A 71,280-nucleotide genomic window follows, 5' to 3' on the forward strand; every position below is an offset into this window, starting at 1 on the left:
CGTGCCTGTAATCCCAGCTACTCAGGAGGCTGAGGCAGGAGAATTGCCTGAACCCAGGAGGCGGAGGTTGCGGTGAGCCGAGATCGCGCCATTGCACTCCAGCCTGGGTAACAAGAGCGAAACTCCATCTCAAAAAAAAAAAAAAAAAATGCCAGTCATTAAATGCAGGGCCCAATTTAAATCCAGGATGATTTTAACACAAGATCATTAACTAGTTAGATTTTTACCTCAAGATTCTTTATTAATTACATTTGCAAAGATCCTATTTCCAAATAAGATTAAATTTGGAGGTTCTGGGTAGTAATGAATTTTGGGGGAGCACTAACCCACTACAATTATGAATAAAAGCATTGTAATATTATATTAACCACCTAAGTTCAATAGACAATTATTTTTACTATCACTACTACCCTAATATATCACCTTTATTTTGTATAGATGCATGTCTTGTTATTTTAGAGTACACACAGGAATCCCTATGCACATTGTACTCACTGAATTTTCATACCAACTCTATAAATATACAGAAAGTAAGCATTATTGTTTCACATTGTGTCAATAAAGATCCAGAAAAGTAGAGAAGTAAAGACTTGCTTGTAAGGGTCACTGCCGAGTTTAAAATGAGGAAACTGAGGCCAGTATAAGAAAATTAAATGCCAATTTATTCAACTCTTGGGCGAGGTTCCATGGTCCCGGGGAAAGGGGCCAGAGAAGTCGCGCTGACTTCCGGAGGCGTAGGGTTTTTATGGCTACAGTGAGCGAGGAGGAGCAGGGCGCTCTGATTGGTTACAGGGGACCGGGACGTAGACGGGGCAAGCTGCTATTGGTAGGTAGATTGTTGGGCGGGACTTCCCTAATGCAAGATTCGGCTAGGGTCACATTAACCGGATCCTTCCAGGAGAGCATGTGCTCCTGAGGTAGGTTCTGGGCCTAGAGATGTGAGGTAGGTTCCGGGTGCAGAGATGTAACGTAGGTATCGGGTGCAGAGATTGGTGGGTGTGTCTGAGCTCCTGGCAACTGGCCTTACATTGCTAAAATATCTGTATATGGTAAATCCAGGGAAACAGACTTTAATTCAAGCAGGACAGGAGAAAAGCAGAATTACTATGAATAAGAATGTATTGTATACGAGTGGGTTGTCTTCTCTCTTAGATTGCAAGCTGGTCAAGAGTATGGGCATATTCTTAAAACTTTTACCTTTTACAACATTTAACCTACTTTTCATTTATTCATTAATCATATATTTATTGTTCTTGGCTATTAAGAAACACTCAATTTACAAGCTTGTTAATTAATCCTATATAAGCGTCTGTAAACCTCATGTGAGTACGTAGAGCAGAGAGTAGAACATGCATTATTCAGTCATTCCATTTATGTACTTACTTGTTTGTTTATCTATTTATTTTGGTGGGATAGAATGAAATTTCATATTTTTCCTACTGCTTGCAAGTTTTCTCCTCACTTGATGATTTTTAAGATCCTGTAAGAACTGCCTCTGAAAATGAAAAATGATTCTAGAGTTGATGGACGAAAAACACAATACGGAACAAAAACGATAATATGGATATGCAAACTAAAACATTACGTAGCCTGCAGTAGATTTTGACTGATTATTATGAAACCCTGCAAAGTGGGGTCTATAATGAAATTGTGGCTAGACCCTTAGCTGTAACATCCATCATGGAGGCTGATGGTGTACAACTACATGATAAATTGTTAAGGTCAAGGTACAATCAATATGCATACACTCAATATACAAATGTGTGACTTATGCACACCAAAAGCAATAGATAAAAATGTTATAGATTCAATCTTTTTTTTCCTCCCAGTGGAGAACATCTTTAAGATAAACGGTAAGGATAAGTTTATAATAAGGTCACCCCCGATTTTATTTATTTAGCCTCAAAGGTAGCAGAAACAAATTACCTTTTTAAGAGGAAAAACATTTGATTTTTGTTTTTGCTTTAGCCATTATACATATGTCAATTTAGTATGTGGGGAAGTTTGATAACTCATGATTACCCGCAAATACATTATAAATTATTCTTTACACAAACTTCTTATGTTTCTCTTATGCATTCTTTCCCTTTTTACTGCACTCCCTTAGACTGTCGTCAGTTCTTTTAAGATTAGTTTTCTAAATTATCTTCTCTATATTTACGCCCCCTTGATGCATGTTGCACTCTTAAATGCACACCTTGTATGTATCGCTCCATCTTCGCCAGTGTGGTAACTTGCTTGTCTGCTGGTAGAGCTTGGATGATGTGTTGCCGCATTTAAGTTGAAGTGCTTTATAGATAATGCACCTTCATTTGTTTCGTAAAAAAAACAGACATTGTATGAACTTCAGAAAAGGCAGACGAGACGCCAGTGTTATGGACGCTATTGAAGGGGAACTTAGCGAATATAAGATTGTGTGCATGTCGACAATAGCCTGGATTACGAAATCTTTTAGGGATTTTTATGAAGGCTTCACCGCAGAGGCAAAATGGAATTTTAACTCAATCTCCTGTACTCTCCCCTCCCTGGAGGATGGGGACTGGGCTTAAATTTCCATGTTCTAATCATGGCTTGATTTACCTGGAAGACAGCCTCCACCCAGGAGGCCACCAAGACTTGCCTCATTAAAACAAAATATACTTCATTCATCAGGAAATGCAACGGATTAGAAGCTCTATATCAGGAACCAGAGTCGAAGACCAAATATTAGAACGAAAGATACTCCTAGGACCTCTATTACTATAGACATGACATGGGTTTTAGGAGTTCTGTGTGAGGAACCAAGGGCAGAAGCAGAAATATATTTTTATTATGTCACATTGTTCAATGTGTATACCATTTCAGTTAAATAAAAACAAACACCAAAAGGGATACAAGAAATCTTTGGGAGGTGTTAGATATATCTATTACCTTGATCGTGGTGGTGGTTCCATGGCCATTTGCATATGCACAAATTCATCAGATTGTATCTATTAAATATGTACAGCTCTCTACACATCAATTACAGATTGTACCTATTAAATACGTACAGCTCTTTATACATCAATTGTAGCTTACCGGTACAAAGCTGTTAAAAACAAAATGTAAAGTAAAATAGACAATCAGTTTGTAGGCCACTTACACTCAGGCATGAAAATGTCTCCGAACATCAGTGGATTGATCCAGAAACTCCTGTTATAAATATCTACATTAATATATTACTATAAGTGATTAGAATTATGTCCCTTCAGGTGGTAAGAATGCTTAAATATGATACTTACACAATTCAAAAAATACTTTCTGAGCACCCACCACAGGCACTTAACAGAGGACCTTGCCCAAGGTCAATGCTCAGGGGATGTTAACTCTATGACCATCATTATCTTAAGGATACACTGCATCTCTGCTTCCTTAAACACTGACGTGGTTAAAATACCAAAGAGTCACTTTTTATTAGCAGACCTTAAGGAGCTCACCTGTTTAACAGCTTCCTATGGGGATTAACGTGCTTCTGAGAAGTTGCTTATGAAAGGAAAGGACTTACTTTTAGAAGCTATTTTTTTGTGGTAAGGTGTTTTTTTTTTTTTTTTTTTTTTTTTTTGAGACGGAGTTTCGCTCTTGTTACCCAGGCTGGAGTGCAATGGCGCGATCTCGGCTCACCGCAACCTCCACCTCCTGGGTTCAGGCAATTCTCCTGCCTCAGCCTCCTGAGTAGCTGGGATTACAGGCACACGCCACCATGCCCAGCTAATTTTTTGTATTTTTAGTAGAGACGGGGTTTCACCATGTTGACCAGGATGGTCTCGATCTCCTGACCTTGCAATGCACCTGCCTTGGCCTCCCAAAGTGCTGGGATTACAGGCGTGAGCCACCACGCCCGGCTATGGTAGGGTATTGAATAGGACTGTGAGGGAATATTATTTTCACTTTATGTAATCTATTTATAAGTTTACACAGATTATTGAGTCTTCAGAAGTTTTTTGTTTGCACCAAATCCATGCCAAAGAGAAGTTGATGTTTTCTCGGTGACTTGAATGTTAATATATGGCATATATCCATTACTTGCATCTCTTACTTTTCCAAGACTGGCACTGATTTTTAATAAGCCTTTAGATTAAAAGACGTGCTGCTTTTAAAATAAACCTTCCCCCTGTGGCCACCTGCTTCTAAACTGAAAAGAAATGTAAAGAGAAAGGCAGATAGAATGTTCTCCTTTTTTGTTTAAAACACTAATCTTCCTAAAAAGCAATGGAGCCTTCGTCAAACCCTGTCTGTCAGAAAAATGCGTTTATTACATGCCAGGGAAACATTTGCTCTGCTCTGGGTTTGGTGTGGTAGGCGTACGATTTTGCCATTCTCATCATGGAATAAAATCATTTTGAAACTTCGATTTTTCAAAATCCACCAATGCAATCCCCACTGCTATTCATCTTGATCTATAAGTACTAGCTTTCCCTGATTAAAGTTTGTGAATTAGAGAATTAGCTGATTCCCTCTGCTACAGAATCACCACCTATGCTGCTTCTCTCTACCCATCCCTGTGTGCTTTATAGGACAAACATGCAAATATGAGCTGAAGAACAATAAAACCAGATAAGGGAAACAATTTAACCAAACAAGTATATAATGTATTCCAAAATCGTAAGTAAGAAACTTCTGGATGAACTGCTCTTTAGGAATACTCATAGAAAACTTTTCAGGACCGTCTATCTGTCTCTCAATCTACATATCTACTTATTATCTATCTATTTCTTTTCACTTAAATGGTCTAAAATATATGAACAGAGAAGAGTACAAGATTGTTGAAACTCAATCAAACTTAATTAGTAGGATGTCACTTTCCTTTAGCAAATGTAAGTGTTTAGATTATTCATTTCAGATGCTGATGGAAAGTCTGGTTCTTCCATACTTACGAGTAGCTATCAACTGGGAATTCCTGTGAACTCCTCCTTGGGTTTGATAATTTCCTGGAATGGCTCAAAAAACTCAAAAAGTTTGCTTACATTTACTGATTTAATTATACAGGATGTAATTCAGGAGGAGCCTCATGGAAAACATGGATAGGAGATGGTATGGGCACAGACTCAGAGAGCTTCATGCCATCTTCAGGCACATCACCATCAAAGTGCCTTCATGTCTTTACCAATCCAGCAGCTCTCCAAACCCCACATTTTAGAATTTTTAATGCAACCTTCAAGACGTAGGTACAGTATATATATATATATATATATAGTTGCTTTATATGTGTATGTGTGTGTCTGTCTATATATATATATATATATATATATATATATATATAGAGAGAGAGAGAGAGAGAGAGAGAGACAGAATCTGGTCTGTCTCCCAGGCTGAAGTGCAATGGTGCCATCTTGTTCACACTGCAACCTCTGCTTCCCAGGCTCAAGCGATCCTCCAGTCTCAGCCTCCTGAATAGCTGAGACTACGGGAGTGAGCCACCATGCCTGACTAATTTTTGTACTTTTTGTAGAGATGGGGTTTCACCATGTTGGCCAGGTTGGTCTCAAACTCCTATGCTCAAGTGATCTGCCTGTCTCAGCCTCTCAAAGTGCTGGGATTACAGCCATGAGCCACCACAGTCAATTTTCAATTTGGTTTCCTCTAACTCTCCCCTCCCTGGAGGTTACAGGAACAACAGGTAGATGGAAGGAAGGCTAAACCAGAAGCAAGCCAAAAGACGGCACACTATCACCTAACCACAAAAAGTTTATTGAGTGCTTTGACTGTCTGAGAGGTGGTCTCCCGTAGAATATCATATCTTAGTTTGGCTTATGATAACTTTCATCATAATATACAGTCTTCAGCACTCTCTTAGAAACTTTTTACTTTTCTTCCATACTTTTGTGTAGCATATGTTAAAAAGTTATTTTTAACCAATATATTTATTGTATATCAACATGTTATTAAAATTATATAATACCACCAACTTAAACATACTCAAAGTCACTCTTTCATGTCACATTGTAAGTCGCAGATGGACCCAGGACAAGAAGCAGGGTCTCCTGGGAACCTTTTTCCTTTTGGTTTTTTGGCCTTTTTACAAGTGATACTATAAACTGACACTAGTTTAGTTATAACAATAACCCTCAGCTACATATTATATGTATATTTTTACACTTTGTAGCTGTCGAAGGCAGATTTAAACACCACACAAAGTACCAGATATAGGATAGGATCTGCTTGGAACTTGCTCCACTCTGTGGCCACAGAGAGCAAGGTGTTAGAAGCCAACCATATATTTTCCTCTGGGGCAGAGACAGGTGAGAGCAATCAACGAGAAAGGGTTGGGTATGGGAGAGGGATACAACATCTTACTGGCTTTGCATGTGACTGAATAAGTGGCTTTGAAAAATGCCAGCACCATTGTCTCCACTGCAGTCGCTACTGCCTCTATACTACTATTAACACTATACTAGAAAAGATTCCATACACAGAGAACCTACGAGATGCCAGGCTCCACTCTAAGCACATTAGTACCAAAGTCAAAGAGGAAACAAGTGGTACATCCAAAATAAATAATTTGACAACTACTTATCTGCAAAGGAACCATTTTCAAACAGGCAGATGCAGGAAGACCATCAGAGACAGAGCTCATTGCCGCTGCCCTCCCTGCAGACCCAGGGGAATGACAGCGGGAAGGAAGTGGTTACTAGAACCTGAAATGATCAATAATCCCGAGGAAATGGCCATCGTGAGAAGAACGGTGACCTCCACCAAGAGACTCATCCAGCCCGAGGTGACTCACAGGGATGGGGCCAGGAGAATAGGTCTGCAGCCCTCACTCTCCTTCCTTTCCCCTCCCACCTCTGACTCTCCTTGAGGCTCCCCATTAGCCAAACCCAGTGGACATCAGAGAGCCCGGGAGCCCATTGAGAGAAGCCTTTTAAACAGCCTCCCAGGACAGAGTGGGTGAAAAAGGGGGATAATTCGATCTGGAAAGGCAGAGGGAAGACGTTCAGCAGAAATGCAAGACTCACGGCAGTCCCAGGAGGTAGAAATCATCACCATTGACTGGTGAGGAAGTTGAGGCCTAGAGACGCTCAGTATCTCAATCATTGTGAAACTGTTCAAACCTAGGTTCATTCTGGCCTAAATCTCATATTCTTTCTGGTAATCTGGGTAAACTGCATACCTTCTAGAGCCTTCAGTTCCCTCAGCTGTGGACTGAGTAAATTAGAATAACCAATGTCATTTAAAAATATATACTATGATTTTATAATCTTCACATTTAAAAATGCTACAATTCCTTTAAACTTTAGGTAATATTATGATTCTAGCCAACCAGACTTACAACTCCACAGTGTGAAACCAGGTGTGGTTGGCCTATACTATCTTGAACTACCATGGCTCTTCCTTTCTGACTCTACTACCAATGGAAGCATACTAGCACCTAAAAACAAAGCAGTTGATTTACTATGGAGAATGAGCCCGAAAATAGGATTCTTCAGACAGAAGTAAGCTATCAAAGACCATCAAGTTCCTCAGCAACTCTACAGTGAGTGCATACTCTATCTCAAGCTTTGGACTAGTCATAGGGATGTAAAGACCATGGTCCTCATTCTGTATTTTTGGAAGAAAATTATTCTCCATGCCATCTCAAAAGTATATTCCATATCTGGCATATTGAAAAGATATTCTGAAGTAATGCCCCGCCTGACAGAAAATAAAAATGACAGAAAATAAAGCTGAATTGCTTTCTTTTGAGTATATATCCAATAGTAGGTGTGTTGGATCACATGGTGGCTCTATTTAAGTTTTTGAGGAACCTTCAAACTATGGTTGTATTAATTTATATTCCCACCAACTGTGTACAAAAGTTCTAGTTTCTCAACATCCTCTCCAGCATTTCTTATTGCCTGTTTTTGAATAGAAGCCATCTTACCTGGGGTGAGATGCTATCTCATCCTACTTTACATTTGCATTTCCCCGACAATCCGTGATGTTGACACCGTTTCATATGCCTGTTTGCCATTTTTACGTCTTCCTTTGAGAGATGTCTATTCAAATCTTTTGTCCATTTTTTGATCAGATTATTAGATTTTTTTTCTTGTAATAGTTGCTTGAGCTCTTTATATGTTCTTGTTATTAATCCCTTGTCATGTGGCTTGTTTGCAAAGATTTTCTCCCGTTCTGTGGGTTATCTCTTCACTTTATTAATAGTTCACAGAAGCTTTTTCACGTGACGTAACCTCATTTCTCCGTTTGCCCGTGCTTGTGAGACACTGCTCAAGAAATCTGTGTGCAGACCAGTATCCTGGGGCCTTTCCAAAATGTTTTCTTGTAGTAATTTCACAGTTTGTGATCTTGGATTTCATTCTTTAATCTACTTATATTTGGTTTTCTTATACAGTAAAAGATAGGGTTCTAGTTTCATTCTTCTGTATAAGGATATCGTTTTCCCAGTGTCATTGATTGAAGACACTGTCTATTACCCAGTGGATGTTCTTGGTACTTTTCTTGAGAATTAGTTCACTGTAGTCATGTAGATTTGTTCTCTATTTTGTTCCATTGGTCTATAAGTCTGTTTTCATCCTAGTATAGTGCTGTTGTGGTTACTATAGCTCTATAGTATAGTTTGAGGTCAGGTAATGTGGTTTCTCCAGTTTTGTTCTTTTTGCTCAGGATAGCATTAGCTATTTTGGATTTATTGTGATTCCATGTAGATTTTAGGATTAGTCTTTCTACTTCTTTTTTTTAATCTTTATTTATTGTGTTTGTCAATCTATATATCATAGTTGCACATATTTTGGGGGTACAAGTGACAATTTGTTCCATGTAATTAACATGCAATGAGGAAATCAGAGTCATGGGAACATTCATCATCTCAAACACTTGGAAATATTACAATTCTTTTCTACTTTGAAATACACAATAAATTATTAACTACAATTTCCCTACTCTACCATCAAATACTAGAACTTATTCTATTTAACTTTATTTTTGTACCCATTAGCCAACTTCTCTTCAGCCCCTGCTCCCTTCCCTTCCCCCAGCCTCTGGTCATGACCCTCTCTCCCTGCATGAGATCCACTTTTTTTGGCTCATGCGTAGGAGAACATGGATATTTGTCTTTCTGTTTTGGGCTTATTTCGTTTACTGTAATGAGCTCCAGTTCCATCCATGTTGCTACAAATGATAGGATTTCATTCCTTGTTATGATTGAATAGTATTCCAGTGTGTTTCACATTTTTTAATCCATTCATCTGTTTTTAAAATTTTTATTTATTTTAAAATATTTTCTTCAAGTATTTTGTGTGTTTTTAAATTATTATTGTTATTACACTTTAAGTTCTGGGGTACATGTGCCAAAGTTGGCAGGTTTTTTACACAGGTATGCACATGCCATGGCGGTTTGCTGCATCCATCACCCCATCATCTACATTAGATATTTCTCCCCTCCCCTAGCACCCCACTCCCGACAAGCCCAGGTGTGTGATGCTCCCCTCCCTGTGTCCATGTGTTCTCACTGTTCAACACCCACCTATGAGCGAGAACATGCGGTATTTGGTTTTCTGTTCTTGTGTCAGTTGGTTTTCTATTTCTATGAAGAATCTCACTGGTACTTTGATAGAGATTGAATTGAATCTGTAGATTGTTTTGTATGGACATGTTAAAATTATTGATTCTTCCAATCCATTAAAATGGAATATATTTCCATGTTTTGGTGATCTCTTCAATTTCTTTCATCAGTGTTGTATACTTTTTATTACAAAGATTGTTCACTTGTTGGGTGAAGTTAATTCCTAGGTATTTAGTTTTGTGTGTGGCTATTGTAAGTGGAATAATTTTTTTATTTTTTATTTTATAGTCATCACTAATGATCCTTTGAATTTCTGCAGTAGCAGCTGTAATGTCTCCTTTTAATTTCTGATTTTATTTCTCTGGATCCTCTCTCCTTTTTCTTAGTCTGGCTTAAGGTTTATCAATTTTGTATAGCTTTTCAAAAACTCAACTTTTTGTTTTATTCTCTGTATTGATTTTCTTCATTTTAGTTTCCTTTATTTCTGCTCTGATATTTATTATTTCTTTTCTTCTAATTTTAGGTTCAGTTTGATCTTATTTTTCCAGTTTTTAAAGATACATCATAAGATTGTTTATTTCAATTCATTCCTCTTTTTTTTAATGTAGGCACTGATAGCTATAAACTTCCCTCAATACTCTTCTGCTGTATCCCACAGGTTTTGGTATGTTGTGTTTCCAATATCATTTATTTTGAGAAATTTTTCAATTTACTTTTTAATTTCTTCATTGACCCACTGGTCATTCAGGAGCATTTTTAAAAATTTTATGTATTTATATAGTTTATGAAATTCCCCTTGTTATTAATCTCCAGTTTTATTTTTTAGTGGTCAGAGAAGTTGCCTGATATTATTTCTTCCTTTCTTTTTTTTTTTTTTTTTGAGATGGAGTTTCGCTCTTGTTACCCAGGCTGGAGTGCAATGGCGCGATCTCGGCTCACCGCAACCTCCGCCTCCTGGGTTCAAGCAATTCTCCTGCCTCAGCCTCCCGAATAGCTGGGACTACAGGCGTGCGCCACCATGCCCAGCTAATTTTTGTATTTTTAGTAGAGACGGGGTTTCACCATGTTGACCAGAATGGTCTTGATCTCTTGACCTTGTGATCCACCCGCCTCAGCCTCCCAAAGTGCTGGGATTACAGGCGTGAGCCACCGTGCCCGGCCTACATGCAAGGAATTCTGTTTGCTACCTGCCAGCATCTATTTCTATCTTCTGGTTTAGAAACCTTATTTTCCTCAGGGAATCACCCCCTCAGCTCTCATTTCCCATGGTTCAGGGGGGTGCTGACTTCAATCAGACTTCAGCTTGAGCTCATGATCAGGCCTGGATGAGCAGATAATTAAATCCCCTTCAGTACAGCAATAGGGTTCAATGGTGTATGTGTGACCCAAGACAGGCCCATGATTCAATTCTGGGACTTCTGTGCATGCACGAAAGTCAAGTTGGCGGGTATGGTGGCTCACGCCTGTAATCCCAGCACTTTGAGAGGCTGAGGTGGGTGGATCACCTGAGGCCAGGAGTTTGAGACCAGCCTGACTAAGTGGTGAAACCCCGTCTCTACTAAAAATGCAAAAATTAGCTGGGTGTGGTGGCAAACGCCTGTAATCCCAGCTACTGGGGAGGCTGAGGCAGGAGAATCCCTTGAACCTGGGAGGTGGAGGCTGAAGTGAGCCGGGATTGCACCACTGCACTCCAGCCAGGACAACAGATCAAGACTCCACCTCAAATAATAAAATAATAATAATAATAACAACAACAACAAGTAAATAAAGTCAAATTGGCCGGCCCTGGTGGCTCATGGCTGTAATCTCAATGTTTTGGGAAGCTGAGGTGGGCAAATCACTGTAACTCAGAGGTTCCAGGGTGGTCTGGAACTTCTGGAGTGAGCTACCGCGACTGGTGGACTTTTTTTAAATTGAGCCAACAAAGTCCTTGGTTTTACTTATCCCAGATGGGTTTTCTGTTGCTCACAACTTGAAGAATCTAGGAAATAAAAAGTTCTAAATCCCCAATTATTTATTTGGCCTTGATGAAAGTTGCAACTAGAGATCAAACTTTTAATCGTAGGAACTTGAGAGAATAAAAAACTATTGGCACAATTGCTTTGAGGATACAAAGCACTAAGCCAGGCGTCCCCAAACTTTTTACACAGGGGGCCAGTTCACTGTCCCTCAGACTGTTGGAGGGCTGCCCCATACTGTGCTCCTCTCACTGATCACCAATGAAAGAGGTGCCCCTTCCTGAAGTGCGGCGGGGGGCCAGATAAATGGCCTCAGGGGGCCGCATGCAGTCTGCGGGGCTGTAGTTTGGGGACGCCTGCACTAAGCTATCCAGTAACATTTTGGCATAAGAAAACAAGCTGGAAAGACCTTCAACAACACCAAGGCTACAAATATTATTAGCAGGTTGGGGAAATCATATCCTGTTTTAAACATGGTGTATCTGACTGTCATGAATGGATTTCCACTTGCTAGAAGTTCTCCTGGTGCATCCTGATTTGTTACCTACCGGTTTATGGTTCTACAACTCCCGACGTTGAGCCTATATACTTGCTTCATTCATTTGTTGTGGGAAACTGATTTCGAATTCACTTATCACCCTTGGAGTAGTGAAACCGGGAACTATTATGTAACTTCACTGATCCTGTCATAATTGACTAAGCTGGCATAAAAGATCGATCCTTTTAGAGATAGGAAAAATACTTGTGTTCTCGCATATATTATGCAAGTAGAAACAATTAAAGAGAGCGAGATTTATTTTTACCTTTTCCATTGCCTTCTTTGGTCTTGCCTTCCATTTAACTATATGAGGAGCGTAAGACAGGTTATAATCATCCTAACTTTAGAGACAAGAAAAAGGTGAGGAGAGAGCGAGCAGGACTCTAGTGGCAAAACAGAGCAGACTGAACGCAGTCTTTGGTAATTAACAAGAACTCACATCCTTGCCAGCCTGACCTGGCCTCTCCGCCTTGGCTCCCACCCAGGTGTTGCTCCCTGAATGTCATTGAAAGAAATGAAGCTACATGTGTCTAAAGTCTCAATTAATTGTTCTGTGAATTCCAAGTCAATCTGGAAGATGTTAGTGTATTTTGTTATTCCTAATGAGACTCCCCTATTAAGTAATTCAAGGTAATTTACATCTTATATACAGTTGAGCTTCACTGCATTTCCTTTGGTGGTAATAAATAACTCCTGAAATATACGTAATGAGCATGGAAGGGCTGGTGGTATTATTGAGCATCCTCACTTCACTGCTTTTTTGATGTACTTTGTTTTTCTATGCTATACAAATGTGTATTTTTGTTTGGTGTTACGACGACTAAAGGCTGTTTTTATATCTCAGATTATGAGAAGGATCCGTCTGTTAAACTGACCACATTAAACACAACGTTGTGAATAACTTATGCTAACGTGGTAGGGCTGTATTTTAGGAATGCATTTAAGGATGCAATCTCCAAGCAGAAAAAACAGTCAGTAAAAAATATGAGGCTGCTTAATGCTACTGTCAGTAAATTGTGCAGCAGTAATCAGTAGCCCCATAAGAAACTCATGGCTATGACCGAGCAGTGGCTCACACTTGTAACCTCAGCACTTTGGGAGGTGGGCAGATCACTTGAAGTCAGGAGTTTGAGACCAGCCTGACCAACATGGTAAAATCCCGTCTCCACTAAAAATACAAAAATAAATAAAAATAAATAAATAAAATAAAAAAGGAAGAAAGAAACTTACAGCCAGCTAATATCAGACAGAGATCGCTCATCTCTATTCAGTGTTTCTAAAGGTGTTCTGAATCCTGAAGCAACCAGAGTTGGTTCTCTTAGAACCATTTTGGGTATTTGTGACTTGGAAGTGAGGCACCAGTGCTCACAGGGCATGCTTTAAGAACTTACAGTGGCTGGTTACGCTGGAAGGAAGATAGGAAGAAAACAGGGGAACAGGCTAATTCCAGATGCCCAGTGGGAAGACAGGCCCTTCACTCACGTGGTTGTGATTTCTTGCTGTTGTGGTTTGGTGATGACCAGTTCAAAGATGCCAAAGAGAACTCTGGCCTGAAGCAGTGCTTCTCAAAGTGTGGTTGGTTTCTAGTGCATGCAGAGATTCTGGTTCATTGAGAGAAAATACACATGCAATTTACTATTTTTACAATGTTAAAGTCTACAATTTAGTGACATCTACTAAATTCACAATTTTGTACAACCATCACCACTATCTCATTCCAGAACATTTCATTGGCCCACAGGAAACTCCATGCCCATTAAGCAGTTATTTTCCAGCACTCCCAACCCCCATGCCTTAGAACCACCAATCTGCTTTCTGTCTCTATAGATTCTGGACATTTCACATAACGGAATCATACAACATGTGGCCCTTTTTGTCTTTCACTTACCACAGTGTTTTCAAGTGTCATCCATATTGTAACAAATATCAGTACTTCCTTTTTATGACCAAATACTTTGTTGTACCACATTTTTTTAATCCATTCACCAGGTGGCATGTATTTCAGTTGTTTCTGCCTTTTGGCTATTGTGAATAGTGCTGCTATGAATACTCATGTATAAGTTTTTGTTTGAACACTTGCTTTTAATTCTTTTGGGTAGAAAGCATAGGCATTAATCTCTGCTCACTCAAAAGGAGGTGACCAAATATCCTAAATTCTTCAACCATTCAACAAATATTTACTGAAAAGCTACTCTATAGCTGCCCAGAACGCCAAGCCCTGGGAATACAAATTGCAATGAATAAGACAGGCGTCATCCCTGTCCTCCTTGGGAATAACACAAAATTCAATAAGTGAGTAAAATACAGACTTGACAGCATTTAGGATTAGGAATTCCTTTTCCATATGCTATTAAAGGAAAGTAAAAGCTGGCCACAGAGCACCTGGGCAGGATGCTCTAACTGGATGCTTTCAGACGAAACCAGCAAACACAACCAAGCGCAGTCACATCTGTCACCTTACATCACAAGCCTCAAGTAGGAGGTTCCCAAGTGGGTCCAGTGGGCAGCTGGATCTAGGATCTAGGCTTTCTCCATCCTTCTGCTCTGCAATCCTCCTGGCCACACGAAGGAACAGCCACCCCAGGCATCATGTTCTCTCATGGAACAGGGACCCAGAAACAGAAGTGGGGGTTGGGAGCGTCGGAAAGTAACTGCCTGATGGGCGTGGAGTTTCCTGTGGGCCAATGAAATGTTCTGGAATGAGATAGTGGAGAGGGTTGCACAAAATTGTGAATTTAGTAAATGTCATTGAATTGTACACTTTAAAAGTGTAAAAATAGTAAATTGCGTGTGTATTTTCTCTCAATGAACCAGGATTCCTGCATGCACTAGGAACCAACCACACTTTGAGAAGCACTGCTTGAGGCCAGAGTTCTCTTTGGCATCTTTGCACTGGTCATCACCAAACCACAACAGCAAGATTCCTTCTCAACCCCTTCTTAGGTGCCAGAGAAACTTTCCCAGAATACTTCTCAGATCTGTTCTGCCCAAATTGCCCCACAGCCTATTCCTAAACCAGTTACTGAGAAGGAATTGGAAATCAGGTGCTATGAATAATTTATGATTAATCAAGTTTGAGGCTGGACGGGGCCGCTTCCCCTGGGGAATATGAGGCCTGAACAAGATAGCGGCGCTGGAAAAATGTAAGAGGGAAAAAGAACGGCTGAAGGAAAGGCAGCCAAGCGTGTCTGCATCGGTGCCCATGCCAGATTTCCTGGAGGAAGTCCAGTCCAGCGTTCTCTAAACTCCAGGCCTCGACTGAGTATCTCAAAAGAAACCAAATATCTTTGGCTGCTTGGACCCCAACGTGTCCAAGCCTGAATTCATGGTTCTCATGAAAGCAGTCTCTTCCAGTGGTGACTAATTCTACCACCAGATGCTGGAGCCAGGAAAATAAGAGCCACCATACCTCCTTCTTCCTCATCACTCCATGTAGCTCATCACCAAGTCTCTGAATCCGTCCACTCTTCACCTCCACCGCCACCATCCTAATCCAAGTCACTATCAGCAATTCCCTGGAGCTTTGCAACAACCATGTTTGGCTTCCCTGCATCCACGTGTATTTCCCTCCAAACTATTAGTTCACAGTGCAGGTCGGGTGGCCTTTTCAAACGCAAAGCTGCTCATGTTGGAAACGTGCTTCCCGCTGCTCCTGGAACAGGGACGACTTGTAGCTGGAACAGGCTGTGCACAGCCCACCTGGAGCCTGCGGCCCCTGCCGTTCCTCCTCCGGCCCCTTGTCACCCCTCTCTCTCGGCTTAACTGTCACCCGCCAGCCAGGTCAGGTCCCGCTGCTGCAGGCCCGTGGAGCTCCGCGCCTGTCCTTCAGGGCACTTGCTCTCCGTCTACAGACTCAGACCTGCGCAAACACGGAGCTACTATTTCCCACAGCGTAACGCCTGGCACGCGGTAAGTGCGCAATATGCAGCTGGTGAGCGGCGAAATGTATACAGAAGCTCGAAGCAGAGCGGCGGGTGACAAACACGGACGCGGTCCGGGGCGAACGCACACGCGGCCGAGCCCCGACCACCCGCCCGCGCCGCCGGGACAGCCGCGGGGTCTCCGGCCAGTAGCTCCGCCCCCGGCCCCGCCCCTCCCGGCTGCGCGGAGGGGGCGGGGCTCAGAGGTCGCGTGACGTAACGGCAGCCGGTCGGTGATTGGGCCTCCGGGGGAGCCGGCTCGGAAAGGGGGCGTCTCCCCGCACGCTGATTGGCTGTTGGGTGAGGAGGGGCGGGCGGCGGCGGCGCACGTGCGGGCTTAACTGTCACTTGCCAGGTGAGTAGGGCCGGGAGGGCGGCGGCGGCGGCGGCGGGGCGGGCAGCATGGGTCCTCGCCGCGGGCTTCGCTGAGACGCGCTCGCGTGGGCTGCCCGCCCGGGCCGCTGTGGTCGCGGCGGCATGAAGGGCGCTCTCGGGAGCCCCGTGGCCGCCGCCGGCGCCGTGATGCAGGAGAGTTTCGGCTGCGTGGCGGCCGGGGCTGGTCCCCGCGGAGGCAGGAGCCCGGCCGGGCCCTCGGGCCACCGAGCCGGCGCGGGCCGGAGGGAGTCGCAGAAGGAGCGCAAGACCCTCCCGGCGCCCGGCGCGCAGGGGCCCGACAGCCCCGGGGGTGGCCTGCGGTCGCCGGGTACGCGGGGGGACCGGGGGAGCGGCCACGGCGCGCCCCGCTGTGAGGCCGGGGTCCCGGGGCGGGGTCCCGGGGCGGGGCCGGGGAGGAGCCGGGAGAGCTGAGGGTCCCGGTGGCCGCCGAAGGTGGGAGGAGAGGGGCGGGGGTCGCAGCGTTCCAGCCCTCGCCCGCCGGGTGCGGGGCTCCGGGGAAAGCGCAGGCTTGGCGTGGGGTGGAGCCCCCAGCCCTGGCACTGAGCCTTCACGGCAAGGTGGACGAAGTCGAGGGGGGTCGCTGGGGTGGCGCGTGGGGGCGAACGCGGAGGTCGCTACCCCGGGGCGCCCACGTGCGGGCTGCCGGGGGCCTTCTGCACCCTCCGGCCCGGCCTCTGCGGGATTGAGGTCGGAGCCGCCCGAGGGCGCGGTGGGGAGGAGGAGGGCGCCCGGCCCCGGGGCTGGGGGTCTCTGTGATGCGGGAGGCCTGGGCGACCGCGGGGCGGCCTGTGACGTCCGGCCCGGGCGCGGCGGGCGGGGGTCCCTGGCGCGGTCCGACCTGGCGCCTTCGCCCCTTCCCGGCCCGGGAGCGTCCAGCAGGCAGCGGGCACCGCGTTTCAGTACTGCGTGCGGCGTCGGTGGGATGTGGAACTTAGAAATCACTTAAGGCCGCTTTAAGAAAAGCGTTTTTCACCTTTCGGTGAAGAATATTCGGAGTTCCCCACTCGCTGTTGAGCAAGCAGAAGCGGTGCGCAGCCTGGCGTCCCGCTGCCCGCGGTCGGGGAGGGTGCCCGAGAGTTCGTTCCCACCTGAACTGCGTCAGTGGCAGAGCCGGCCGCGCTCCTCCTGGGTTTCCTCTGTTTTCTTTAAGTGAGACAGCGGTCCCAAGGTTTGCAGAGTGTGACATTAAGATGTGTAGTTTGACCACTGCTGCCAACGTTTGGCAGCGTGTTCAACTTGGTTTTACTGGTTGGTTCCTTGTTGGATAACGACTGTGCATCGCAGCCCTGTGGAAAGGTCTCAGGTTGAAGCATTCGGGCTTTGATGTGCGGCTGGGTCATGTTTACCTTTATTTGAGAAAAGTTAAATCCAGGGTCATCACTCGAGAATCAAGTCACTACAATAAAGATGTTGACAATGATTTAAAAAATGGTATTGACTATCTCACGACTCTTTGGTAGGCCAGTAAATTTTTGAGCCTCTCTAAACCGTGAGACTGGAGATACATTGTGCATTTTATATCCTGTTTTTTTTTATGTTTTTCTCTTAAACGTTTTTACATGAATAAAAGAATGGAGGAAGGGTAAGCTTTTCTTCTCCATTTATTTTTTAACAAATGAAAATACATCTTCTATTCTGAAAAACGTGAGACGAGGTAGTACTGTTAATACATTGATTTTTAGCCTTTTTTAAATTGTGATGCATTTTTGTGATAAAAATTTTAAGCAGTTCCAAAATGCATGACGTTAAGTGAAAATTCTCTTATTTTTCCTGCTGTTAACACTTTGCATTTATATACATAAATGCACAGGGCTATTTCTTTTCTTTCTAAACTTAAATGATACAAACTGGGTTGCAGCCTGTTTCCTGCACTTGATGTTGTCATGTGGTCCACTCATAACTTTTTTTCTGTCAGTTGTTCCGTCTAAGTGATCTGGCTTTTGAAATCAACTAAAGATATTTAGTTGATTTTGTAGTTAGAATGGAAATTTTATCATTGAAGTTCTTTTTCCAAATATGTGTTTTTTTTCAGGTGCAAACAGCTCATTAATTTCCATTTATGTAGTTGCTGTACTAAATTTATGATGGGTGTCAGAGCTAATCCCTCAAGGTTTTGTAGCCCTCGTTGATATGAAACACTGTACCAAATTTTTAATTTTGTTACAATATTGTAAGTGAATGTTTAGTGTAGACAAAAATAAAATATATTTGATGTCATAGAAATACTAATCCTGAAAGAATGTGGAAGTCACAAGCTTTTCGTATGGAAATGTAGGGTTTTTGTTTGTTTTTGAGACAGTCTGCAATGCAATGATCATGGCTCACTGCAGCCTCCACCTCCTGGGTTTAGGCAATTCTAACTTAGCCTCCTGAGTAGCTGGCATTACAGGCATCTGCCACCACACCCAGCTAATTTTCTTTTTCTTTTTCTTTTTTTGAGATGGAGTCTTGATTTTCTGTCACCAGGAGTGCAGTAGCACCCTCTCGGCTCACTGTAACCTCTACCTCCTGTGTTCAAGCGATTCTCCTGCCTCAGCCTCCCCAGTAGCTGGGACTACAGGTGCATGCCACCAAGCCCAGCTAATTTTTATATTTGTTTTACTAGAGACAGAGTTTCACCATGTTGGCCAGGATGGTCTCTATCTCTCGACTTCGTGATCTGCCTGCCTTGGCCTCCCAAACTGCTGGGATTACAGGCATGAGCCACCACGCCTGGCCAAAAATATAGGTTTTAAATGTCTGACTATCTGTCTAGCAATCTACATAAACCCTTGAGTGAGCCTTGCTCAATGAGTTCATTCTTGAAGTCATGAGAGTTCGTTTCAGTTTTGGTTTTCCTAGCCTTTTAGTATTATGTTTGTTGAACCAAAGCTCAACTTTATTTTGTGGGAAATCTCACTGTAATTTTTATTGTATTCTGTTTCTTTACATGGGCTTGGTTTAGATGGTGACGAATGCATGTGCCAGCCTTGCGTTGGGAAGGTTCGTGAAATGCAGTGCTTGCATACTCCACTTGGAGCTGCTGATCCAGCACAGAAAAACAAGCCCAGTTCGTGGCAGTGTTGATCTCTTAGTGCTAAATTGTGAGGAAAAAACTGGATGCTGATTATCTTTGTTGTGGGAGGTTTGGGAGGGAGAATGAGATGTTTGCCTGAAACTGATAATTATTCTAATTATGTTTGTTTTGGGGGGGTTGGGAGGGAAAATGAAATGTTTACTTGATATTGATAATTATTCTAATAAGTTGCCAGTTGTATTTAACAGTTTTCAGTTTATACTGTTGGAAAAGGCTTTTATATGGTGTACAGTAGATGTCCTATTTTAAGGTTGATGAATTACAAATTTAATTGACACAATTAAAAAATAACTTGGAGGGGCCGGGTGCAGTGGCTCACGCCTGTAATCCCAGCACTTTGGAGGCCGAGTCAGGTGGATCACGAGGTCAGGAGTTTGAGATCAGCCTGACCAACATGGTGAAACCCCGTCTCTATTAAAAATACAAAAATTAGCCAGGCGTGGTGGCACGTGTCTGTAATCCCAGCTACTGGGGAGCCTGAGACAAGAGAATAGCTTGAACCCAGAAGGCAGAGGTTTTAGTGAGCTGAGATTGTACCACTGCACTCCAGGCTGGGTGACAGAGTGACACTCCATCTCAAAAAACCAAAAAGCAAAAAACCCAAAACAACAACAACAAAATTGGAGGAAGCAGAAAGGTGGGATAAGCACCTACGTAATTGTGTAGTTGAGTGGAGATACTAAAAGATGTTTTTAAAACTGTCGGTTGGAAATAGGAAATCTGAAACTGTGTTAAAATAACTCTTTTTACACTGAGGTAAAAATATGGAAGAGTATTGTTATCGTTGACAAATTTTCTGATGAGTGTTATGTCATGACCTAGTATAATTTTGAACTTGTTAGATAATTGACTTTCGTAGTGGCTTTTTCTGCCTTACGTTTTGAACGCCTTTTCCAATTCTGAACGCTTAACGCATGTGCGCCCAGACCTGATGTTGCCCACTCCTGGGCAACTGGGGACAAGTATCAGTGACAGTGGGGGCTGTGTGGTGGCTCATGCCCGTTATCCAGCATTGGGAGGCTAGGTGGGAGGATCACTTGAGCTCAGGGGTTCAAGACTAGCCTGGGCAACAAAAGGAGACCTATCTCTACCCAAAAAAAAAAAAAAATTAGCTGGGTGTGATGGTGCATGCCTGTGGTCTGAGTCTGAGCTACTCAAGAGGCTGAGGTGGGAACATCACTTGAGTCCCAGGGGTCAAGGCTGCAGTGAGCTATTATCATACCACTGCACTCCAGCCTGGGTGACAGACCATGTCAAAAAAAAAAAAAAAAAAAGTGTCATTTTCTTGATATGTCTGCAATAAAAGCATAATGCTCTGCTGAGTGCAGTGGCTCATGTGTGTAATCCTAACACTCTGGGAGGTTGAGGCAGGTGGATCACCTGAGGTCATTCAAGACCAGCCTGGCCAACATGGCCAAACCCCGTCTCTAGTAAAGATACAGAAAAATTAGCCAAGCATGGTGGCACAGGCCTGTAATCCCGGCTACCTAGGAGGCTTGAGAATTGCTTGAAACCAGGTGTCAGAGGTTGCAGTGAGCTGAGATTGTACCACTACACTCCAGCCCGGCAGTCTGGATGACAGAGTGAGAATGTCTCAAAAAAAAAAAAGGCATCTGAGTGTGGTAGCTCATGCCTCAGTACTTTGGGAGGCCAAGATGGGTGGATCACCTGAGGTCAGGAGTTCAGGACCAGCTGGCCAACATGGTGAATCCCCGTCTCTATTAAAAATGCAAAAAACGTAGCCGAACGTGGTGGCAGGCACCTGTAGTCCCAGCTACTCAGGAGGCTGAGGCGGTAGAATCACTCGAACCTGGGAGGTGGAGGTTGCAGTGAGCCAAGATCGTGCCACTGCACTCCAGCCTGGATGATAGAGTGAGACTCTGTCTCAAAAAAAAAGTAAAGCTGGGTGTGGTGGCTCGTGCCTGTAATCCCAGTACTTTGGGAGGCCAAGGCAGGTGGGTCACTTGAGGTGAGGAGATGGAGACCAGCCTGGCCAATATGGTAAAACCCCATCTCTACTAAAAATACAAAACTTAGCTGGGCATGGTGGCACGTGCCTGTAGTCCCAGCTACTCAGGAGGTGAGGCATGGAGAATTGCTCGAACCTGGGAGGCAGAGGTTACAGTGAGCCAAGATCATGCCACTGTACTCCAGCCTGGGCGACAGAGTGATACTCGGTCTCAAAAAAGATAAATAAATAAAGCGTTATGCTCTATTTATGATAACATCTTGTCTATATCTGAAACATATCACAAGCTCAGATAGTGACCTCACTACAGGATACAAATTGAATTTAAATATTTCTAGGTTATGGGATATTAAAATTATAGTAGGTTGAATTTAGATCTGTTGTGCAACTTTTCACTCTTGAAAAAAATACTTTGTTGACAAGGAATAAATTATACAGTTTATGTTAGTGATGTCATAAACATGATTTTTGCTTTAAAATGAGACCAATTGGCTGGGCACGGTGGCTCACGCCTGTAATCCCAGCACTTTGGGAGGCCGAGGCGGGTGGATCACAAGGCCAAGAGATCGAGACCGTCCTGGCCAACATGGTGAAACCCCATCTCTACTAAAAAATGCAAAAGTTAGCTGGGTGTGGTAGCATGCCTGTAGTTCCAGCTATTTGGGAGGCTGAGACAGGAGAATTGCTTGAACCCGGGAGGTGGAGGTTGCAGTGAGCCAGGATTGCACCACTGTACTCCAGCCTGGCACCTGGTGACAGAGCGAGACTCTGTCTCCCCCCACCCCCAAAAAAATGAGACCAATTAAGATTTATCTGTACCCAGATGATAAAGTTTTGGTAGAAAATATTAAATGGGAAAATAAAGGCTGGGTGCAGTGGCTCACGCCTCTAATCCCAGCACTTTGGGAGGCTGAGGCAGGTGGATCACGAGGTCAAGAGATAGAGACCATCCTGACAAACATGGTGAAACCCTGTCTCTACTAAAAATATTTTTAAAAATTAACCAGGTGTCGTGGTACGTGCCTGTAGTCCCAGTTACTCGGGAGGCTGAAGCAGGAGAATTGCTTGAAACTGGAAAATGGAAGTTGCAGCGAGCCAGATCGCGCCACTGCACTCAGCCCGTTGATAGAGCGAGACTCCATCTCAAAAAAAAAAAAAAAAAAAGGAAAATAGAAAAGTATTTATTATATTCCTTAAGGTATTTTCTAAGTGGGAGAGAAGTCTAATAGTTAAAAAATATATCCGTGGCCAGCCATGGTGGCTTATGCCAGAATCCCAGCACTTTGGGAGGCCAAGGTAGGCAGATCATCTGAGGTCAGGAGTTGGAGACCAGCCTGGCCAACATGGTGAAACCCTGTCTCTACTAAACGTACAAAAAAATTAGCCAGGCATGGTGGCATGCTCTTGTAATCCCAGGAGACTGAGGCAGGAACATCGCTGGAACCCGGGAGGCAGAGGCTGCAGTGAGCCAAGATCACACCACTGCACTCCAGCCTGGATGACAGCAAGACTGTGTCTCAAAAAAAAAAAACCCATTAACTTGAATAAATGTAATATTTTATAGTTATGCAACTAATGTGAAGAGTAATTTGTACTGAGAAAAACTGAAGCCACTATTGTAAAAATTGCACATAGTGAGATCTTTTAAATTTATACAAAAAAAAGAGACTTTTGAAGATTAAAGACGTGACAAAGTTCTCCACAATGTATTTACCAAGTATCAGACGGCTTCAAACTTAGACTTTGCTTAAGATGTTTAAAGCGTTAAAACCAGAGGGGAGTAAAGCAAGGTGAGAGGAAAAGACCAGAGTCTCTGGTCCCAGTGTGGCGTCTAAGTGCCAGACTCTCGGGACAAAAGAGATGTCCTCAAGTACCGGCTGACTCTCGGGCAAGTTGGGAGGTTTTGGTCCATATTCAAGAAGTTATAATTGCAAGTCTATATATCTCATAGAATAGCAGGAAAACCTGTTTTCAAAACAAAAATATAAAAACTACAAAAAATTAGCTGGGCATGGTGGCACGTGCCTGTAATCCCAGCTACTCAGGAGGCTGAGGCAGGAGAATTGCCTGAACCCAGGAGGCGGAGGTTGCGGTGAGCCGAGATCGCGCCATTGCACTCCAGCCTGGGTGACAAGAGCGAAACTCCGTCTCAAAAAAATAAAAAATAGAAACTACAAACTCTTAAAAACAGAAACCTTGGCCAGGCACGGTGGCTCATCCATGTAATCCCAGTAATTTCAGGAGGCTGAGGTGAGATGTTTAAAGCATCCATGTAATTTCAGGAGGCTGAGGTGGGTGAATTGCTAGAAGCTGGGAGTTTGAGACCAGCCTGGCCAGCATGGTGAAACCCTGTCTCTACTAAAAATAGCAAAAATGAGCTGGGTGTGGTGGTGCATGCCTGTGATCCCAGCTTCTCGGGAGGCTGAGGCACAGAACTGCTTGAGCCTGGGAGGCAGAGGTTGCAGTGAGACGAGATTGCACAGTGCACTGCAGTCCAGCCTGTGTGACAGAGTGAGACTCTGTCTCAAGTATAAATAAATAAATAGAAACAAAAACCTTAGTAGTATGCCAGTGATTAGCCATGGTTGCCGTGGTTTTATGTGCAGTTGGGATTCTAAAAGTACAGTCTGAAATACAGGGTATTCTTTCATTTTCTAGATAGGGGTTCCATATGGTGTTTTTGTCAAGCTGCTTTTGTGAACTGTAGCGTATTTAGTAAAATACACCGACTGTCACAGCTTTTGGGAGGCGCCTGTAATTATAGGTGGGCTTAGTTTGTCATATACTTTCTAGGCTGTAGGGAAAGCATGATTTAATAGTAATGTTCTATTAAAAAGTAGTAGACTGTGGGCAGTCGTAGTATCAACAACTTAAAATTTGCAAGTACCTGTAAAGTTTAATACTCTCGCAGACGTTGTGTTCCAGCTCTCTGCTTTGATTTTCTGGTAGGCCAGAAGCGGACCCCTAGAAGAGGGGAGCAGCCAGGATGGAATGACAGCCGTGGGCCCGAGAGGATGCTTGAAAGAGCCGAGCAGAGACCCTACAGGGAATACCGACCCTATGAGACCGAGAGGCAGGGGGACTTCACAGCTGAGAAGTTTGCGGATGAAAAGTAAGTGCTGCAGTTCTCGGCAGGGTGGGTGGGGAGCCGGAAAGGTTTTCAAAAAACGCTGCTTCTGCTGGCTACTGCTTTTTGTGGTGCCAGCCCTAGGGATGCTTTCCTAATTTATGTGCATTTCATGTTACCTTAGATGGTGGGAAGGATCTTCCTTTTGCTTCACAGATGACTTTACATCTTGGTTCAGAAAATGATTGTACAATTAAAAGTGAATTGCTTATTGGTAACTGTGGAGAGCACTTGTAAAAAGAAATTACACAGGAGTGTGTTGAACTGGTTCAGTTTTCTTTTGAAGTTCTAGATTAGACATACAATTTTGGACTAGGGATATAATTATGGTTTTGATTTAGTATTACTAATTTAGACTGCTCAATGGATTAAAATAAATTCCTAGCTCCACGGTCAGGTCAATAGGCTGCCATGGTGAGATTTGAAGAAAGGTCTGTCTGATGTGTAATCCCAATTTCTGGTGGGCATGTTGATCCAAAAACAGCATTTGGTTTTCTCTACATCCCTTTCATCCTTTGCCCCCAAGCCCAGGGAGTTGTCAGGGTGGTACTTTGTGATGTCAAAGCCATCCTAGGACTGCCACACTGTATCATCAAACAAAGCTGAAGAGTGTGGCTTTGCCTTGTCACCAGGAGGGTATATATAGGGCGAGCAGGAGCTCTGGGACACCCCACTAGGAAGTTTCTATACAGCTGTGTAAGCCTACCCTCTTAAAAAGCATAGTATAGACATTCTGTAACATCATGGAACATCTGAAGGCTAGTACCAGTGGTGGAAAGAGGAAGAGCCCCTGTGACATAAAAGTCAACGAAAATGACAAAGTAAGATTGTTAGGTTTTAAAGCGAAGGTGAGAGTAAAAGATAGACTCACAGATGGGGGCGGCACTCAATAAGAAAACTAGTTACTCAGTTTTACCAGAATATTTTAGACCACTTTTCAGTTCTTCTACGTCTATAGTGAGATTCAGTGGAATCCCCTCTAGGCACAGACTGGTCTTTCATTATACAAACTACTGAAAACCCCGCTTCACCCACTCTTTCCTGGTTATCCCTCAGTGCCCTACCCCTATCTTGGAGTGGGACATATTAAATAAATTCCAGGCCTCCATGTAATGTGGTTCCTACAATTCTACCCCTTTTATTTTAACGCCAGAGCCTACCACTGCTTACAGGCTGGGGTACTTACAGGTATGGATGGGAGGGATCTGGGCAGTATGGTTTGCTGACCGGCAGGTTATTTATGAGATGTGCTTATGATCAGGTGGTTTGGCCCTTTTTCTGGTGGTGATATTCCACAGAACGTTGCCAAGCAAGATGCGATAGAAGTGTTTTTTTAGTTGAGACTTTGACCGCCTTGTGGTGAGGTGGTTAGGCAGGATGTTTCTCACAGCCTGAACCCCCATGGAATGTTTCACTTTGACCAAGGCCTGCAAAATAACAAAGAGCTTACAGAATGGTGCAGTTTGCACTAACACAGATGGCCCTCGCCATGCTCCTCCTCTTCCTCCCCGTAGATCCCTACCCTATGATTCCACCTTGTTCTTCTCTGGCACAAATCCCTTTCTCAACCTGCATTCCTTCTCATAAAACACCCCTGGCTCTCCAGTCTCTATCCTATTCACCCTAAATAATGTCTTTCTGGCCTCTCCCTGTTTTCTTACCAGACACAGGAGACACCGAACAGAGTCTTAGACTCTGAACCAAACTCAAAAAGAACAAAAAAATCAGAACAAACTTTAAAAAAGCAAAAAAAAAATCAGAACACCCAACAACATCAGTGTTTTACTACGGGAAGGATAAGAAAATAAATTCAAATCGAAAGAAGAATGACAAGAACTCCATGGATCCAGTCCAAGAGAAGAATCAAAATCCAACCATATTGGAACCAGCTTCAGAGAAGTACAAAGACCTGGACATCCATGGAGAGAACTCCACGGATCCAATCCAAGAGGAGATGAATGAAAACCAAGACTCAGATAAAGAAACCTCACAGGAGGATGACTTAAAATCATGTGAAGAATACTCAGAGGAGGGCGAAGACACAGAGTCCGAAAGATCTGAAGAGGGTTGGAAGTCCAATAAAAACATTCCTTCGACATCAGATGACAGTGAAAAGGATTCGTCAAACATGGAGAAAGGATCTCGATTGATTGTTCACAGTCAGTTACAGATGGAACTCCTTGTTCTACTCTTTCCCCCTTCTCACGTGACCAGTCTAAAAAGAAAAAGAGAAAAATCATCACCACTGATGATGACTAAAATAAATTCAAGTCTGAGCAGCTGATGACTGTGTATCTCTCTGCCTGTTTTCTGATGGTGGGGAGGAAGAGAGGGGGAGAGGCAGGCATTCGGGAAGGGAGCGGTATGAGGTTTTGTAGGGTTGGTGGACAGACCCACAGGTTGAAAGTTAGCCAGACATTGCAAGTAAGCACAAGGGGATGACTGGTTCCTGCAGACACATTTTCTTCTTAAAATCTTATCTCACAGGAGAGGAAGAAAAGGACTTGGTGTTTCTTGGAGCATGTAAACGTGTCGAAGGGCATATAAAATGTTCTGTGTTGTATATAGGTGACAGTGACACTCTTTCCCAAAGGACGACATCAAAATCACCACCTCCAGGCCACATACATCATGGTGGTATGAGTTGTAACTCACCCAATGCTGTGAGCAACTGAAGCCTCTCAAAAGGACCAAAATCCTCCACCCTACCTAAAGTAAGACAGCACGCCATGCACACTAAAATGAGGGTGTTTGGAGGTCACGGTACCAATACTAGCACATTTTCTTGTTAAGGAACTCTACGGGAGGCTGAGGCAGGAGAATTGCTTGAACCCAGGAGGCAGAGGTTGCGGTGAGCCGAGATCGCGCCATTGCACTCCAGCCTGGGTGACAAGAGCGAAACTCCGTCTTAAAAAAAAAAAAAAGAAACTCTCGGTGGTGCAGTAGCCTACCCAATGTGGGACACTGGGCGTGGCCATTGTCTACTGCAGGCAATAAACGAAAGCATAGTCTACAGAGAATTTGAACACAATCATACAGGTAAAAGTCACTATTTTTATTACCACCTCCATACACCAGCATTTCCATAGAATGTCAATGATTAAGAATCCTTCCCCTGGAAAAAAAGACTATTTTTATTGGAGGGAATACAGTAGAGTGGTTTTGGCATCAAGTGTAGAGGGCTGAGGTATATTCCTTGGGTTAATTGCTCAAGGACCGGTCCTGTTTATTTACTCATTCACTCTCCTTTATTTCCACGGCCCAGTTTTATTCCTCGTCTACACTGTAATGCATTGATGCGCATCCTTTTCTCTGTATGAGTGTCAATACATGTTTCTTATTGTTTGTGGACATTCGTTTTCAATTTATGTATCCATCATCAATACTTAATGTTTCACTCAGCCCTGTTTTTAACATGCATCTATGTATGTCTAATCTGCTCTTCCTTTGTAAATGGATATGGCAGGTACCTTTTTGTATTTTCTAAATTTTAGGAAGATATTTTGATTTTTAATATTTGTACCCACCTTCTTGTCCATGTTTTTACTTATACCTTAGTATTACATTTTCTTTCAAGTGACTGTACATAGTATCATGTGTTTAATTTTGATTTCCACATGTTCAATGTTAGGATGTAGAAGTGTGATGGATTTTTATTTTTATTTTAAAGAAATTTTGTTGTGTATATTTGAGGTTTACAACATATTATGGAATACAGAAACTAAAATTGTTACCATGGTAAAGCAGATTAGCACATCTCTCTTCTCAGATTTTTAAGTGTGTGAAAATAGCAGCTAAAATCTTATTCAACAAAAATTCCTAAGACGATTTCCTTCAGACCCCCTGCACATCAGGTCTCTACTTGTTCATGCTCCATCTCCTCATTTTCCCTCCCACCTCCAATGTTTCATTCTCTACCTCAGTCTATTTGAGCCCCTAAGTTATGCAGTCTACATATGAGATCATCGAATCTTTTTCTTTCTGTCTGGTTATTTAACTTAGTGTGATGCACAAGCTCTCTCATCCCTTGGTGGCACAAACCAAACTACACATGCTGTTCTTTGGCCTCAGAACAGTTTTTTGTATGTTTCAAATGTGTAGCTTGGAACCAGTGAATATTGTTCATGGGAATACCGGGAAGGTTGGGGGGCTGGAATCGTTAGTTCACACACTTAACTTGCTTGTTTCCTGCTGAATTCAAGATTGCAGTGTTACTTCAAAAATAATTGACTCCAAAGTCAATTATTAATTTTGCTTGTAAGCTTTTGGGACCAGGCACACCCTGACACTTAAAAAATAATAATGAAATGGTAGTATAAGGAAAATTGCTAGCTGCCTATCCCAACCCTCTGTCTTAGTAACTGAACCTAATTCGAGGCACATTGCTACCTACACTTTAATAGTAGATTTTCCAGTCTCCTGTATGGCCAGGTAAGTTGTAGACAATGACAGAGATAAATTACTATAAGCTATCATTTAAGGAAGCCATTGTTTAAAAAAGAAAAGGATTCTTTTTTCCTTTCTCCCTTTATTTCTCCTTCCTTCCCTTCTTTCTCCCTCCCTTCTTCCCAGAATGCAGTTGTAATGGCTGGAGTTCCAGCAGCCACTTTAGATCATAACATGGAAATCAAGCATTGAGGATGGCAAAGCAAAAAGCTAAAAGCCTGAGACACAATGACCATGGGGCTGCCATCCCACCCCAGGACTCTCTCCCTTCAGACATCTTTTGTGAGAAAAAAAATAAAGCCGCTATTACCTTTTGTTTTACTTATGCAGCTGAACCAAATTCTAATGAATCTATATAGGTTCATTCTGAGCAGATGATGCTCAGAGCAAGATGGAGCTCAGAGTGACTGGAGCTCTGAGCAAGATGGAGCTCAGAGCAGGTTAAATTCTGAGCAGATTAAGCTCAGACAAGAAGGAGCTCCAAGCAAGATGAAGCTTGGAGCTGATGTTCCTCTGTGTAAAATGGAGCTAAGAGCTCGATGGAGCTGGAAGTTACAGGAGCTCAGAGCAGATGGTGCTCAGAGGAAGATGGAGCTCAGAGTGATTGGAGAACTGAGCAGGATGGAGCTCGGAGCAGATTAGGCTCAGACAAGAAGGAACTCCAAGCAAGATGGAGCCTGGAGCTGTTGTTTCTCTGTGTAAGATGGAGCTAAGAGCTAGATGGAGCTTGGAGAAGATGGTGCTCAGAGCAAAATGGAGCTGAGAGTGATTGGAGCTCTGAGCACGATGGAGCTCAGAGCATACGGAGCTCTCAGCATGTAGTACTCACAGCAAGATGGAGCTTAGAGTGATTAGAGCTCAGAACAGATGGAGCTCACAGAAATTGCTTCCAAGCAGATGGTAATCAGAGCAATCTGGAGCTCCAAGTGGATGGTGCTCAGAGCAAGATGAACCTCAGAATGATCAGAACTCTGAGAAAAATTAAGATCTGTGCAGATGGTGCTTAAAGCCAGATACAGATCAGAGTGATTGGAGCTCTGAGCAAGATGGTGCTAGGAGGAGACAGAGCTTTGAGCAAGAATTACCTCCAAGTAAGACAGAGCTTGCAGAAGTTGTTTCCTGGTGTAAGATGGAGCTCAGAGCAGGATGGAGCTTGGAGGAATTGGAGTTTGAAACCAGATGGAGCTCAGATCAGATAGACCTCTGAGCATCAAGGAGCTCCAAGCAAGATGGAGCTTGGAGCAGATGTTGCTGGTGTAAGATGGACCTCAGGCCAGATGTTGCTGGTAGGGTGGCATAGGGAGGTTCGACCCCAGCAAATAAGGCAGAGGCGCCCCTTGCTCCCTGCAACGCCACCCGGGTCCTGGAGCCACAGTGAACATGAGCAGAGGGCGTGAGCAAGAGGCAGGGGACCTGGCCTGGGACCCCAGCCCAAAGCCGGGGAAGCCGCCTACCCCTGTGTGGGTGCGGACACTGGGGACTCTGGCTTCCAGCGGTCCGGCCACCTGATCAGGTTTATGCTCTGTGGGGGGTGGGGAGGTTGGAGTGTTGGGAGGACTAGCCCGCCTGTAGGACTGGAGCCGCGGTAGGTGGGTGCTCTCCTTCCCAGTTTCTCCTGGGAAGACATTCAAGAACTGTTTCATTACAAGGGGAGTTTGGAAAACAGCTCACCTTCTGCTGTGTATTAGCCAAGAACAAGGTGTGAAGTGACTTCCCGATTATTGGGGATCCCTTTGTCCCTTCTTGAGACTAGATGTCTTCATCAGTGAGGTTTGGCCTGGATGACCTCAGCACGATTGGTACTGCACCTGGGCCAACTGCTTCCTAGTTTCCTGGTTGTTGCCTTAAGCTTCTCGCCCACAGGGTACCTTCCTATCCTTTTTATAAGCTAAATTATCATCGCATGAACGGTTTCAACTCCTACCGCTCTGGACAGGCTGCCTTTTATTTGGTGGGTCCATCCAATCCCTGCACTTGCCCTGTTTTTCTCCAACCAGATCCTTGGCCGCTTCCGCAGTCCTTGGGTAAATGCCTGGGAGAATCATTCAGAGATTTTTATTCTACCGTGGTGGCCCTAGTTCCTCAGGGAGCAGTCAGATGGCTTTTCAGGATTGATCTAATCAGATCCTCATTTCTTTACTCTTCCTAGGTTTTGAAACATGAATCCTTCACTCCTCCTGGCTGCCTTTTGCCTGGGAATTGCCTCAGCTGCACTAGCACGTGATCACATTTTAGCTGCACAATAGAACAGAAGGCAAAGCACAAGAGATTATATGGCATTGGTGGCACCTGAAACTGTCCAGGGGCACCCCAGAGCAAGGGGCCTTGCTATTGGGATCATATGGCCAGAGAGTAGCTTCTAGAGGCCATCTCTTACCAATAACCTAATGGCAACAATTCTGAGCATGATACGGGCATACACCCCTGTTGTGTCTCAGCCTGGAGAATAGCTTCCAGGGGTGTCGAGCCTTCCCTTGCCATGGTTTCTCTTTCATGTCTGTCTGAAGATTCACTTGGTAAGCACAGGTTGGCTTTTAGATAGAAATAAAGAGCATCAGTTACATGTTTGTCTCTAGAATGAAGAAAAACGGAGGACAGCAGTGTGGGAGGAGAACATGAAGGTGACGGAGCAGCACAACCAGGGATACAGGCAAGGGAAACAGCTTCACAATGGCCATGAATGCCTTTGGGGACATGGTGAGTGTGCTGTGGATGGCTGAACTCTGGGCTTTTCTCTCCTCTGTTCTTTACCAAATGAATCTCTTGCTTTTTAACATTTTATTTACTTTTCCTTGAAGACCAATGAAGAATTCAGGCAGGTGATGAATGGTTTTCAATATCAGAAGCACAAGGAGGGGAAAGTGTTCCAGGAACCTCTGCTTCTTGAGGTTCCCACGTCTGTGGACTGGAGAGAAAGGCTATGTGACTCCTGTGAAGAATCAGGTGAGACAGTGTCAGGTTCAGACCTCTCATCACCTCACCCCAGGAAAGCCAAGAAGTGATTGACATTTGTGCTGTGGTAGACTGTCAGAAACATGCAGTTCACATTTTTAAGGGGTATTCAGATATACGAGCTGTTGTTAAAAGTCTTGCTCTGCGTGTGTGTTATCTCACTGAGTGAGCAGAATCTGGTAGACTGCTCTGGGCCTCAAGGCAATCAGGGCTGTGATGATAGCTTAATGGATAATTCCTTCCAGTATGTTCAGCAGAGCAGAGGCCTGGACTCTGAGGCATCCTATTCACATGAGAGCTCCTTTTCTTGCTGCCAATCCCGCTTTGTTTTACTGGGACACTTTCAGAGATAAGACGCTTTTCAGAATTCACATTTTAGATGGGGGAATCTATATCTGCAAACTGTCAACATTGTCATTACAAGTTATAGCCTTTGCACAGTTCTGTGATTACACGGTTAACACATAACTGTTCTTGCTTCTGTGTAACATGGAGAATATACAAACCATTCCACATATACCAAACACATTTCTCCATTGTGAAAAATGTCTTATGAAAAGTAAACCTAGGAGTCTCATTGAAGCGAATGGAGCTAATTTTCATTTTCAAATTCACTATTAATAGTAACATTTCAACTTCCTTGGATGATTTATAACAGTGTTGACTCAGAAATTCTGTGCTGCAAACTGCTGGGTGTTGTGGTTCTGACTCATGTTCCCCGGGAGAAGGATGGCAGTAATCATGTCTCTTCCCTGTTTACCTTTAACAGGTTAAAACCTGTAGGTACAATCCGAAGTACTCTGCTGCTAATGACACTGGCTTTGTGGACATCCCTTCAAGGGAGGAGAACCTGACGAAGGCAGTGGCAACTGTGGGGCCCACCTCTGTTGCTGTTCATGCAAGCCATGTCTCCTTCCAGTTCTACAGAAAAGGTAAACATCTTTCTTCATAGAAATTATTGCAGAAAAAGTAAGCCACCATGACATACCAGCATGATGGGCTCTATACATGCAGTATTCATACTTGATGCTTCCACTTGATGCTGAGCATATCTCCATGAAAATAAGTACCTCATAACTTTATAAATAGCTATATTATTTATAGTTTAATTTACTTAAATATTATCTAATTGTTATATTCATAGAATTCTTCCAAAGATTCTTACTTCTGTGATTAAATCTGAAAAGAGCCTTTTTATTCAAGGATTTTGGTGTTCTGTGCTTTTAAGACTGATATTCTAAGGTAGAATTACAAAAATAGTGGTCTTTTATGCCTGTAGGAAAGTTTTTTATGAAAGATTATGCTAATTTCTATTTCTGCTAGTTGAAGATGAGAGCCTAAATCCCTAGCCTTGATAATAATAGATCTTGTTAAGGCTGATCTGGATTGCATGTCATTTCACTGATTTTAGAGATGCCTCCCTCCCTGTGGGTGACAGGGTGGGTTAGTGTCAGGTGTCCTCGGGAGCTTCTCACCAAGCCTTCATTTTTGTCTCTCATGCATTTATGTTGAGCGGCCCTGGATCATGCTATGCTGGTGGCTGGCTACGGCTATGAAGGGGCAGAGTCAGATAACAACAAATATTGGCTGGTGAGGAACAGGTATAAATTGCCAGAAAAATACCTGTAGTTGAAATTCAAAAAGGAATCCTTTTTTGCAATTAGTATTTAGATACCACAAGCCCTTAAGCACATTTTGAAATCCCAGAAGTCTTTATCCCCCTTAGGTAGAACATAGAATATTAATGATTGATTATAACATCTAGATACTATCATGAGCATGCTGGGGATATTAATATAGCATTTGTCCTACTGCATGTCCAAATTTTGAACATTTTCTTAATTCTGAAGCATATCTAGCTGGAAAGACATGCTATCCTTTTTCTGTTTCTGATTTTACACTTCTGTGAAAGGTCACAGTTTTGGCTCTGGGATGGAAGTGATATGCAGGTTTAGACTCAAGAATTTCTAAGAGAGCAACAGGAACATCAGCATCTCCTGATTCTTTATGTTAAGCCTGTGGCTCTGGCAGTGTTTACGTTAATAACCCAGTGTGCTTTATCCTTCCTCTGAAACGGAAAACCTGCTCTCCTTTCAGCTGGGGTATATACTGGGGCATGGATGGCTACATACAGATGGCCAAAGACCGGAGGAACAACTGTGGAATTGCCGCAGCAGCCAGCTGCCCCACTGTGTGAGCTGATGGATGGTGATGAGGGGACTTGACTGCCCACGGCCCATCCGAAGGGGGAATTTATCTTCCGTCCACCAGCCCCTGCTGTGTGGGATGCACATTTCGGTCACTGAAGATCTAAGTGTGATTTGACTTCTGTGATATTTTCACAGTGGTAAATGTTACCTCTATTTTAATTACTGTTATAAACATGTTTGTATTATTGATTCACTTACTTTGGATTTTCATTTTAAAAGGACATATACATTTTTACCTGTTTAAATAAAATGTAACTTCAAATGTACTTTTTTTTTTTTTGAGTGTGGGACCCCGGCCAGCCTTGGAGGGGACAAGACTCAACTTCTCTTTAAATTATTTTATTCAACAAGTGGGAGAGGACAGACAAGGGGACTCAGCTGAGCCCTGAGTCCCTGAACCTCCCAGCTCAGCCCCCACAGCAGGACTGGACTCAGAGTCAGAGGGTGGAGCCTCCAGCCCCACCCAGACACGGCTGGGGACAGGCAGGACCCAGGAACACCCACTCGCTGTCCTCTGGGAGGCGGCGGCCGCAGCACACAGGGCCCAGCCCCGGGTGGGGCTATTTGGGGGTGCTGCCGCCCTTCTTGGGAGTGGTGGGTTTCTTGCCGTGCCAGAGGTGTCCCTGGATGGTGAAGGCATCAACGCTCATGGACACAGCCTTGGCGGGGATCCGGGAGAAGTGCTCGCGGTCCGAGTTGTGCTTGTAGATGCCTTCCGCCATGGCGGGTGTGATGGTCCGGGGCCCGTAGCCCACCAGCTGCGACAGCTCCTCCGTCGTGTAGAGCGCCCCGAACTGGCAGCTCGAGTCGCAAAAGAGAATCGGGAAGTGGTTGGCCTTGCTTTTCTCAGTTTCCTCCAGAATGCGGTTCTTCTGCGGTTCGTTCACCTTGCCCGCCGGGCAGCAGTGTGACAGAGCGTTGCAAACGGATGATCAACTTGGTGGACTTGGCGCCAGGCTCCCTGTACAGCCGTGGACCTCTGTACTCGGGCACCGACGCTGGGAGGAGGCGTTGCTGCCATGCTCCCAGTCCCGTTCACGGCTCCCAGGCAGGCGGCTTGGGGGCATGAGGCCCGACGGGGAGGGAGCCCGAGACGTGGGCCTCTTGACCCCGAAGTTATTGGGGGCCTCATTGGCCACAGTGGACAGTGACAGGGTGGACTGGGAATAGATTTTGCTCAGCCGAGAGCCCAGCAGGCCACGTGCTGGGCTTCGCACCAGGGCCAAGTCGTCATAGCAACCTGAGCGAGGCCGGGGCGCCTTCCGCCCGCCCCAACCCCGGCCCTAGGACCCCGCAGCCCGGGACCGCAACACCTTATCACGGTCGTCCATCAGCTTCAGCTGGGCTGGCGCTCGTCCCCCCGCCAGGGACCCACCTCCTCCTCGGCTGGAGCCCGGGCAGCAGGGGCCGGGGTGGCCATGGAGGCTGCAGGGACTGCGGACAGGGCTGGGGCTGAGCCAGGGCCCCCCTCCCTCCGCTGTTCCTTCTCCGCCTCCTGCCACTGCTTGCGCCGCCGCACCTCCTCTGCCCGCCGCTGCTGCCGCTCCAGCAGGCCCCGTGCTGGCTTTTTGCGCCATCTCATCCTCAGGCTTGTCTTCACCCCTATAGAAGAACCCCAGCCCCGCTCGGGGCTCCACCTCTGAAGACGCCTCCTCCTCCAAAGAATCCTCAGCACCAGGGGGGCTCCCGTCTCCCTCTTCCTCGGCAGCGGGATCTCAGTGAGGCCGGGCCGGGCAGCTGGCTCCTCCGGGCTGTCCCCTCTGCCAGGAGGATGGAGGAGCGCGTCTGCACGGGCACCTGGCTCGGGGAGAACTTGCGCAGGTTGGGGAGGCTTTGTACGTCGTGGGGCGGTGTGAGCACCCTGGTTAGGGGCGCCAGCCGCAGCTCCGCCGGCCGGCTGTGTTTCAGGCTTCGGGGTGACTGGCTGGGCCCCGGGCCAGGGCTGCGCCGGGTGCCCGGGACCTGCCGGGTGGGGCTGGCGGACAAGGCTTTGGGCCCCGTCCTTGTGGGGCCAGGAATGATCCATGCAGCAGGGGGCGGGGCCAGGAGCCGCTCCTGCTGGTCCGTGAGCCTCTGCATGTCCCGCTGCAGAGAGCTCAAAGCAGCACTCAGCTTGCTGACCGCTCGATTGTATTCCCCCAACCACTCGGGGGCAGCGGACCCAAGTCTGGTGAGAAGGTCACTGCCTTGGGCCGCAAAGTTGGCTCACCCTGGCCTTCGCCCGCCGGCCGCTTCCCACCAGGGACTGGGCCTGGGTCGGCCTCGGCCTCCGCCTCCCCGGAAGCCTCTCTTGGCTGCACCTGCAGGAAGGCGCTTTTGCCCAGCCGCTGGCGGTGCTTGGCGAAGATGGCCTCAATCCGTCGCTTCTGAGCCTCAATGGCTCTGCGTTTCTCCTCCAGCCGGGCGCCAAACTCACTCATCTCTGAACTCAGGGCCTCCAGCGGGGCCGGAGTGCACGTGGGGGACCCTGCTCTAGCCTCAGCCTCTGCCTTCACCAGCTGTCTCTTGCGTTCTGCAAAGCTGGTCATTTTCACCTCGGAGTTGGTGGCCGCTGGGGACGAAGCCGCTGCGTTTGGGGACCCCTCGGATGGGGCCGGCGGTTTCGATGCCTCCCCCACCAGACTGGGAGATGGTTTTGAGGGGGTTTCGGGGTGTGGCATGTACACCAGTGCTTGCCGGACAGTGGTTTAGGGGTCCCCTCAGGCAGGCACGGGGAGGCCAGGGATGGCTTGGAGGGCCCCTCAGGGGAGTGGAGGTAGAAGCTGCCGTCAGCTGCCCCGTCTGGGAGCAGCCGGGGCTCGGCACTGTGGATGATCTGCAGAGCCTCCTCGATGGTGGGCAGGTCGCCAGCCTCCGCGGGGGGCTGGGCAGGGGTCCTGGCCGGCGCGGGACATGGGGGGGTCCAGGCTTTCCGAGCTCACAGAGCGGAGGAGCACAAGGTCTCCCATGACGACATCCACGTCGCTGAGTTGCTGGTTCCAGGCCTTGCCCAGGGCCTCCCTATGGGACATGGACGAGGAAGACTTCAGGGACCCTGTGGATCCTCGAAGTGGGGACTGGGGGCCGCCAGGTGACAGAAGTGGGTGGTGGAAGTTGAAGACAGGAGAACTGCTGCCGCTGTTGTTCTGAGCGGGGGGTCGGGGGGAGGGGGAGCCTCCGTGCCCCGGGGGAAGGCGGCGTGACCATTCGGCAAGCCCTTCACTTGCATGAAGTCAGGCTTGAGCACCTCAAAACACACGAACAACTTAGCCAGCAGCAGCACCAAGTTGACCTTGAGCGGCGGGGGACGTAGAGCAAGTCCTCGAGGGACAGGGGTCAGCCACGAGGAAGGCGGGAGGCGCGGAAGTCCTGTACCAGCTGGAGGTTGTACAGGCTGTCCGCCACAGATATGGGGTCCTTCAGGCACACCTCAAGTCGAAGCAGCTGGGGACAATAGCAGTGGATGGTGGCGGCCAGTGCAGCCCCACTGGCCAGGTCCTGGAGGCTGGTCACCGTTGGGAAGCAGGGGGCACGCCGTGCCACCACCCGGTCCTTGCAGTATCGGATGGAGGGCTGCGCCAGGGCCGCCCCGTCTGCAGGGGCTGCTGGAGAGGCTCTCTGGGCCGCTTCCTGCTCTGTCTTCTCCTGCAGCCGCCGGACAGTCGTGTCTACCCAGAAAAGCAGCTTGTGCTCCAAGCTGGTGAGGGCCAAGGGACCTGGCAGGGTCTTTGTCCACTCGAAGGCAAAGGCAGCCATGAGGGCATCAATGATAGCTAGATGGGCTCCCATGAGAATGCGCTGGTGCCTCAGGTCGGCCTTGCGCACCTGCCGCTCCGGCAATGCAGGCACCGTGCCCCTCCTCACCAGCACCCCGAGCAGGTTGGGGGGTGTTTCAAGCTGTGGCAGTGCCTGGCGCCAGGCCCTGCAGTAGAGCTCAGCTGAGAGCAACAGCCATGTCACTAGGGGCTTCATGTGCTCCTGCGCATACTGGTCAGTATAGAAGGGCTCCCTCAGCTCCGGGGGTATGTGCTCTGCGCCCCCAACGGGGCCAGCAGCACCCACGCCAGGCTGGCTGCCGCCTTGGCCCTCGAGAAATCCTACTGGTCCAGCGACTTGATCTCCCCCACCAGGAAGGTCCTCCGCAGCGGTCCGGCGGGGGTGGTTGGGGGGTCGCGGGTCCGCTCTAGGGCTGGGCCGCACGGGGCTCGCGCTCTGGGATTTCCTTCTCTTTTTGATGCGCTTTTTGTGTAGTTGTATTTGTTTTCACACTGCTGATAAAGACATACCCAACAAGACTGGCCAGTTTACAAAAGCAAGAGGTTTAATGGACTCTCGGTTCCACGTGGCCGGGGAGGCCTCACAATCATGGTGGAAAGTGAAAGGCACGTCTCACATGGCAGCAGAAAAGAGAAGAAAATGATAGCCAAGTGCAAGGGGCTTCCCCTTAAAAAACCATCAGATCTTGTGAGACTTATGCACTGTCATGAGAACAGCCGGGGAAAGACCTGCCCCCATGATTCAATCACCTCCCATCAGGTGCCTTCCACAACGTGTGGGAATTGTGGGAGCTAAAATTCAAGATGAGATTTGGGTGGGACACAGCCAGACTGTATCAGTAATCAAGCATGAAACTGGGCTCTAAGCCATACCTGCTGTGCCACTGGTTCACTAACGGGAACAGTGGGTGGCCTTCTGACTCTTCTAGTAACAAATGTGCAGATCTCATGGCAGCTCCCCAGTGGCTGTGTCTGACCCAACCCTTGATTGAAGCAAAATATGGCAAACGATCTACAGGGACAAAAGAAAATTATTTTAATAAAGAAAAAATTTACATTTTTCTTTAAAGTGATCAGACATATATGTAATTTCAATACTGAAAAAGAGCCTTAGAGATCACGTTTATCTCACTCAAGGTGGCTGCAGCCCAGTCAGGTTACAGGACAAAGGTATCAGGGCCAGTTTCTGGAGCATCTTCCCCCACTGCTGGTGAGGGCCCCATGGCAACCTTGCCTTTGAGGTGAGACAATGCACTAGTGCATTACCATGGCTGTTTGTCTTTGGGTCCTCAGGGGATGAAGGTTAAACTCCAGGGTATGAGGCTGGGCTTCAGGAATGGTGTGCTGGCCTTGGAAGGTGGGAGACAGAGGACCCAAAGTGAGAGTCTGTGGCCATTTACACCAACCTACCTGTAAGCACCTGAATTGTTTTAAAAAGCTGAAAAACTTCCCACATGTATTGGCTAAAAGAACACATAGTTTCATCACCTGTGTTTTTTCAAAAGTCTCATGTTCCCAGTGAAAAAAATAGAAAGGATAGTTACAAGCATTTAGTGAACAGACTCCCTAATCTTCCAGGAAGAAAACTAGGTGGCCCGTTTGTGGGGTCTCACCCCACAAAGCCTCCAGCAGGCTCCATTTAAGTTCATCTGAATTGGATCATGTGCCATCCTGGACTCTTATGTGCCCTTTCCTAGTAGTTGCTAAAACTAACTTATTTACTTATTTATTTAGACGTAGTCTCTCTGTTGCCCAGGTTGGAGTGCAATGGTGTGATTTCAGCTCACTGCAACCTCTGCCTCCTGGGTTCAAGCAATTCTCCTGTCTCAGTTCCTCAAGCAGCTGGGATTACAGGTACCCACCACTATGCCTGGCTAATTTTTGTATTTTTAGTAGAAACAGGGTTTTACCATGCTGGCCAGGCTCGTGTTGAACTCTCAACCTCAGGCGATCCGCCGGCCTCAGCCTCCCAAAGTGCTGGAATTCCAGGCATGAACCACCACACCTAGCCAAACTTCATCTTTTTGACATAAAATGACAAAAGTGGCAACTGTTAAATTATTTGGATTTTATAATAAAAGTAGTCCACTGTACCAAGAAGATTTGGAAGATTCCCAAGGTAAATCCCTTAACTGTGCAGGTTGGATCCTAGATTTGAAACAGAATTTATGCAGCACCCAACATATGCAGGTCATCACCACGGTGGAAGAGACAGGCCTGACCTCAAGGAGCTGGAGCTGTTAGGGAGAGGGAGGTGATGAGGGAGGAATTCCGGGAGGAAGGGAAAGCTGACGTCAACCAGAGCAGCCCATCACTAAGGGAAGATAAAGAGGTGAGCATCTTAGCAGACTAGCACATCTGCAACCCTGAGAAAAGATTCTGTAGTGAGAGACCCTGCAGTGATTAGGTCCAGGTGTTGGGTGATGAAGCTTGCTGAGTGGAGTGTTTGAATATAGGGGGGCCACTGGAGAGTGCAGAAGAGACCGTTCTGGTTCTTGGTTACTGCAAAACAAGCCACCCAGAAACTCAGTGACTTGGTAGAAACATTTTTCACATTTTCCACCTGAACTTGGCTGTGTGGTTTCATGGGAAGACATCTGTAGGCTCTATCTGTGCCGGAGACATCTGCAGGGCTTTATGAGGCTAGACATCTGCAAAGGCTCACTCACATGGCTGGCTGCAGATTCTGGTGTTGGCTGGGTGTTTAGCTTGGGCTGTTGACCAGAGCACCTGCCTGGGGCCTCACCACAGCTTGGGCTTCTCACAGCATAGTACTGAACCCTGTATATACTATGTTTTCCTATATATACAAGCCTATGATAGTTTAATTTATAAATTAGGCACAGCAAGAGATTAATAACTAATAATAAAGTAGAATAATTATAACAACATGACAGTAGAACTGCTCTTGCAATTTGGGGTCATTATTTAGTAAAACAAGGGTTACTGGAATACAAGCACTGCCACGGCCTGCCAGGTGATCTGATAACTAAAATGCCAAGTAAGTGACTCACTGGCAGATAGTGTACACATTGTGGATACACTAGACTCAGGGATGATTCAGCAACCCTCACGGGAGAGCAGGAGGGCGTGAGACTTCATCACACTACTCAGAATTGTGTGCAATTTAAAATGCAGAAATTGCTTATTTCTGGATCAATTTAATAACTTCAAAGTGCAGTTGACCATGGGTAATAGAAGTTGCATAAAGTGAAAATGCAGATAAGGGGGGATGACTGTACAAACGTAATTTTTACTTACATAATGTTCAACTGGGAAAGATGCAGAAAAGGAGAATTCTGCTGCATATACTCACCCAGGCACACTGACTTCTTTACCTTGTACTGTGCTGCAGTAAAGCACAGCACCAAGTTTGTCCTAGAAATCATACCCATTTTGTTGTGATAGGGCCCTGGTAGTTAAGTTAGGGAAGTCTCTTATTTTTCAGACTGGGATGTGATATACATCACGGACATCCACATCCTGGTGGCTGGTCACAAAGACCCACCTGGATGGAAAGGAGACTGGGGAGTTTGAAAAGTTATGTGCCTGGAGTCAAGTGAAATTGGCACTGGTGAACAGATTACCAGCCTGTGCGATGTGTGAGAACTATCTGATAGGGTATGACTTCATTCAGGTCTATCCATAGTACTCTGAAAAGAAACAAAAAAAGCCTCTGAAGGCTGCCTTTTGTACACAATTCTTCCTGCATTCGTCTTCATATGGTTTCTCTACTACGTGAATTCTCTGATTCACTGTGAGGGTTTACTTTTCGGACTGTCTTCTTACATTCACTACCCTCAATTGGTTTCCTGTGTATCTCTGATGTCAAAAGGGATAATCTTTTTGTCAAAAGGATTTTCCAGTTATGACATCAATAGGGATTCCCCTCTCCCTGAATTTTCTGGTATATGCTTAGGGTTGACTTCTTATGTAATTTCCCATATTCATTGCATTCATAAGATTTCTCCCTACTGTGAGTTCTTTGATGTATTCTGAGATTCGATTTCTGGCCAAAAGTTTTTCCACATTTACTACACTGAAAGGGTTTCTCCCCTGTGTGAATTCTCTGATGATCACTAAGGATTGCTTTCCGGACAAACTTTTTCCCACATTCATTACATTTAAATGGTTTCTCCCCAGTGTGAATTCTTTGATGCACTCTGAGGGTTGATGTCCGGGCAAAAGTTTTCCCACATTCGTTACATTTGAATGGCTTCTCTCCTGTGTGAGTCTTCTGATGTTGAATAAGATGGTCTTTTCGCCAGAAGGATTTTTCACATTCGTTACATTGGTAAGTTTTCTCCCCAGTGTGAGTTCTCTGATGTATTCTGAGGTTTGACTTCTGGCCAAATGTTTTTCCACATTCATTGCACTGAAAGGATTTCTCCCCTGTGTGAATTCTGTGATGATCTCTGAGAGTAGACTTCTGAACAAAAGTTTTCCCACATTCACTACATTTATAGGGTTTCTCTCCTGTATGAATTCTTTGATGTCCCCTGAGGGTTGACTTCTGGACAAATGTTTTTCCACATTCATTACATTTATAGGGTTTTTCTGCTGTGTGAATTCTCTGATGAGTACTGAGGTGTGACTTCTGGGAGAAAGTTTTTCCACATTCACTACATTCAAATGGTTTCTCTCCTGTGTGAGTTCTCTGATGTTGAATGAGATGTCCTTTCTGACAGAAGGACTTCCCACATTCATTACATTTATAGGGTTTTATCTTCAAGTGACTTCTCTGGTGACCTTTGTGAACTGACATCTGGTAGGATTTCTTATTTTCATGATATTCAGAGGATTTAACCCAAGTCTGTGTTCTGTCACTACATACCACTGGATTCTCTTCTGTGACAGTTGTCTGAGGTTCAGTGAGGTGTGCCTTTCTGTTGAAATTATTTCCACTTGAATTTAATTCATAATGTTTCACACCCATGTTACATTTATTATATTCCTCCAGAGTTGACTTCTCAAAGGATTTCCCATATTGATTAAGATGAGGATGTTTCTCCCCTGTGCCAGTTCTCCTGTGATCAAAGAGAATTGTCTTAGCACATTTTTTCCTAAAGTCATCATCTTTACAGGATTTTTCTCCTGTGTGAGGATTCTTATGTTTAACACAGCAAGCCTTATCATTAAAGGCTTTTCCAATTTTATTACATTCAAAAGCTTGCTCCAAAGTTTGAAACTTTGAATGCTTGGGAAGATTTTCATTATAACTGAGAGCTTTCATATTTTTATTATGTTCATAAAATTTCTCTCCAGTCTGAGTTTTCTCAAAGTTGATTTTGAAAGGTGAATTCTCACATACATTACAGCAACCTACTTTCTTTGTCAAATAGTTTCTATTATTAATGATAAATTCAGAAATACTTTGCAAATTCACTCCCCACGAGTCACATTTGCAGGACATTTTTGTTGAAGCAACAGCAGTTACATGCAGAGTAAATGGTTTCCCCAAAACTTTCTCTTCCTCTCTAGTCAATGTTTTATTATTGATACATATTACTTGCTGCAAGTGTTTGTCTTGGATGTTCTTGTTCTGCTTGATCAGGTCATCACCTCTGTAATCTTCTAAAACAGAAATATTGAAAACATCTATGACTCTTACATCTTTTATGGGTAGGGCTTATCAACATTCAGCCTATGTTGCACTTAATTATTTGATTTCTTAGGATTAAATAATTCACATATAGGTGTACATTAATATCTCAGAACACCCCCCCTTTAAAAGTAATATTGGTGTAGTGCAAATGGAAAAGGAACCTGGTAACAAACACACATTTTGCATGTGATTAATAAGATTTTCCTAACTGGGTTGATAGAAGAAAGAAAAGAAAAGAAAACATTTTTTTTTTTTTTTTTTTTTTTGAGACGGAGTTTCGCTCTTGTTACCCAGGCTGGAGTGCAATGGCGCCATCTCGGCTCACCGCAACCTCCGCCTCCTGGGTTCAGGCGATTCTCCTGCCTCAGCCTCCTGAGTAGCTGGGATTACAGGCACGCGCCACCATGCCCAGCTAGTTTTTTTGTATTTTTAGTAGAGATGGGGTTTCACCATGTTGACCAGGATGGTCTCGATCTTTCGACCTCGTGATCCACCCGCCTCGGCCTCCCAAAGTGCTGGGATTACAGGCTTGAGCCACCGCGCCCGGCCAAGAAAAGAAAACTTAAGAGTTTCATAGGGGTGGTTATTTTAGGGAGTGGGAAAAATAGATAATGGGATAAATATAACAAAAACCCTAAATGTAAGTAGTGTAACAAGGAAAATCAGGAGATAACAGAATTTTTGAAATAGGCCCAACAGGAAACGGGTTTAGAAGGAGAAAGTAAATTACAGTCCAGGTCTTGACATTATCTAGATTATAATGGTTAGTTTATTGTCTACATTCTTACAATTCGATATCCCTCATCAGTTCTTCAACATCAAATTAAATTTATAACAACCAACTCCCTTATGACTAAATAAAAAATATTTATACCTCTAACCCATCTTATGATTGTGATTCACAGAAATACAAGCAAGTATAAAATTGTTGAAAATAAAATCCATTCTTGCAACTAACTTAGATGCCCTGCTCCACTCTGGCTGTCATACTGTTGATTTATTCCATCAGAACTAAGCAATAAGTGAACCTGATCATCCCATCCTAAGTTTCTACATTTCAATCTGACATGAGGAAATTTTAAATAGGGTATTACAGAACATTTTACTGTGAAAATGATGTTTTAAGAAAAGTCTGGGTACTTTATGCATTCTAAATGCCTATCCTTGACAGGTCATATTACAAATATCATCTGCCACTTCTTGCTTATCTTTTAACACTTTATCAAGCATGAAACACTAGCTACTTGCATAACACTTTCATGAGCAACTTAACAGTAGTAAGTGAACACTCATGGAATTAGAAACGATGTCATGAAACACAAATGGCTCTGAAAAAAATCCCTGTTCACCTCTGCTTGGTTACAAACTCTATATGTTTAGAATTCACCACTCTCCTAATACTTATGTAATAATTTCCTTGATTTTCTTTATAGTTTTATAACCAATACATGAATTCCTAAAAACGTAGTTGAATTTTGCCTGCCTCTGACATCTTTACATAAATAGAACCATATATGTCTATTTTTTCTTTTGCTTAATAGTATGCTTATAATGAGTGTACAAGATTTTATGTGGCTGTATAATTTTTTTCTTAAGGAATACAACTACTTCTCCATTCTACTGTTGATGAGTACAATTTTTTGCCAAACAGAAACAATACTACCATTAGTATTATTTTATGTATTCCAGAGAATGCAATCATATCTTTTTGTTGGTCATATGGTTAGAAAAGGTACTGCTTGGCTACAGCATATGCAGAAGTTCACCTTGATTAGAAAACATCTTCGCGGGATGCAAAGACGTAAGAATGATATAACAGACTTTGGGGACTCGGGGTGGTGAACGGGTGGGAAGGAGGAGAGGGATAAATGACCACAAGTTGGGTGCAGTGTACACTGCTTGGGTGATGGGTGCACCAAAATCTCACAAATCACCACTAAAGAACTTACTCCGGTAACCAAATACCACCTGTTCACCAAAAACCTATGGAAATTAAAAACAAATCCTCCTGATATCACAGTGGTTTTACCAGTTTATATTTCCAGTCAGTGGTTAAGGGTCTCTAACATTCCATATCCCGACCAAGACTTGGCATTGCCATATTTGTTCATCTCACTTCATATCTGTTATTTCACCTCACAGCTCACTTCATATATATTATTTTGTGCTCCATGAAAACTAATGCGATTGAACACATTTCCAAAGATTTACTGGCCATAGTAAAAGTTCCTGTTCAATATTTTTGCCCATTTTTCAATTGGGTTGCCTACCTTTAACCATAATGACTTGCAGAAATTCTTTATATTTTTCAGGAAGTATATCCTTTCTAAGTTGTTTGCACTATATACATAGTACGCTACTCAGTGGCTTGTCGTTTCACTCTTTGAATACTATCTTTTATTAACAAATTTCTTACTTTTAATGGAATCAATTTTATTAATCATTTTCTTTTAACTGCTGCTTTTTGTGCCTTTAAGCTTTCTAAGAAAAGTCTTGGAATATTCAGGTGTTCACCCCTAAAGTGTCCTGGAGTCTAACCACTCCTGCAGAATTCTGTTCACTACTGCTCAGTAACTCACTTGGGTGACTCTTGTTTGAGAATTCCTCCTCTGAGAACCAAGGCTCTGCTCCTTGCTCCAACTTGAAGATCACCTCTGGTTTGAAAAGGCAGTACCCTGTAAATAAAGAATAATCAAGGACTTAGGCCAGATACATGAGATTTTAGTCTCTAAAAATAGGAGAAAATTCAGTCTCGGAAGCAGTATCCTGGAAGTGCTCCTTTGCATTATCATTGGGAGCTGACAATACATTTTTTTTAGTCCTTGACAGGGCTTAGTTACTTTGGACCCTTGAATGAAAAGCCTAAATAACATTAAAATTTAAGTACATTTATCACATGTATTGGAACTTAAAAAAGAAATATCTTCCATATGGAGTTACAAGGGTAGGTTACGTTTACATGCTCACCCACGGAGACAAGGTGGCTGTAGTTCTCCAGCATGACATCTCTGTACAGATTCCTCTCAACAGGGGCCATTTGCTGCCACTCCTCCTGGGTGAATTCTATAGTCACATCCTTGAATGACACTGATTCCTGTAACAGTACATTTCTATTCAATCTGAAGTGTTCAGAATTAGATGATGTAGAAATCACCCATGAAATCAATTTGTATCAAGTTTAACTCTAAAAATCTTAAACAAATATAAAGGATGCCTACTTTGAATTTAATTTTGTCTTATACTTTGAAAGTATTAAACTAGTAAAAGGTTTTATAGGCCAGGTGCAGTGGCTCATGCCTGTAATCCCAGCACTTTGGGAGGCCAAGGTGGGAGGACTGCTTGAGCCTAGGAGTTTAAGACCAGACTGGGCAACACAGCAAGGCCTTGGCTCTAAAACAATTTTAAAAATTAGCCAGTATGGTGGTGTGTGGCTCTAGTCCCAGCTACTTGGGAGGCTGAGGCAGGAGGATCGCTCCAGCCCGGGAGGATGAGGCTGCAGTGGACCATGATCGCACCACTGTATAGGAGCATTGGTGACAGAGCAATACTTTGTCTCAAAGAAAATGTTTATAAATGATCTATATATATTTATGAGTTATATACATAGACGATAAATAGATACATTAGTAAAACTTTTTTTTTATTCTTATTTTTGTTGCCAAAAAATGCAAATAAACTTCCTACAATTTTTATTCCAACCCAATAGACTACCCTGGGCATACATCAGGGCAGGGATCAGAAATTATGGCCTTTGGGCCAAATCTGGCTTGCCAGTTTTTTGTTAATGTGTGGTCTTTCCATGTTGCCTAGGCTAATCTTGAACTCCTGGCTTCAAGTGATCCTCCCACGTTGGCCTCCAAAAGCTCTGAGATTCTAGGTGTGAGTCACTGCATGTGGCCTCTTGCCACTTTTTAAATAAAGTGAACTGGCACATGGACACGCCCAATCATGTTGCATTGTTTATGGCTGCTTTTCTGCTGAAATAACACTGAGAAGTTCCATCAGAGACCTTATGATTGTCAAAACTGAAAATATTTATTACTTGCCCTTTACAGAAAAAATTTACCAACCTCTGGACTAAATAATCAAATTAAAGATAAAGGAAGTATAATACAATAACAAAGAAAACATATTTATAGAGAGAGAGGGATTGTGCAGATTGAAAATAAAAGGATGGAAAAAGACATACTACATAATCAAAACCAAAAGATAGTTGATATGATTGCATTTAATATCATATACAGTAGATTTTAAGGTAAGAAAGAGGCATAAAAAAGGATCATTCAGGCATTAGTTACGGTGTTGTTGGCCATTAGTTCAATCTTTGTGAACCAACAATATTAAATAATGTGTCTTTATGCATAAAGATAAATAAAAACAAGATTATGTACTGACCGGTTGACAAAAATGTGACCAGACGCTTAACCCCGTATTTCTCTGCGGAGCAATGGTTCAGTATTTATTAGTTCAGCGTTTGTAGTGACTTTTGGGAACATTACTACTGAGAATAATGAGAAGTGACTGTATATAAACAAAAGTTGACAGAAATGAGATACCAATCTACAATTATAATTAGTGATTCTAATGTAACTCTCCCAGTAACTCATAGAAAAGCGGATGAAGAAAAACCAACAGGGATATAGAACAGGAGTCAATGAACTATAGCACAAAGGCCGAACCCAGCTCACCACTACTGTTTTTTGTTTTTTTAATAAAATTTTCATGGAATGTAGCCACATTCAATTTTTCTTTTTTATTTGAGATGAAGTTTTGCTTTCGTTGCCCAGACTGGAGTGCAATGGCATGATCTCAGCTCACTGCAACCTCTGTCTCTTGGGTTCCAGTGATTCTCCTGCCTCAGCCTCCTAAGTAGCTGGGATTACAGGCATGCGTCACCACGTCTGGCTAATTTTGTATTTTTAGTAGAGATAGGGTTTCTCCATTTGGTCAGGCTGGTCTTGAACTCCTGACCTCAGGTGATCCGCCTGCCTTGGCCTTCCAAAGCGCTGGGATTACAGGCATAAGCCACTGCGCCCGGTCTTCATTTGTTTATGTATTATCTATGGCTGCTTAACACTACAGCTGCAGAGATTGGTAGTTGCAACAGAGACTGTATCTCTCACAAAGCCTACTATCTGACATTTACAGAAAAAGTTTTCTGACCACTGATGTAGAAAACTGAAGACATAATTAACCAACCTGACTGACATACATAGAATAACCTCTGCATAACGTAACTCTCTAGTGTCTTTTGCTCATTAAAAAAAAAGGCAGTCTATCTCACTAAATTGCAAAAAGTTAAAATCATACAGTGTAGCTTTAGATCTCAGCTCAGAGATGTAGAGAGCTGATAAAAGCAACGCTAACATCCTTACGAGAATGACGTGGGGCAAATAGAAAGTTAATATCCTTTTTCTGAACTACTAGGAGAGAGATAGGTACCTGTCAGGAGAATCAGAACGTTCTCATTTGCTTACTGGCGCAGATACTACTCAGCTCCATCTAAGACAATTAGGAAGATAAAATTACTAGAAACATTTAACAACCTGCTAAAGGCAAGTGTATACTAGTGTGAGTATGTGAAGTCCCCAGGAGCCGGACACATAGAGGGATTTTCACGTTACTACAGGATCCAAGGGAAAGTCCAAAGAGAAATTAGGCCGGGCACAGTGGCTCACACCTGTCACCCCAGCACTTTGGGAGGTTGAGGCAGGCAGATCACTTGAGGTCAGGTGTTCGAGACCAGCCTAGCCAACATGGTGAAAGCCCATCTCTACTAAAAATACAAAAATTAGCCAGGTGAGGTGGTGCATGGCCGTAATCCCAGCTACTTGAATGGCTGAGGCAGGAGAATCACTTGAACCCAAGAGGCAGAGGTTGCAGTGAGCTGAGATGGTGCCACTGCACTCCAGCCTGGGTAACAAAGCAAGACTCAGTCTCCAAACAAACAAAACGCCCAAAACACAGAAATTAGAACATACATTGAGATCACTCACAATGAATAGACAAAATACCAAAATGCATGGGATGCAGATAAAGCAGTGCTAAGCATGAAATTTATAGCTGTAATACCTATATTAAAAACAATCCCAAATCAATATCCTAATTATACACTTGAAGGAACTAAACGAGGTAGGGAATTTACTACTAACCTCACAGAAATGAAAAAGACCATAAAAGAACACAATGAACTGTATAGCAACAAATTACATAACCTAGATTAAATGGACAAATTCCTAGAAACACACAAACCACCAATATGGACTCAAAGAAAAACAGAACATCCAAACAGACTCATATAAGAAGACTGAATCAGTAATCCAAATCCTCCCAAAAAAGAAAGGCTCAAGACCAACTGGTTGGTCTTTAAATGTTTGGTGAATTCTACTCATACTGTAAGTTACCTTGAACCAAAGCCAGATAAAGAAATCACCCAAAAACTATCATCAAATCCTGGCCGGGCGCGGTGGCTCAAGCCTGTAATCCCAGCACTTTGGGAGGCCGAGGCGGGTGGATCACGAGGTCGAGAGATCGAGACCATCCTGGTCAACATGGTGAAACCCCGTCTCTACTAAAAATACAAAAAATTAGCTGGGCATGGTGGCGTGTGCCTGTAATCCCAGCTACTCAGGAGGCTGAGGCAGGAGAATTGCCTGAACCCAGGAGGCGGAGGTTGCGGTGAGCCGAGATTGCGCCATTGCACTCCAGCCTGAGTAACAAGAGCGAAACTCCGTCTCAAAAAAAAATAAAAATAAATAAAAATAAAAATAAAAAACTATCATCAAATCCCTTCTAAATATGTGTTTTCAACAATATACTAGCAAACCAAATTTTGCAACAAATAAAAAGGACTATACACACCATGACCAAGTACGGTTTAATTCCAGGAATGCAAGGTGGCTCACCATAAGAAAATAAATCAGTGTAATATATCACAATAATAAAATGAAGGAAACAAATCACATGATCGTCTCAACGGATGCAGAAAAAGCATTTGACAAAAACATCCTTTCATTATAAAGACATTCAACATAGTAGGAGCAGAAGAGAAATGCCGCAACACAATGAAAACCATTTCTGAAAAACCACAGCTCACATAACACACTAGGCTAAAAGACAGGAAGATTTCTTCCAAATATCGGGAATAAGACGGGGATGGCTCCACTTTTCATCATTTCTTTTCTTTTCTTTTCTTTTTTTTTTTTTTTTTTTGAGAGGGAGTCTCGCTCCAGGCTGGAGTGCAGCGTCACCAGGCTGGAGTGCAGTGGCACAATCTTAGCTCACTGCAACCTCTGCTTCCTGGGTTTAAGCAATTCTCTTGCCTCAGCCTCCCGAATAGCTGGGACTACAGGCGTGCACCACACACCCAGCTAATTTTTGTATTTTTAGTAGAAAAGGGATTTCACCATGTTGGATGTTGGTCAGGATGGTGACCTCGTGATCTGCCTGCCTTGGCCCCACAAAGTGCTGGGATCACAGGCGTGAGCCACTGTACCTGGCCTGCTTTCATCATTTCTATTCATTATACTGGAATTTCTAACTGGAGCAAATAGGTAAGACAAAGAAAAAGATGCATCCAAATTAGAAAGAAAAAAGTAAAACTATCTCTCCTCATAGACTATGAGATTTAATATATGGAAAGGACTAAGAGACAAAAAACTACTAGAGCCAATAAATACATTCAGCAAAACTGCAGGATACAAGATGAACATACAAGAATTATTTCTCTCTTTGAATACTAGCAATGAATAATAAAAAAAGAAAACAATTTCATTTACAACAGAGCAAAAAATAATGAAGTAAGAATATATGTAACCAAGAAGGTACATGACTTATACGTGAACACTAGAAAACACTGCTAAAAGAAATTCAGAAGACATAAATAAATGGAAAGGCACCCTGTGTTCATGGATTGGAAGATTTAATATTAAGACGATAATACTTCCGAAAGTGATCTACAGATTCAGTGAATCTATATCAAAATCCCAATGGCCTTTCTGCAGAAAGGTTGAACCTACAATTTATATGAAATTGCAGAGGAACCTGAATAGTGAAAACAATCTAGAAAAAAAAGAAAAAAAGGGAGGGATTACATTTCCTGATTTAAAAACTTATTATAAAGCAACAGTAATCAAGACCGTGTGATACTGGCATAAATACAGACATACAGATCCACAGAATAGCACTGAGAGCCCAGAAATAAACCCATACATTGACCATTTCTTGGAAAAATATTTTTTAACAGATTTTTTTTTCCTAATAAATGGTCAATGTAATTATCCCTAATAAATGGGATAACTGAATCTCATCAAAAGAATGAAGTTGGACTCTCACCTCATACCATATTTTAAATTGCCTCACAATAGCCAGCCATGGTGGCTCACACCTGTAATCCCAGCACTTTGGGAGGCTGAGGTGGGCGGATCACCTGAGGTCAGGAGCTCGAGACAAGCCTGGCCAACATGGTGACACCCCATCTCTACTAAAAAAAAAAAAAAGAAAGAAAAATTAGCCAGGCGTGGTGGTGAGTAACTGTAGTCCCAGCTACTCAGGAGGCTGAGGCAGGAGAACTGCTTGGACCCGTGAGGGCAGAGGTTGCAGTGAGCCGAGTCTGTGCCGCTGCACTCTAGCCTGGGCACATTGTCTCAAAAAAAAAAAAAAAAAAAAGAAAAAAGAAATAGTCACAAAGATCACATATTATATGACTTCACCTATTAGAAATGTCCAGAATAGCCAAATATAAAGAAACAGAACACAAATTAGTTTTTGTATAGGGCTGAGATCGTGTATGTCAGAATAGGGGATGATAGCTAAATGATATGGAATTTCTTTTTGAAGCAATGAAAACACTCTAAAACTGATTGTGGCAATCAATTTTATACTAAAAACCACAAAACTGTACACTTTAAAAGTGTGAATTATATGGTATGTGAATTGTATCTTTATAAAGCTGTTACCAAAAAAAGGACACTAGAATAAATAGGATAATTTGGATTTTCTATATCCTATTAAAGAACTGAATTCATAAGTAAAAACCAGGCACAAGAAAAACTCCAAGGCTAGACCTCCTCACTGGTATATTTTTCCAAACAGTTAAGGAAGAAATAACAGCAATCTTAAACTCATTCAGAGAACAGAAAGTGAATACCTGTTTCCAAACTAATTTTTTGAGAATATAATGTTGACGCCAAAACCTGACGTTACATGACGGTGAAACTGCAAGCCAGTATCTCTCCATTAATGTAGATACAAAAATATTAATTGTCTTTATTGCAAAAAAATTTTTGCACATTTAAAATCAAAAAAAAAATCCACAGATAAGCTACTAGAATGAATAAAGTTTGTAAAACGCCTAGGTATAAGATGAATACTACAAAATTCATTGTATTTTAATAAACTAACAACAAAGTGGAAATGACATTTAAAAAGCAGTTATTTGTGCTATTATCAAAATACATCAAATACCTAGGAATACATCTAATAAAAGATGTGAAAGACTTCACCTCTACTCTGAAAAACTTTCCGTCAGGATTTTCTATGAAAACATAAAATTTCCATGAACATAAAAAGGCCCTAAAACAGTAAATAAATTCACTATAAATCCCTGACTTACTATAAAGGAACAGTAATTAGGACAATGAAGTACTTGCAAAAAGATCACATAATTGGATCAAAGGAAGAAAACATACAGTCTACATTAGACCTGCATACAGGTCACTTGACTGACAAAAGACACAACTGTGGTTCAGTTGACAGAGGATGGTCTTCCTGACAAATGGTGCTAGAGCAACTGGACATCCATACGGAAATACGAACCGTGACACTCACCTAATACCAAACACAAAATCTTACTCTATGTGCATCAAGCTAAAATAAACAAGGATGTAGTAACAATAAAGGAGAATATCTGTATGATCTTCGAATAGGGAAAGAGTTTTCCAATATGGCACACAAGGAACTGCCATTAAAGAAATGACAATTCTGACCTTTATTAAAGGTAAAAACTTTGTTGTCAAAGATATTGTTTAAAAAATAAATAGGCAAGCCACAGAATCCAAGAACATTAGTAATGCATGCATGGCAAAAAACATGTTCTGATAATATTGAAATAATTTCTACTTAAAAGCAAATAACCCAATTAAAACAGAGTTGAATAGGTACTTTACATAATACATAAAAGGAAAGGATGTCTAAATGGCCAAAACACAAACAATGGTGCCCAGCATTAGTATTTATCATAGAAAAGCAAATTATAAATTCTGATGAGATACTACACAATAGAGCCACCAGAATAGCTAAAAACAAAAAGATTGATAGTAACACATGTTGGTCAGAATCTGGTACAGCTAGAATACTAGTGGGAATGTAAACTGATTCAACCAGTTAGGCAAGCTACTCATAGTATGTATTAAAGCTGAACATATGTTTCTTCCATGAAGCAGCAATTCCATTTCCAGGTATATCCCAAAAGCAATGAGGACACACCAAAAGACACAAAAGAATATTCACAGCAGCCTTACTCCTGATAGTCTGAAACAGGAAAAACAAATGAAAAAAAATGCGCTAAGAGGAGAATGTGGAAATAAATTACGGTCTATTCAAATAATGAAATACAGCCCAGCGGTAACAGGGAAATATTAAGATATATAGCAAAACTGATGAATCTAAAAAGTGTTACGTAAAGCCAGATCTCCCACTCCCTTGAAATCTGAAAAAGAGTACACTTTGTATGATTTCACTGGTACAGTATTAAAAAAATGAATTTATCTTTTTTCCTAACATGTGAGGTCAGAATAGCGGTTGTCCTTATAGAGGGAAGCAGTGGTGCTATGTTAATCTGGGTGCTAAACTGCATGAATATACATAGGTAAAAATCCATCCAGTTACACACTAAGAGTGCACTTTACTAGTATTACAACTGTACCTCAGTTAAAGAACTAAGTTTTAAAAAGGAAAGAAGAGGCATACAAGAGAAAGAAAAATCTAACAAAATATAGATAGTTGGTAATTTGGGAAGGTGGGAAACTTCCATATAAATAATAATATATTTATATATTATTTCTTTGTATCTCTTATTTGAACAAATTCTGAATTCCTTACAGGAAAAAGAAATTTGAACATAGACTCCTACAGAGGAAAGATGATGTGAGGACAGACGTCTAAGCTGCAGAATGGGGCCCTTCCCTCACAACTCTCAGAAAGAACCAAACCTGTTGGCATCCTTTTGTTTTGTTTTGTTTTGTCTTTATGAGACAGAGTCTCACACTGTCACCCAGGCTGGAGTGCAGTACCGTGATCTCGGCTCACTGCAATCTCCACCTCCCAAGCAGCTGGGATTACTGGGGCCTACCATCATGCCCGGTTATGCCCTTTTGTGTGCGTGTGTGTGTGTGCAACATGGTTGTTTATTCATCTGGGTACAGGCGGGCTGAGTCCAAAAAGAGTGAGTGGAGGGCAGTGGGACAGGAGTTGGTTTTGTAGGTTTGGAGTAGGCAATGGAAAGTTACAGAAGTTACAGTTCAGGGCAGTTTTTGCAAGTTGGGAGCGGGTCACAGGGTCTGGAGTCACGAGGTTGACCAAGGTCGGTTATAAAGTCCAGTTGCCTTATCAGTTGAGATGGGAATTAGGCACTGCAAAGGTTGATCTTTCTTCTCCTTTTTGTGGTTTTCCAGTTACTTCAGACTTTCTAGTTCCAGGAACTCATCTGGAGTGTACGTGCAGGTCATGGACTACAGTCCATGGTGCAGTCTCTCTTTTAGTACAGATGGGGTTTCACCATGTTGGCCAGGCTGGTCTCAAACTCCTGACCTCAGGTGATCCACTTGCCTTGGCCTTCCAAAGTGTTGGGATTACAGGCATGAGCCACCATGCCTGGCCCCTGTTGACATCTTGATCTCAGACTTCTGGGTTTCAGAATGGTGGGAAAATAAATTGCTGTTTAATCTACCCAGTCTGTGGTTCTTTATTATGGCAGCCCTAGCAAACGAATACCCCTAGTCTGGCTCTAACCTTTATCTCCATCCCCTCTCTTATTATTCCCTAAGAGGAAGTTCAAATTGCAATGGGCGAAGATTCTTACTGGAGCTTGCATGCCTTGTTTAGCGCTCTCTCAAAATCCAGTAACCTCCTATACTGCAACAACAACCTCACCCATTTTTCAGGACAAAATCCTTTTAAACGCTCCACCTCTGGTCAATGGAGCCCACACCACCAATCTGTCCTTTCTTTGACAATCTGTCTACCTGAACCTCTGCTTCCACTACCTGAAAAACTGTACTAAGAAAAGCCTGAGTTTGGCACTAAGCCTTCTAATTCCACTGAGGAAGAGGCAGAAGCAACATACTGCATTGACTTCAGGGCTGTTATTAGAAAGATTTGCACTGACACTTACATGAAGACCAACAAAGACATTTTCCCTGACTTTGATAACGCTAGATTCCATGAGGAATCAGTCCAGTTTAAGCTTCTCATCAATGCAAATCTGCAAACAAATATTGGTCTGTCTGACTCTCTGCCATGGCTATCAGAATGAAAACAGCAGTTCCATTTTGGAAAATCTGTAACATCAGGGGACATGCACCTTTCCACATGCCAATTCTGCTGTGCTATTGCCCTGCTTTTCTATACATTCCTTGGATGATTTTAATCTATTTTTACATTTCCACATGAGTATGTGGACCCTTAAACACCTATAAAATCCATGATGAAAAAGTTGTTAGTAAATAACTCACCTGAGGTATGTTCATTTTCTGCTGCTCCTCGAAGAGTGTGGAGAAGCGTAAACGATGACCTGAAGGTGAGGAAGGAGTCATGAGATCTGGGCAGCCTCTACCTTACCTGCCTACTAATGGCATCACACCAGCTGGGGAAAAGACCGCTCCACAAAAAATGTTCCTTTGACCCTTAAGAAGGGACAGGAAGCACTAAAGAGAAAGCACCCCCAAAATATGTGCATCTTTAACATGATCATGTGGATGAAACCTTGCTGGGGTTTTTTTGTTTTGTTTTGTTTTGTTTTTGAGACAGGATCTGGCTCTGTTGCCCAGGCTGGAGTGGAGCGGCGTGATCTCAGGTCACTGCAACCTCCACCTCCCAGGTTCAAGGGATTTTCCCACCTCAACCTCCTGAGTAGCTGGGACCACAGGCACCCGCCACCATGCCTGGGTAATTTATATATTTTTTTGTAGAGATGGGGTTCGCCATGTTGCCCAGGCTGGTCTCAAACTCCTGACCTCAAGCAGTCTGCCCACCTTAGCCTCCCAAAATGCTAGGATTGGAGGGGTGAGCCCCTTGCTGCTTTTCATCAGGTGATTGTAGATTGTTTTCATATTGATTTATTTAAAATGTATGTCTTTTTTGACTAATTAACAAAAAACTAAAACAGGCTTAACATTCATATTCTGTTCATATTTACAGCAACAGAAAACACAAAACTGAAAAAAAAATGAGATGCTGAAAAACAGACTATTTTAAAATCTTTTTGCTCTAACTTACAGTTTCTCAAAAAGACTTATGATAAGATACTTCTGGTGACTCACCTGTGACAGAGTGAACAGCATCGTGCTTTGCTTCAAGCTCTGTCCTTTGTGACCATGGACAAAACCATTCATCCTAGGTTCAATACTTTTTTAAGGTTTTAAAAGAGTCAGAAATAGAAAGCTTTTCCTGTACTATCATTTTGTGATTCTACAGGTTCAGGATAGAGGCAACCTTACTAAATCTCTAGATGCTATATGTGTGTGATGGATGTTATGTGAAAGTGATTCAGAATCTGGAAAGAGTGAGTCAAGAACGAAAAAAATGGGGGCTCTGTGAGGAGAATTAGAGACAGCCCTGGCTGGTTATGCCTTCCCTGGAGACCATGGAGAAAAGCCCTCCAGTAATGTGGCTTTTCCTCTGCAGCCTGATAGTCACCCATCCCTCTCCGCCTCAGCTCACCACCTTCTGCAAGTTGGCCCACAGCGTTCAGTGTCACACAATCTGTGATGGCTTCTGGATGTGGCGACATCACCGAGTCTGGCGCTCTCTAGGCAAGGGTTTGAAGAACTGCTGCTGGTGTGGCAAATCAAGATCTGCTCCTCTCTGGGTTCTTCTGCAGCTGTTCGGAAGCCCTGGTGAGGCGGTCTCTGTCAGAGGGCAGTTCTTTGGCTGGACTCCTGTTCCTGGGGCCCCCTCCTTCCTGCAACACAAAGAGCTGCTTTGCTCCAGAGAAGCTGGGGCTGAGGCCTGGGTAACAAATTCATTTTAGTTGAAACTTTCACGGAAAGCAGTGTTCTTTACCTCAGTACGACTGACATTTTGGACAATTCTCTGACATAAGGAGTGGTCCTATACATTTCAGGATGCTCAGGAGCATTTCTAAACATGCACTAGACACTAGGACACCCCTTCACCCTGTTGTGACAATCAAAAATGTCTGCAGGTCGGGTGTGGTTGCTTACGCCTGTAATCCCAGCACTTTGGGAGGCCAAGGCGGGTGGATCACCTGAGGTCAAGAGTTCAAGACCAGCCTGGTCAACATGGTAAAACCCCATCTCTACTAAAAATACAAAAAATTAGCCAGGTGTGGCAGTGCATACTCAGGAGTTACTCAGGAGGCTGCAGCAGAATTGCTTGGACCTGGGAGGCAGAGGTTGCAGTTAGCGGAGATCATGCCACAGCACTCCAGCCTGGGCAACAGAGCAAGACTCAGTCGCAAAAAAAAAAAGTCTCCAGACATTTCCAAAGTTCCCTAGGGAGCAAAATCCTCCTGGTTAAGAACAACTGATGTAAGGCCATAAACCTGATTCTCTTAGCATTCATTAGAACCTGCTATCCAGGACTACAGCCTCCAGTCACATCAACTACCGAGCACTTGAAATGTGGCCAGGGCCTCATGTTGAAATAACATTTCGGATACACTGAGAAAACCACAGAAAGTTCTTAAAATTGATTTCATGTTTTAGATTTTCACGTAGCTACTAGTTTAACATCTAAAATTACCTATGTGACTCAATTTCACTGCCCTAGAATATCAGACTGACTTCTAAAGACAGAGACAGCAGGGACGGCACAGGAGGTGGCAGGAGCTTGTCTAACCGAAAGGCTCTGGAGACATCCCAGAAATCCCACAACAAATACACTTGCCCACATAGTAAGATTCTGTCCACGTTGACTTCACAATCTTGGTCCTGGGGTTTTGGGGACAAGTCATTCACCTCGTGCTGTGAAGGGTGCAACGCTGGGTCAGGTGGCTAGGCCATTACGAACAGCCTGATTTGAGGAGTAAAGCGTATCTGTACTGGCATCCTAGCTCCCTCATCGTTTGTGAGCTTGGTTCTAACATTTCACCTCTCCTTCTTCGTTTTTAAAGGTATGCTTATAAACAGGGCGGTTGTGAGACTTAAACGAAATGCTACATGAAAGGAACAAAGTGTCTTCCAAATACGACGGGACTCTGCCTTCACATGCTGCTTAGCAGCTAGCACTTAGCGAAACGCTTTACAGGTGAGGCCTTCTCTCTGAACATCACCAAGCAGTTTTTACTAATATCCTCATTTTCAAGCGCTCAAGGGACAGAGCCGAAATTCACCAGGTCCTTCTAGCTCCCAGGCTCGGGCTTTCAACACAGACCCAAGGGCCGTACGCGCTTTGTGGCAGGTTCACGGTCAACACCATCCACGCGCGTACCCCACCGCCTGGCTGCACTCTGGCACCCACACCCCGGCCGCCCCGAGCGTCTTCCAACAGCGGCTCGGCCCCTCCCGCACCCCCGGAGCCCGCCCCCGCCGGCCCTGCCCAGGCTGAGGTCCCGGCCCAGGCCGGGCACTGGGAGCGGGGGGCCCGCTTTGGCGGAGTTCCCGGGACGTGGCGTTCCCCACCCCCGGCAGCCCATCCCTCCCTGCAGGTCCGCAAGCCGCGCGGAGCCCCGACGCTCTCACCTGAGCTGCGAACCCCCGGCACTCGCACACGCCGAGAAGGGAGCCCTGGCGCGGGAGGCTGACTGCGCATGCGCGGCAGGCTGACTGCGCATGCGCGGACGTTCCCAGCATGCTGCGCGGGCGGCGCGCGGCTGCGTTTCTCATCGGTCGGGCGCCCGCTCGCGGTGTCTGTGTCTTCGTTTCCGCATCAGGATTGACGGAGTCATCACGCGGACTGTCCCGGTCGCCGGAGCGCGGGCCCTGTCGGAGCCCCGGAGCTTGTGGGGGAGACTTGATGACCTAACGGCCGATGCAGCGCGTGGTTGCCGAAAACAGGAGCCGTGGAAGACGTTTGAAACCCGCTGGGAACACGTGTCTGCGGACTGGAAATGCGAATGATTAAGGAAAGTAACTGGCAGCATGGAGGTCCGCAGGTTACCGTGCTTATTCCTGGAGATGCATATTTAAGTGTTTAGGGTCGTTTGTAAGGTTTGTGTTTGTCAGTTTTACTTGCTTTGTGTTTGTAAGCTTTTGGGGTTCTTTTTTTTCTTTTCATTGAGATGGAGTTTCGCTCCTGTTACCCAGGCTGGAGTGCAATGGCGGGATCTCTGCTCACCGCAGCCTCCGCCTCCTGGGTTCAGGCAATTCTCCTGCCTCAGCCTCCTGAGTAGCTGGGATTACAGGCACGCGCCACCATGCCCAGCTAGTTTTTGTATTTTTAGTAGAGACGGGGTTTCACCGTGTTGTCCAGGCTGGTCTGGAACTCCTGAGGCCTCAAGTGATCCTCCCGCCTCCGCCTCCCAAAGTGCTGGGTTTACAGGCGTGAGTTACCACGCCTGGCCCATTCGTCAGTTCTTTTTAAAAATAATTAAAAATGGCAAGTATGGCAAAATGTTAAGAATATCTACTTCTAGGGCTGGGCGCAGTGGCTGACGCCTGTAATCCCAGCACTTTGGGAGGCCGAGGCGGGTGGATCACGAGGTCGAGAGATCGAGACCATCCTGGTCAACATGGTGAAACCCCGTCTCTACTAAAAATACAAAAAATCAGCTGGGCATGGTGGCGCGTGCCTGTAATCCCAGCTACTCAGGAGGCTGAGGCAGGAGAATTGCCTGAACCCAGGAGGCGGAGGTTGCGGTGAGCCGAGATCGCGCCATTGCACTCCAGCCTGGGTAACAAGAGCGAAACTCCGTCTCAAAAAAAAAAAAAAAAAAAAAAAAGATTATCTACTTCTATAACATGGTTGTGCTTATTGACTGTTGCAGTGAGATATTTTGAGACAATAAAACATCATGTTTCTCTTAAAGTATCACTCACTAACTTAGTAGTGTTTATTCACCTGTGGAAGGGCAGCTGGTGGTTTCCAGTTTTTGACAGTTTTGAATAATAACCCTGTAACATAAGATTCACACACAGGTTTTTATACAAAAATAAAATTTCAATTCATTTAAAAAAATCTTTCTTCTTTGCCGAGCCCCGTGGCTCAAGCCAGTAATCCCAGCACTTTGGGAGGCTGAGGCGTGCGGATCACGAGGTCAAGAGATGGAGACCATCCTGGCCAACATGGTGAAACCCCGTCTCTACTAAAAATACAAAAAAAAAATGAGCTGGGTGTGGTGGCGCGTGCCTGTAATCCCAGCTACTCAGGAGGCTGAGGCAGGAGAATTGCTTGAACCCGGAGGCGGAAGTTGCGGTGAGCCAAGATCGCGCCACTGCACTCCAGCCTGGCACCTGGCGACAGAGCAAGACTCTGTCTCAAAAAAAAAAAAAACTTTCTTCTTTGTGTTGCCTGATATGTCTATTCTTTTTCAGATATATTGTTTGAATTACTCTAGTTTTATAGAAAGCCTTGAAATCTCATAAATTCTCCAATTTTGTTTTTCTTTTTAAGAATTGTTTTGGCTATTCTAGTTCTTGGCCTTTCCATGGATATTTTAGAATGAGCCTGTTGACATCTACAAAAAGATTGCTGATATTTGGGAGAGCTGGCTATATTCCTATTTATCAGTTGTTCACTGCTGGTAAATAGGAATAAGATGACTTTTGTATATTGACCTTTTATCCTGAAAGCTTAATAAACTTGCTTATTAATTAGATAAGGATTTTTTGGTACATTGTTTGGAATGTTCTACATATATAATGATTTTGTCTGCAAATAGTGACCACTTGTTTCTTCTTTTCAGACTCTGCTTTTCTTTCTGTTTCCTTATTTTACTGGTCAAGACTTGTAGGATGATGTTGAACAGAAGTACTGAGAGAGCATTGCTATCTTAATCTGTTGTGGGCTGCTGCAATGGAATACCTCAGGCTGGGTTTCTTTTTTAGCAAGTACAGAAGTTTATTTTTCTTGGTTCTGGAGCCTGAGAAGTTCAAAATAAGGCCCTGGCATGTTTGTTGTCTGTTAAGGTTCTGGCCCCTGCTCCCAAGATGGCATCTTGAATGCTACGTCTTTGGGGGATGGGGTGGGGTGAGGAACAGAATGCTCTTCCTCACATGGCAGAAGAGAGAAAGGGGCAAGAGAGTGCCAAACTTGCCTTTCTATAATAGTACCAGTCCTGCCCGTGAAGGTGATACCCTTGTGGCCTAATCACCCCTTGAAGTTGAAAATACTCAGCAATCTCTCTTAAAATTGTTACAATGGCAATTAAATTTTCATATGAATTATGGAGAAAAACAAACATTAAAACCATAGCAATTGCCTTACTCAGCTCATCATTAAATGTGATGCTAGCTGTAAGTTTTTGTAAATACCCTACCTTAGAATTTTCTCCTATTATTAATTAGCTAAGAGATTTTACAACAAATATAGTTGAATCGTGTCAAATACCTGTCTTGCACCTATTGGTATGATCAAATGGCTATTTTTATTTAGTCTGTTAATACTGTGAATTACATTCATTGATTAGAAAATTTTTCATCGTTGTGGTAAAACACACAAAACATAAAACTTACAATTTTAATCATTTTTGAGTGTACAATTTAGTGGTAAAAAGCCTATTCACATTCTTGTGCAACCATTAACGCTATCTGCCCCCAGAACCTTTCATCATCCCAAACTGAAACTTCATACCCGTTGAACAACTCCCCATTCCTGCCTCTCCTGACTCCCCTGTAAACACTAGTCTACTTACTTTCACTATGAATTGTAGGTACCTCATTTAAGAGTTATCATAAAATATTTGTCATTTTGTGTCTAGTTTATTTCACTTAGCAAATGGCCTCAAGGTTTATCCATGTTGTAATAGCATATGTCAGAATTCCATTACGTTTTAAGGCTGAATAATATTCCATTATATGTATATATTGTATTTTGTTTATCCATCTGTCAGTGAACATTTGGGTCATTTTCATCTTTTGGCTATTACTAGTAATGTTATTATGGACATTGGTGTAAAAATTATTTGTTTGAGTCCCTGTGTATTAATCTGTTTTCATACTGCTATAAAGAAATACCCAAGACTGGGTAATTTGTAAAGGAAAGAGGTTTATTTGGCTCACAGTTCCATATGGCTAGGGAGGCCACAGGAAACTTAGAATCATGGCGGAAGGGGGAGGGGAAGCAAGGACATGGCGGCAGGAGAGAGAAAAGCACAGGAAAAACTACCATTTATAAAACCATCAGATCTCCTGAGAATACTCACTATCACAAGAACAGCATGTGGGAACCTCCCCCATAATTCAGCTACTTGCCACCAGGTATCTCCCTCAATACCTGGGGATTACAGTTCAAGATGAGATTTGGGTGGGGACACAAAGCTTAACCATACCGTGCTGCTTTCAGTGATTTTGGGTATATACCTAGAAGTGGCGTTGCTGGATCATATGGTAATTCTATTAGTTTTCTGAGAAAACGCTATGCTGTTTACCACAATGGCTATACCGTTTTACCTTCCCACCAGCCATGCAAAACAGTTTCAAGTTCTATACATCTTCATCAACTTACTTTCTGTTTATAATTAATTTTTATAATAGCTTTTCTTTTTTCTTTTTTTTTTTTTTTTTGAGACGGAGTTTCGCGCTTGTTACCCAGGCTGGAGTGCAATGGTGCGATCTCGGCTCACCGCAACCTCCGCCTCCTGGGCTCAGGCAATTCTCCTGCCTCAGCCTCCTGAGTAGCTGGAATTACAGGCACGCACCACCATGCCCAGCTAATTTTTTGTATTTTAGTAGAGACGGGGTTTCACCATGTTGACCAGGATGGTCTCGATCTCTCGACCTCGTGATCCACCCGCCTCGGCCTCCCAAAGTGCTGGGATTACAGGCTTGAGCCACCACGCCCGGCCTTATAATAGCTTTTCTAATAGGTGTAAAGTGGTATCTTGTGGCTTTGATTTGCATTTCTAAATGATTAGTGATGTTTTAAAATATAATGTATTAATGGAAAAATTGAGATATAGTAAGGCCAATAGATTAGGATACAACAGCCACTGAAAATTTATTACTAAGAAAAAGGGGTATACCGCACCATGGCGTCCACACAGGGAAGCACCAGGATCAGACAAGAGGCAGAGGGAGAGAAGGGAACTATGGGCACAAGCCTTTACTGTGGTTCATTTGGGAGGGAATGGGTAAGATGGGTAATCAGGCTTAAGATTGGCTAGTTTGAATCATTTCATCAGGCTTTGGGGCAGAGGGACTTCCGCTCGTTTTCTGGTGCACAGCCCTGAGGTGTTTTGTGCAGGGAAAGTGGCTCAGAGTGTGACAGTCTGATAAAGGAGGTGTTTGGTGCATGAGTTCTAGACTTGTCTATTTGTATTTGAAAAGTGCCCTCATTGTCAAATTGATTACTATTTCAGGAAATTTTCCAGCCCTACGGGGGCAGTCCCCCCAAGGTCAGCAAGGCTCCTGATGTCAAATCATCAGAATACAGAAAATAAAAGGCCTGGTTAGTACAGATGCTGAGCAGCTTTTCAGTGCTTATTGACTGTTTGTCTTTGGAGTCATGTCTATGCAAGTCCTCTACCCACTTTTGAATGAGGCTGTTTTTGTTTTTATTGTTGAGTTGTTGGAGTTCTTTTTATAGGCTGGATATTACCCCTTATGTCATATATGATTTGCAAATATTTTTTCTCATTGTCTTTTCACACACTTGGTAACGTCTTTTAATGCAACAAAAGTTTCAAGGTCCGATTTATTAATCTTTTTATTCCGTTGCCTGTGCTTTTGGTGTCATGTGTAAGAAATCACTGCCAAATCCTATGTCAAGAAGCTTTTCCTTTATGTTTTCTTCTAAGTGTTTTATAGGTTTTGGTCTTATATTTAGGCCTTTGATCCATTTTGAGTTAATTTCTGTATGTTGTATAAACGAAGTGTCCAACTTCGTTCTTTTGTGTGTGGTTATCCAGTTTTTCTAACCACGTTGATCGAACATAGATTTTCAAATATTGAACTAGATTGCATCTTTGGGATGTACCCCATGTGGCTGTGATGTATTAGATTTGCTAATATATCATTTTCTATATTTATTGCATCTATTTTCATGAGAGATCTTATTCTATAGATTTCTATGGATGTTTTTCACGTTGGTTATAGGGTGATGATGGGCTCAGTAAATGAACAGGAAGATGTTCGCTCTCTAATGTTTTCTGAAAGAGATTGCATAGAACTGGTATTATTTCCTCATTAAATGTCTAGCATAATTCACTAGTGGAACCACCTGGGTCTGGAGTGTTCTTTTTATAAGTGTTTTAAACTACAAATTCGATTTCATTAATAGATATAGGAATATTTGGGTTATTCATTTTCTTCACTGTATTTTGGTCGTTTAATTGGTTCATTTTACCCAAGTTATTAAATTTAGAAGTATGAAGTTGTTCCTAGTATTTTCTTATTTTTCTTTTGGTATCTGTGAGGTTGGTAGTGATGTCCCCTCTTTCATTCTTTGTATGGTTAATTTGTGGCATCTTTTTATCTTGGTCAGTCTTGCTAGAGGTATGTTAATAATAATCTTTTTCAAGGAATTAGCTTTTTCTTGTTGATTTCTCTATTCTTCTGTTTTCAATTTCATTATTTATAGTCTAATTTTAATTATTTCCTCCTTTCTACTTCCTTTGAATTTAAATTGGTTTCTTTCTCTAGTTTCATAAGGTAGAAGCTTCAGTTACTTGTTTGGGATCCTTCTTTTCTAAAATAAGCAAGTAATGCTTAGACAGCCCTGTAAGTATTGTTTAACTGCATTTCAGAAATTTTATGTACTATTTCCATTTTAAAAATTTCATTTAGGCTTCCTTCTCGACTCATGGGCTTTTCAAAGTGTAATGTTTAAATTAAAGATATTTGGTGATTTCCCACACCAGGGCCTGGGGGGCGAAGCGCTAGGGGAGGAATAGCAGGGGGTGGGAGGGATTGGGGAGGGATAGCATTAGGAGAAATACCTAATGTAGATGACCATGTGACGGATCCAGCAGACCACCACCACGGCATGTGCATACCTATTGCAAAAAACCTGTACAATCTGCATATGTACCCCAGAACTTAAAGTATAATAAATACATTTAAATTCTTTTAAATTTGTGTAGGTTTGTTTTATGGCTCAGAGTATGATCTATTATGAAGAATGTTCCATGCGTACTTGAAAATACTGTATATTCTGTTGGTGAATAGAGTACTTTAATTTAAATTGGTATAGTATAGTGCACATTATCTATATCTTTACTGATTTTCTGCCTGTTATTCTTTTTTTAACGTTTTCTTTTTTTAGGGGGAAGGTGCTTCTTATATAAGCGCAGCTGCAAAATACAGAGACCTCTGCAACAATTATTTGTTTTTTCTTAAAGTGAGAGAATGAGAGGGACCCAAGGAGTCAAAGCAGTGGGTGGACAAACCAGGAGCATCCCCGAGGCATTTTCAGGAAACAGAGCAACAAAGCACAAAGGTCAAATTTCCAGTCGAGGCACTCTTCCAACAACTTAACTTTAGCTAGTCTCAGGGATTCCCAAGCCCTCTCCTTCAGTGGAGAACCATGACTTAATACTGCAAACCCATTACGCCACTGCAATAAACACCTTACAACAGAGTTTTGAATCACACCTGTCTACCTGAAAACTCAGGGGTGGAGTGAGGCAAATATCCACAAAAACAGACACAAAAACCTGACAACAAAATGCCCCAAATGAAGACAAAGGTTTTTCAGAAAGTGCCTGTACTGGAAAGGCTAGATCAAACAGCATTCAGTACTACCATGTACCCAAGACCCAGTTTGTGTTAATCTACGGGATGAACAGGTAGTTTTAACCTCTGTGGCTAACCCTATTTCTCTATTTATGTTGACAGAGCTGTTGACAATGTGCTGCGTTGTCCTTTAAGATCTGTCACACAAGGCTTAACCACTAAACCAAGCTTTTCTACTACCTACCAATTGTTCTTAGCAGGTACTGAGAAAGGAATAGTCTCCAACTATAATTGTAGATTTGTCTGTTTCTCCTTTCAAATCTATCCATTTGTGGCACATTGTATTTACACATTTAGGATTGTAATATATTCTTGGAAAATTAACTCATCATTGTATAAAGTACCTCTTTATCCCTGATATTCCTTTTCCTGAAATTGACTTTGAAATTAATGTATCTGTTCTAACTTTATTGCATGTTACATGCTATAGTTTTATTCATTCTTTTACTTTTAACGTAGCTATGGCTTTATATATCAATTGAGTTTTGTGTAGACAGAATTGGGTCTTGCTTAAAAAAAAATCCAATGTGACAATATCTGTCTTTAACTGATGTGTTTAGAACATACACATTTATATTGATAATTAATATGCTTGGAGTAAAATGTGCAGTCTTACTAGCTATTTCCTACTTATTCCTTTTTTAATTTTTCCATCACTGTTTTTAACTAAGGAATTTTTATTATCCCATTTTATCTTATTGTTTGTATCTTTTTAAAAGTTTAGTGGTTTTCCTAATGTTTATAATGTACATTTAAAAATAATATGAGTCCAGGGAAAAGGCCATTTAAAAATAAATAAACCCTTAAAAAATATGAGTCTCCCTTTGAATATTATATTTCCTCATGTGAATCCCTTATAAAGAGATTCCCCAGTATCCTTTAAAAATAAAGAATAATCTCTGACAGACAAAAACTAAATGAATTACTACCGTTAAACCTATCCCCAATGTTGGGGGGACATTCAAAGCTTCAGAGCTCAAAAATAGTCAGAACTCAGAAATTAGCATAATTAGTTCAAAGCTTGATTTAAATGTTTGAAGAACAGCAGAAACAAAATCATATAATGAGATAATCATATAATACCAAATACAATATTATAGTCTCTGTGAGGTAATAACTCATCAGCTACAACCATCTAAGACTGAAATTTTCTGTACTCAATTTGTATTAGTACAATGCCTTCATTCTTAATGCCTCTTAGGGCATCACAGGTTTTAGAAATTAATGCTATGACTGTTGTAAATCCAATAAAAAAGCTTGTAACTATAATAATGTGGGTTTTCTAAGCCATGTCTGAACATTCCTGCCTCAAGTTGGTTCCATGACAGTCGCTTGCTCCTGCTTCTGAGGCATGAAGAAAGGAGTGGGTGTGGGAGGCTTTTTTATATGTATAGACATACACATGCTATTACTGCACTGAGGTAGCAGAGATGAGGGGAGCAGGCTGCACGCTTCTAGATTGTGCTTCAGGAATCTCACCAGGTGCTTACAGAGATTGTCAGGATTTTAAGAAGGTTGCCATTGGCTGCAGCTGCTACTGTCAAAACTCTACTCTGAACAGCTCTCCTATTCGAAAGTTCTGTGGTGTTTTGTCCAGTATAGCTTTTTGTATTCTATTATTTGGGGCTAAATGTTTGTGTTGTATGCAGTGTAACATGCAGATGTATATTGTAGTTTTTGAAAGTGATCATTACTGTGGAATGCTAAAAAACATTAGTTCCTCCTATCATTTAAGCACCTATCTTTATATATTTTACTGGGTATAGGGCTGTCATGTGACAGTTTGTTCTTTAACACTAAAAATGTCATTCCATTTTCTTGCTTGTTTGGTTTCTGATGAAAAATCTATTATAATTCTTATTCTCTGCAGTTAATACTGTGTTTTAGTTTTTTTTTTTCCTCAAGGTTTTCTTTGTCTTTGTTTGGAATATGATATTGTTCAGGCTGTATTTTCTCCTTCTGAGATTCCAAATAAATGTATAGACTGTTTGATATTGCCCCAAAGCTTTTGAATGCTTTTTTCTTTCATTATGTTTCCTCAAGCTTACTGATATTTCCTTGCTATGTTGAGCTTACTCTTAGGCCTAACTACAGCATTCTTTAACTCTGTTATTATTTCTTTTATGCTATTGAAGTAGGAATTCAGCAGGACTAATTTCCAAGACAATAGGTCACATAACTCTGCTAGGTCAGGAGACAGTGAAAGAAACCAGCCCAAACCAGCTAGAACCAAAATGCTGATGTAAGCAACCTCTGGTTACCTTCACTGCTCATTATTCACTAATTATAATTCATTAGCATGCTAATAAAATAAACAAAAATGCTTAAAAAAACACTCCAACCACTGCCATGACCATTTATAAATGCATGGTCATGCCTGGAAGCAATGCCTGTATGGTCTGGATGGAGAGAAAACTCCAGTTCCGGGAGCTCCCTGCGCCTTTCTCAGAAAACTCATGAATAATGCATGCATTATTTAGCATATGATCGATAAATAACCATAAAAATACCCAACCAATAGCCGTTGGGTCCACTCTACCTATGGAGTAGTGACTCTTTTATCCTTTTACTTTTTAATAAACTTACTTTCACTTTATACTGTCGGCTTGCTCTTAAATTCTTTCCTGTGTACTCTCTTGGGGTAGCCATGTACCCTCTTGGCCTCCCAGACTGAGCCCCAACTTTGGGGTTTGCCCTGCGACACTGTGATTATTCCCAGCATGCCACCTGTACACTAGTGATAACTTGTGTTTAGGGTGAGTGCTAAGTTTCCAGAGATTTCTTCTCAATTTTGGCTTTACTGCTGAATTCTACTAAACATGTAAGGAAGAATTAACAAGTCTTCTCAAACAATTCCTAGACATTGAAGAGAAATTAATTCATTATATAAGGCCAGCACTGACCTGGCACCAAAATTGAGGGCATGTGTTCTCTTTCTGGGTCCATGAGGGGGCATGGTTTTAAGGGCAAGAATTTCCCAGCACCATGCCCCACTCCCAGCTCTCCATCTGGGAGATTTAACGGTTCATGTTTGAATTTCGTCAGCATGGGAAGAAATTAAGAGTCAATCACTCCAGCGGAAGTTCTAGGAACTCCTTTCATTGGCCTGGGGTCTTGGAGAATGTGGGGGCTCCTCCCAGTTTAAAAGTCCTTCTTCCACACTCCTTTGGACTCCATGTTTGGATCCCCTTCCACGAACACTCCCTTCATGGAAGCCGTCTTTATCCTGGATTTCCCCTCTGGGGTCCCCTTCCACAGTCTCTCGTGGAAGCCTGTCTTCCCCTCCTAAACTCCACCTCTCTCTATTCCCTTCCACTCAGTGTGGAAGCGGCTTTCCTCTCCTGGATTCTCTCACTCAGTGTGAGAGTTAGCTGTTTCCTTCTCTCTCCTTTTCCTAGTTCTCTCTCTCTTTAATAAATAACTTTCTACAAACACTTTTGAGTCTGGCATTTACTGCACACTGTGCTGTGGTCCCCTCTCATTCTTGAGAGGGCAGGAGCACAAGAACCTGGAGAAACATCCTCTCAGGGGAGCTGAGGGCACCCAGAACCCACGAACCCCAATGTTACAAAACCAAAGACACAACACAAAGAAATCTACAAGCCAACATCCCTGATGAACCCAGATACAAAAATCCTCAGGAGAATACCTTGGCAAATCAAATGTAACAATACCCCCAGAAGATAATTAACCATAAGCCAGTTAAATTTATTTAAAGATGGTTCAATATTTGCAAATCAATGTGATACATCAAGAGAATAAAGGGAAAAAACATGATCATCTCCACAGATGCAAAAAAAGAACCACACATTTGATAAAATTCAACATCCTTTTGTGATAAAAAATTGTTAACAAATTAGGTAGAGAAGAAACATCCCTCAAACATCACTTTGGTTTGTTACTCAGAGTAAGAGACATTTTATATACTGGAGCAAGGCCTTAGAAGGAAGATAAGATATCGCTACAGATTGGCTGCCCAGGTAAGTAGATTATAAGATGCATACCTGCATGAAGAATTTTGGGGGGTGCAACTGGAATTATTATTAAGGAAGCAGGATTACACAGTGGGAGAATTAAGGCTACCACATTTCAAGAAACCACAGACCAAAGTCAAGGAGATCTCTGGGGCTGGTATAGCCCTTCATTGTTACCATTTGATGAGGCAAGAAGCCAAAGACTTTACACTTCCTTGTTGATGATTTCCCCAATGTGGGCTGCCCCAAGAAGGAGTCATAATCACTGGCATGGCAACTCAGACAATTATGAAGTCTTACAGCTTCTGCTGTAAGGGTTCTGCTATCTCTTTTTTATTTTTTTATTTTTTATTTTTTTTTGAGACAGAGTTTCGCTCTTGTTACCCAGGCTAGAGTACAATGGTGCAATCTCGGCTCACCGCAACCTCTGCCTCCTGGGTTCAAGCAATTCTCCTGCCTTAGCCTCCCGAGTAGCTGGGACTACAGGTGTGCGCCACCATGCCCAGCTAATTTTTGTATTAGTAGAGACGGGGTTTCACCATGTTGACCAGGATAGTCCCGATCTTTTGACCTTGTGATCCACCCGCCTCAGCCTCCCAAAGTGCTGGGATTACAGGCGTGAGCCACTTACTTTCAATAGCTAGGGGAATACATATTTTAGCCCAAAGAGGGAATATGGATGTCACACACGACAGCAGCAGATATAGACTTTAACAACCGGAAATAGTAGAAAATGCAATTCCAGCAAATGCAAACAGCATTAATATA

The 71,280-nt window shown here is 43.3% G+C and overlaps 2 protein-coding genes, 1 long non-coding RNA gene and 1 pseudogene across 13 annotated transcripts; 1 reads left to right on the top strand and 3 right to left on the bottom strand.

The window, feature by feature from the left end:
• Positions 1–1,236: 1,236 nt before the first annotated feature.
• On the bottom strand, positions 1,237–16,092 carry LOC141583801 (uncharacterized). Of its 2 annotated transcripts, XR_012516697.1 has the most exons (5): positions 15,423–16,092; positions 14,475–14,707; positions 13,496–13,614; positions 2,198–2,306; positions 1,237–1,495 (listed from the first exon to the last, which is right to left on the bottom strand). It is a non-coding gene; the product is annotated as an uncharacterized LOC141583801 (long non-coding RNA). The 2 variants fall into 2 exon arrangements; XR_012516696.1 differs by lacking the exons at positions 1,237–1,495; positions 2,198–2,306 and having other exon boundaries at positions 11,038–13,614.
• Positions 16,093–16,311: 219 nt separating this feature from the next.
• On the top strand, positions 16,312–34,375 carry LOC101051131 (intracellular hyaluronan-binding protein 4-like). Of its 2 annotated transcripts, XR_012516701.1 has the most exons (6): positions 16,312–16,636; positions 24,324–24,486; positions 31,524–31,644; positions 31,746–31,890; positions 32,669–32,831; positions 33,997–34,375. XR_012516701.1 is itself a non-coding variant. In XM_039475116.2 (3 exons), the coding sequence occupies exons 1-3, from the start codon at positions 16,411–16,413 to the stop codon at positions 26,191–26,193; spliced, it is 417 nt and encodes a 138-aa protein (XP_039331050.2). In that variant the 5' UTR covers positions 16,312–16,410; the 3' UTR covers positions 26,194–26,316. The 2 variants fall into 2 exon arrangements, 1 of the variants encoding a protein (XP_039331050.2); XM_039475116.2 differs by lacking the exons at positions 31,524–31,644; positions 31,746–31,890; positions 32,669–32,831; positions 33,997–34,375 and adding an exon at positions 26,166–26,316.
• A 57-nt stretch (positions 34,376–34,432) lies between these two features.
• On the bottom strand, positions 34,433–38,974 carry LOC101050812 (calmodulin-regulated spectrin-associated protein 3 pseudogene; annotated as a pseudogene).
• On the bottom strand, positions 38,389–59,456 carry ZNF510 (zinc finger protein 510). Of its 9 annotated transcripts, none has more exons than XR_012516700.1 (8): positions 59,390–59,456; positions 57,408–57,648; positions 56,201–56,259; positions 47,865–47,906; positions 46,437–46,563; positions 46,049–46,144; positions 39,775–43,438; positions 38,389–38,876 (listed from the first exon to the last, which is right to left on the bottom strand). XR_012516700.1 is itself a non-coding variant. In XM_074395579.1 (8 exons), exons 3-8 carry the CDS (start codon positions 57,475–57,477, stop codon positions 41,739–41,741), a joined length of 2,094 nt encoding a protein of 697 aa, XP_074251680.1. In that variant the 5' UTR covers positions 57,478–57,648; positions 58,596–58,672; positions 59,390–59,447; the 3' UTR covers positions 38,389–41,738. The 9 variants fall into 9 exon arrangements, 6 of the variants coding, with proteins under 6 accessions (XP_074251680.1, XP_074251681.1, XP_074251682.1 ...); XR_012516699.1 differs by having other exon boundaries at positions 38,389–39,213; XR_012516698.1 differs by having other exon boundaries at positions 39,131–43,438.
• Positions 59,457–71,280: the final 11,824 nt, after the last annotated feature.

This window comes from Saimiri boliviensis, chromosome 2, assembly GCF_048565385.1.
Source record: "Saimiri boliviensis isolate mSaiBol1 chromosome 2, mSaiBol1.pri, whole genome shotgun sequence".
Lineage (NCBI taxonomy): Eukaryota > Metazoa > Chordata > Mammalia > Primates > Cebidae > Saimiri > Saimiri boliviensis.

Excerpts from the sequence above, each read along its gene's own strand:
- LOC101051131 (XM_039475116.2), top strand. The coding sequence starts at position 16,411 with ATGAAGGGCGCTCTCGGGAGCCCCGTGGCCGCCGCCGGCGCCGTGATG. Across the intron at positions 16,637-24,323 it reads GGGTGGCCTGCGGTCGCCGG|GCCAGAAGCGGACCCCTAGA; the intron begins GTACGCGGGGGG and ends ATTTTCTGGTAG. Across the intron at positions 24,487-26,165 it reads GAGAAGTTTGCGGATGAAAA|ACACAGGAGACACCGAACAG; the intron begins GTAAGTGCTGCA and ends TTTTCTTACCAG.
- ZNF510 (XM_074395578.1), bottom strand. The coding sequence starts at position 57,477 with ATGTCGCCACATCCAGAAGCCATCACAGATTGTGTGACACTGAACGCT. Across the intron at positions 46,145-46,436 it reads CAGCCACCTTGTCTCCGTGG|GGTACTGCCTTTTCAAACCA; the intron begins GTGAGCATGTAA and ends CTTTATTTACAG. Across the intron at positions 43,439-46,048 it reads CTCAAACAAGAGTCACCCAA|AAGATTACAGAGGTGATGAC; the intron begins GTGAGTTACTGA and ends TTTCTGTTTTAG.